The sequence below is a fragment of the Equus przewalskii genome, chromosome 6, assembly GCF_037783145.1.
Source record: "Equus przewalskii isolate Varuska chromosome 6, EquPr2, whole genome shotgun sequence".
NCBI classification, from domain to species: Eukaryota; Metazoa; Chordata; class Mammalia; order Perissodactyla; family Equidae; genus Equus; species Equus przewalskii.
In genome coordinates this window covers 43373192-43444623 of record NC_091836.1, presented here as the reverse complement: position 1 = coordinate 43444623, position 71432 = coordinate 43373192, and the positions used below count along the sequence as shown (strand labels likewise).

The window sequence follows — 71432 nt, the reverse complement described above, 5'->3', positions numbered from 1 at the left end:
GGCCTGTGGGGACTTCGGTTAGCCTTAGCCATGACCATGGCTCCAGGAAAACAGTGGATGCTCGATAAATATTAGGTAGCTGAATGAATAAATGAATGAATGAATGAACTTCCAGGGCAAGATTGGAGAGATGAGAGGTGGAGCCACACTAAGAGAAAATGTTAGTGATGAGAGCTCCTTCACCATTGGCCATTCAAGATGGCAACACGTGTCTAAGAGTGGGGCCCGGAAGCATCGCGAGTGGGAGGGCACACTTGCAGTGCCTGTAACAGTCACCAAAGAAGTGACAGACTTGGTGTTTTGCTGATTAATATCTTCATACAATTCATTTCCAGTTGTGTTTCAAATATGTGCATTTGCAAGTATTGATTTAACACAAATATTAAATAAAACAGAATATTTACAAAACCCTTTTTCTGGACACTTTGGGCCAGAATTTTGAGAAGACTCGGAAAACGCAGTGAAAGGCCTCTGTCTAAACAGGGACAGGCAGACCACCCAGAGATCGCTGGTAGCTGTCGGACGACACCAGCCTCTGCTGAAGGGCCTTGCACCAGAGAGCACCTGACACTTCTCATGGAGACCAGGAGACTGGACGACAATAACATGGGCCCAAACATCGGTGAAGCTCTGAGGAAGGGACGTGTATCAGCAGGGCTAAGCTAAGCTAAGAAAAACAAGTCTCCGTGAGATGTAAGTGTCAGCTGCTGCAAGACCAGACCAGGGCTCCTGACTCAGAGCCTAGGGCCCCTTCCATGCCCCCGTCTGGAGCAGCTGCAGAGACCAGCAAGGCTGCTGGGTGTTTCCTGAGAAGAACATCAGGGCCCAGCTAGAAAGAGAAACCACAGCAAGCCTTTTTCCCTTTTTCTCTCCTCTTTCTATGCCGTCCATCAGCAGAACCCTTCTGGCTGATGCTGACAAACCAGCCCAGCCCCAGCAAGCAGCAGAGGGCAGAGGGCAGCGGGCCCCTCAGGAGCAGGCTCCATACCCCATAACCAGTACAGAAGACAGAGGGGCCTGGGGTAGGGGGAGCAAGAGCTTCCAAAGGCCCACAGGGCAGTGGGGCTTCCCTGGTGGCTGGAGGAGATCAGGCAAAGCTTGGACACTGGACACTGCAGACTCTGCAGGAAGAGGGAGGAAGCCAACAGAGTCCCCAGAAGGCAAGGAGCAAGGATCTACTGAGGGAACAGGGTGTACCAGGCACAGCCTCTCTCTGAAGGTGGCCAGAGCCCTGAAGCCACCCTCGGGGCCCAAGACCACCCACTGAGCACAGCCTGGGGCCCCGGGTGTCCTCCCACCCACAGTAAAGGGCTTTGTCAAGGAGATTTCCATTCATTCACTCAACAAACATTCGTGAAATGCAGAGCCAGGCCTGAGAGCTATGGCTAGTCACAGCTGCCTGCACAAGGGGAGGTGGGGTTCTGTTCTTGAGATGCCCTGGACCCAGTGGACCCCAGCCCCAAGGGGCTGGCAGTGAAGACAGTGAGCCTGGGGGAGGTGTGCCGGGCTGGGCGAAATCCCTCCCCGGGGATCCAGAGGGTGTCTGCGAGGACACAGCACAGAGAGGTGCCAGGCCTTCCTGACCTCCTGGGCACCTGCACCTTGGCCAGAGCCTGGCTGCTATCTGGATAGCACGGAGTTCACAGAGGAGATGAGCTCTCCGCAGCTTTCCCTCGCCAACTGCCGCGCGGAGGAGAAATGAACACCTCAAATGATTTTATTTTTTTTAAGCAAGTGGAGGAGGGGGTAAAAAATAACAGCACCCAGTTCAGGAGCCACTGAACTTCTGTGCAAGCTAATGAGTAACCAGCCCTTGACAACTTCCCCCAACTGCTGCCGACAGGATAATTGTGTCTAATTTCTTAATTTTAATGCCGTTGTTGCATTTGGCTTCTGCTAATGAGATGTAAATATGTGTTCCAGCTTTGTGGATTTGTTTAATTGCAGGGTAGCTAAACTGCGATTGGCCAGAAGGTTCGTCTCTTACTTATTTTTATTTTCACGTGCCCAGGATGGCAAAGAAAGTGAGCTGGTGAGGGGTAGTGTGGCGGCGCTTGCCTCCTTCCCGCCCCCTCTGCTCAGGGAGAGGGAAAGGAGGACCCAGTACCTCCTGAGGGCTGGTAGTTCGGGGTTTAGGAGGAGGATGAGAGGGGGCTCCCTCCCCAGGCCACCACGCCCTCCTGGGCCACACTGCTCTGAACAAGGCCTGTCCTGCCACTGCCGGAGGAGGAGGACTGGGGCTGCACCAGGGTCTGCCCGGGAGCAGCAGATGGGACTCAGACTGGAGCCACTTCAAAGTGGCAAGAACTCCAGCAGGGGCAGTAGGGCAGGGGGGCTGCAAGCAGGGCTGGGACGTGGCCCTTGATGGATCCGCGTGAGGCCATGTGATGAGGGGGAGGCAGGTAAACGAGGGTGCCCGGGCCTGTCCTCATCTCTCAGGGGCCCAGGGCAGAGCATCTCGATGGCTACAACCCCAGCAGAGGCTCGCGACGTGGCCAGGGGAGGGCAGAGGGGCCTGGACAGGAATCAGGAGTCGAGAGAGGAGTGAACATCATGGATGTTGTGGGAATGTCCAGGCCTAATGGTAGGAGTGCTGTGGTGGCTGAGAGCTGGGAGCATTCTTGGTGGTCCCAGGGCCCTGTAAGGCAGGGCCACCCTTATCCCCATCTGACAGGCAGGGAAACACTCTCAGAGAGGTTTGTAACTTACTCAAAGTCACAGAGCAAATTAGTGGTGACAGTTTGAACCTGGCACAGTCTGACTGTAAGGCGTATGCTCTCTGCTCTGGCCACCTCCCTCTCATCTATCAGTTCCCTTTGCTGGTCCCCACAGAACACTTGCCACTGGAGCAGCCGTGGCCAGAATCTCAGGCGTCAAAAGGGGTCGTGGACCACAGACTCCCTGGGCTTGGAGGCCATCTAGTCCACTTGCCTAGGCCCTCCATGGCAGGGAGGCGCCTGGTCATCTGACACTGCTGGGACCTCTGCTTGAGTCCACCACATCCCAGCAGGGGCAGGTCTCCTGCAGCCACCATGCCAGTGCTCACAGCCCTGTGAGGGGGGAGGTTCTCCATTATATCTAACTTAAGTCCTCGATTCATGGTTGTAAATGGAATCTCTTCACCATCCTCTCTGCAGAACATCCTGCAGATACTTAAAGGAAGACACTTCCTGGGGATGAAGGATCTCAAGTGCCCCCAGCCCTTCCTTCTCACCCAGGTTTCTCTGAGACCCTCTGCTGATGCCCCTTGAGTCTTGCTGAAGCTGTAGACCACTGACTGACTGGAGGACACACTTTAATCAGAGTCAGAACAGCAAAAACATTCTCCTACTTCTTGGTCTTAACAAGAAGCAATGCTTAGACGTTGGCAGTGTGCCTCTTTGGAGCCCCTCCCTGCCTTCTCTCTAGACCTGTGGCACCCGGCCCTCTCGTCCACCTTCCACTTTCAGATCACTTTGCTCTTTTTCTGGGGGAAGGAGCTGATAAACCAGTTCCTCTCATTTCACCTTGTGTATTATTTCTCCCAGAGGATCTATGTTTAGACTGAAAACCTTTGTAATCCAAAGAAATGAACATCTAAAGGTAGAATTTACTAGTCAAGGAAGAATAACAAAATTAATTTTACAAAAAGAATATTCAAAATATTTCAGTATCTGGGAGGGGCACAAACACACCCATGGGTGACAATGGCCCTGTCTACACGCCCAGTGTCTCCCTGTGCTCCCTCTTTTTTGGCACCTTTTTCTACTTCTGTGTCTCCTCCTGTAAGCCTCGCGCCATTTGCTTTCCTCCTTATCTTCATGAAAGCATCCAGGTGAAGCAGAAAGTCAGGAGATGGCCTCCAGTCCCAGCTCAGGCAGCCAACAGTGGGCTGGAGAAACGCATGCCTCACGCTTCTCAAAGGCAAGGGCCCCAGCACTGGAGTAAAGGCATCTGCTCCTCCTCCACCTGAAGTTTCCACACTTCACTGCACCTTCCAGGCGAGTGCTTGGAGCCTGTGCTTGAAGCCTTCTGAGAGCCCATTCCTTCCCCTGAAGTCCCTCCATCCAGGAGAAGCTCTGAATAAGGACTTCTTGTATTACACTGGCTGGAAATGGGCCTCCCACTGGCTTGGAGTCATGGGTTCCAGCCCTCCCATCAGAGGAGGCCAGGCGGGAAGAGCAGGAGTCAGGGACCCATCCCTCCCAGCAGCCACACGCTCTGGAGCACTTGCTGACGCTTTTTCAGGCTTCCATTCCTCATCTGTATAACAGGAAGAATAATCTCCGTCTCGAAGTGGTTATTATGAGGATAAGATGAGCTTATGTTTGTAAAGTGCTGGCATACAGCAGGAGGATGACTAGTGGTAAGCCTTGCACTTCTCTGGTAGGGCCCCTTCGAAGTCCGCACACAGCCGTGACGCCCTCGCCTCCCCTCCACAGAGAAGCGTCCTGTAAAATGATTCCACGTCCTGTCACAGTTCCACTTTCTCCCCGAGAAAAGCATGGAGCAGCCTCACCTGCCCTTTCTACCGCAAAGGGCCCTAAGTGTCAAACATAGTCATAAACACACTCAGTAAGATTGTAGGGTGCTCTACCAGTTAGGTATTCTTCTTTTTTTAGTTTTCTTGTGTGTCTTTCTTCCTATATTTCTCTATATCTCTTGCCACTTCCCCTTCTCTCTTCAATCTTCAGCTACCCATCCATCTCTATCAGTCCTTTCTCTTTCCTCTTCTCTCTCCACTGCTCTCTGCAACAGCTCCACGGGGCTCGCCACATTCCTGCTTGCTGGGGAGCAATGATCTGCATGTAAGATGCTCATTAAAATTACAAGAAAATCTTTTCAGGCCAGTACCTGGGTCCTATGCTAAGCCAATTATGTCCATCTTTAGGCTTCATGTCTGGAGGTTGTTGCTGTTGTCCGTTTGAGAATTTAAAAGAAAAACCACCCAATCCCTAGGATGGCTCTCTGAGAAGAAGGGGGCTGTGGTTCTGGGTCCATGAGGCAGAAGATACCAAAACAAGTTCTATCCTTGACCTCCTAGAGCCACAGGAAGAGGCCATGTGCCCTGGGATCCGCGCATGTAGCTGCAGAGCCTGTAGAGAGCTCTCGCCAGGCTCACCCCAGAGGATGGCTCGTCCTCCCTGGGAAATGGTCACGTGGGGTGCAGGCGTCTGGGCCACGCTGGCTCTCAGCAGGACCACACCAGCAGCAACCCTCAGCTGAAAACAACACAGAAGCAGTGTTCAGTTAGTGACACCACGTGTCAGGGAGGCGCAGGACATCAGAGACCAGGCCTCCCTTCTCACAGCTGTGTGTGGAAGTAGACCTGACTTCCTGTGGGCTTAGATGCCCTAGAAAATTTCAGACAATTCATAAAGAAAGCCTCAAAAAGTAAATAAAGTACTGACTTCCCTACCAACAATATTTCAAGTGTCAATATTTGATGGGAAAAATGAATTAGCTGTATCTCTATTTGCACCTCAAGTTTGCAGAGCATCTCATACAAATTGTACAAAAAGAGCTAGCACATCCCAGCTTCATGTACGTTGGTATTTAACCTTGCTCATGGCCTCAATGAGATCAGCTACATTTCAGGGGAGTAAATCTCCGAGTTCTTTGACCATAGTTTGCGTCATCCCTGAATCCTCAGTTTCTGCCCTCTATCCCTCGATTAGTCCTCATGTCGGTAGAGGCCATTGGCACAACACTGATCTTCACAGATCCCTAACCCTGGGCTTGGGGACTACCGACTACCCTGCATCCCGGCCTGCAGCATTACCTGCCCTGAGCTGAGCTCTGCTCCCCAGAGACGGCAGTGCTTTGAGAGGCTGGGCTGTCCTGGAGGAGCACTGGTGAGAGTCAGCAGGCCTCAGGTCGAGCCCTGGATTCTCCACTTGCTGTGCTTCCTTGAGGCGAGCCCCCTCAATTCTCTGGGCTTCAGTTTCTTCATCTATAAAAGGAGGAGGCGAAGCCAGATGATCTTGGAGGCCTTGTTAGCTTGACTGTCTGTGGTTGGTCATGGGAGGTGCTGGTAACAGGGTTGGAAAGGACCTTATTAGAGGTCAATTTCTCAACCCTCTTGCACCAAACCATCCAGGATATTTGATCACCTCATCTGGTTTCTAAAATGTTCAGGCACATGGGCTTTTTAAAAATCTCATACATTTATTCCTCTAAAATGTCGGTCTCTGTGATCCAACTTCTATGCAGACCTATGACATTGAGAAAAAAACATGACAATTATAATCCACTGACTCAACCTTCCTCCAGCACAGTAACCTAAAGGCTTGTTAAAATCTATTATGTCAGCCCCAGGCATCAAGCCTCTGTGTGTTGAGCTTTGCGACAAGCTCTCCCTGGATAATGGGAGCTTGAGGAGAACTGTAATGGGTGAGTCCTGTGGTCAGGGCAGGGCATGGTGCCATGGACCACACAATAGAGGGTTTGCACCAGAAGGACAGAAGCTGCAGGCAAGGTCCAGGAGGGCAGTTCCAATTCCAGTAGCCAACGAAAAGAAACTGGGGATGCTAGGTCAAAAAGGGCTGTGCAAGTAGCAGATAAGGAAGAGCTGAGGAAGAAAGAGAAAAACAGATTCCAAATGAACAACTGGGCGTAGGGCCTGGATCTTTTCTTGGACTGCACTCCAAGTGGCTGTGGAGGCTTTTTCTCTGGTCCCTGAGGCATTTAAAGGGGAAATGCCAGAGTGGACTCTGGGTACAGCGGGCATAGACTTACTTTTTACTTCTTTCTTTTAATTTTCAGAGAAGAAGCCTCTGTTCTAGATTACAAACCCCATTCTGCCTAGACATCATGAATCTCAGTCCCCAGGTCAACACAGAAGAACTTCCCTCCCCAGGAAAGCCATGTATTTGCCTCACCAGGTACCCGCAACCTCAACCACTGTCAGATACAAAAAAACATTATTCACCCTTTGATCAAAAGTGTTGGGGACTTCAGTGCATTAAAGTGATGCATGAGCCCTGAACACTTTCTGAGCAGCTTTTGCGTTTACAGAAGAATTGAGGAGAAAATATACACAGTTCCCATGTATGACCTCACCCTCCTCACCAGTTTGTCCTATTGCTAACGTCTTATTTTGAAGTGGTACATTTGTTACAAGTGATGGGCCAGCATAAGTGCATTATTATTCACTAAAGTGCATAGCTTGCATTAGGGGTCACTCTGTGTTGCACATTCTATTGGTTTGGACAGATGAATAATGACAGGCATCGACAATTCCAGCGTCATACAGAGTACTGTCACTGCCCTAAAACTCTCCCGTGCTGCACCAACTCATCGCTCCCTCTCTCCCCTCGAGCCTCGGGCAGACACTGATCTTTTGACTGTCTCCAGAGCTGTATCTCCTCCAGAACGTCATGTAGCTGGAATCACACAGATAGAGCCTGTTCAGATTGACTTCTTTCACTTAGTAATATGCATTTACATTTTCTTCCATGTCTTTTCATGACTTGATAGCTCACTTTTTAAATTACTGAATAATATTTCACTGTATGGATGTACAAGAGTTCATTTATCTATTCGCCTATTGAAGGACAAATTGTTTGCCTCCGAGTTTTGGCAATAGTAAATAAAGCTTCTATAAACCTTCGTGTGCAGGTTTTTCTATGGACATAAGTTGTCAACTCATGGGTAAACACCAAGGAACGTGATTGCCTGATGATATTGTTAGAGTATGTTTAGTTTTGAAAGAAACCGCCAAACTGCTAGAGTGGCTGTACCATTTTTTCATTCCCATCAGCAACAATTGAGAGCTCCTTTACCCCACATCCTCTCCAGCATTTAGTAAGAGAGAGAAATCTATGTTTATCTATATCTATATGTATCATCTACCTATCTACTTATCTATCTCCATGAAAAGATTTCTTATGAGGAATTGGCTCATGAGATCATGGAGGCTGACAAACTGGAGACTGAGGAGAACCAATGGTGTGGTTCCAGTCTGAGTGTGGAGGCCTGAGAACCAGAACAGCTGATAATGTATTTCCAGTCTGAAGGCATAGGCTCGAGACCCAGGAAAAGCTGATGGTTCCATTCAAGTCCAAAGGCAAGAAAAAGCCAACATCCCAGTTTGAAGGCACTCAGGCAGGAGGAGATCTCTTTTACTAAAGAGAAGGTCAGCTTTTTTGCTCTATTCAGGCGTCCAGCTGGTTGGATGATGCCCACTTATATTATAGAGGACAGTCTCCTTTACTCATTCCACTGATTTAAATGTTAATCTCATAGAGAAACACACTCACAGAAACATCCTGAATAATATTTGACTGGATAGCTGTGCACCCCATGGCCCAGTCAAGTTGATGTACAAAATTAATTACCACAGTTATCAAATTTGTGGGCATAGAGTTGTTCATAATATTCTTTTATTATCTTTTTAATGTCCAAAAGATCTGTAGTAATGTCCCTTCTTTCATTTCTAATATTAGTAATTTGTATCTTCTCTATTTTTTCTTTGTTAACCTAGATAGAGGTGTACGATTTTATTAATCTTTTCAAAGAAACAGCTTTTGGTTTTGTGGATTTTCTTTATTGATTTCTGATTTCAGTTCCATTGATCTCTGCTCTAATTTTTGTTACTTCTTTTTTTCTGCTTACTTCGGTTTTAATTTTGTCTTCTTGTTCTAGTTTCCTAAGGTGAAAGCCCTGATTATTGATTTAGATCTTTCTTCTTTTCTCATATATGCATTCGATGCTAAAATTTTCCCTCTGGGCGTTGATTTTGATGCATCCCACATATTTTAATAAACTGTATTTTAATTTTTATTTTGTTTGAAATAATTAAAAATTTTTCTTGAGACTTCTTCATGGACCCATGTGTCACTTAGAAGTGTCTTGTTTAATTTCCAAGTATTTGGGGATTTTCCAACTATCTTTCTGTTACTAATTTCTAGTCTAATTTACTTTTATTGTGGTCTGAGAGCATATTTTGTGCCATTTCTATTCTTTTAAATGTGTTAAGCTGTGTTTTATGGCCCACAGTATGGTCTATCTTGGTGAAGGTTCCATGTGAGTTTGAGAAGAATGTGTGTTCTGCTGTTGTTGGATGAAGTGCTCCATAAATGTCAATTAAGTCCAGTTAATTGATGATGGTGTTCAGTTCAAAAATATCCTTAATGATTTTTTACCCGCTGGATCCTGCTTGCCTGCTTGGTGATGAAGTCTCCAACCCTAAGAGTGGATTCATCTATTTCTTCTTGTAGTTCTATCAGTTTTTGTCTCAGGTACTTTGTTAGGCACATGCACATTAAGGATGGTTATGACTTCTTGGACAATTGACTCCTTTGTCGTATGTAATACCTCTCTTAATCTCTGACCATTTTCCTTGCTTTGGCATTTGTTCTGTCTGAAATTAATACAGCTACTTCTTCTTTCTTTTGATTAGCATTAGTATGGTACATCTTTCTCCATCTTTTTACAGTTAGTCTACCTATATCCTTATATTTAAAGTGGGTTTCTTGTAGACAACCTATACTTGGGTTTTGTTATTTTATCCTTTCCAATAATCTTTGTCTTTTAATTGGTGGATTTAGATCATTGATATTTAAAATGATTATTGATATGGTTGTATTAATATTATCATATTTCTTCCTCTATCTGTTGCCTTTGTTCTTTGTTTCTTTTTCTTTTTGTCTTCCACTCTTTTTCTGCCTCGTCTCATTTTAATTGAATATTTTGTATGACTCCATTTTTTTCTCCTCTCAGCATATCAATTAGACTTTGTTTTTTAGTATTTTTAGTGGTTGTCCTTTAGTTTGTAATATACATTTTCAACCAATCCAAGCCCTCTCTCAAGTGACACTATACTGCTTCACAAGTAATGCAAGTGCCTTATAATAGAGTGCTCCCAGTTCCCTTCACCCCCCCCCACATCCCTTATAGTATCATTGTCATTCGTTTCACTCATCCATAATCTATAATCATCTAGTACACTGTTGCTAGTATTATCTTGAACAAACTGTTATCTGTTACATTAATTAAGAATAGAAAATTAAAAGATTTTCTTTTGCCTTCATTTATTTCTTCTCTAATACTCTTGTTTAATTATATAGATCTGATTTCCTGACCTATATCATTTTCCTTCTTTCTGAAGAATTACATTTGAGGCAGTCTACTGATGACAAATTCTCTCAGTTTTTTCTGAGAAAGTATTTCTCCTTCAATTTTGAAGGTTAATTTCACTGGATACAGAATTATACATTGGTTGTTCTTCTCTTCCACCACTTTAGATCTTTCACTCCACTCCTTGCTTGCGTGGTTTCTCGAGAGGAGTCTGATGTTATTCTTGCCCTTGTGCCTCTATAAGCAAAGTGTTTTTTCTTTTGGCTTCATTCAAGATTTTGTCTTTGTCTTTGATTTTTGAAGTTTGAATATGATTTACCTGCATGTCAATTTATATATATATAGCCTGCTTGGTGTTCCCTGGGCTTTCTGGATCTGGAGTTTGATGTCTTTCTTTAATTTGCGGAAATTATCAGTCATTATTTCTGTGGGTGTTTCTTCTGTCCTTTTCTCTCTTTCTTCTCCCTCTAGTGTTACCACTGCATGTATGTTATGCCTTTTGTAACTGTCCCACAGTTCTTGGATATTCTGTTCTATGTTTTTCTTTCTTTCTTCTCTCTGCATTTCAGTTTTGGACGTTTCTGTTAACATTTCTTCCAGTCCACTGATTCCTTCCTCAGCCGTGTCCAGTCTGTTGGTGAGCCCGTCAAAGACATTCTTCATTTCTCTTACAGTGTTTTTATCTCTAGCATTTCCTTTGGATTCTTGCTTAGATTTTCCATCTCTCTGTTTACATGACCCATCCGTTCTTGCTGTTGTCCAAAGTTTTTATTAGAACTCTTAGCATGTTAATCACAGTTGCTTAAAGTCCTGGTCTGATAATTCTGGTGTCTCTGCTATATCCAAGTCTTGTTCTGGTGCCATTTTCTGTCCTCAAACTGTGTTTTTTGTGTCTAGGATGCCTTATAATTCTTTGTTAAATGCTAGATGTGATGTATTAGGTAAGAGGAACTGAGACACATAGGCCTTTCGAGTGAGGTTTTATGTTCCTCTGGCCAGAGGTCAAACAGCGTCACTGTTTGCTGTCACTGTAGCTGTCAGAAGCTAAGATTTCCTCTGGTGTCTTTGTTTTAATCCCCCTATTTTCTCTGGATTTCCCTAGAAACCGCTTCTTAAATAGAATCTGAATCTCGCCGTTCTTTTAGCTGCATTCCCTGTTATTCTACAGGAGCTTTATTGAGGTGGTGGTAAGATACAGGCAGCGGAAGCCTTCTGCAGTCCTATGAGTAGGTCTCTGTCTTTCGGTGAACTTGTGTCTCTGGGCTGCGACCTTCATAAGTGCTTCCTGGTTTTGTTGTGTTTATTCACCTTAGATGAGACAGGGAGGTCAGAGGGTCTGGAGTTGGGTATTTTTCTACCCCACGTGGAAGGCTGGACAGGGCTGGAGCTGGATCTTCCCCTTTCTTAGGTCAGTTATGCTGTGGTAAAACTTCAGTGGGTTAGGATCTGGTAAAATAGTTTCTACTTAGGGAAGAACAAGATGCTCTGTGTGTTTCACAATGGCCACTTTTCCCCTCTCCTTGCCGGAAACATGAGGGGGTTGTTGTCCCATCTTCACTGTGAGAATCTGGTGGGGCTCCTGGAGGTAAAACTCACAAAAGTGTATCAGTTCCTCTGAGACTGGGACCCTGGAGTCTTTCAATGTCCACACTGAGCCTCCAACAATCTGTCAATCGCCCTTTAGGTTCTGCTGCTCTGGGACTGGTTCCTGTAGAGCTTCCTGCCCATGGATTTCTGCTCCAGTGAGATGTGATTCTCTGCATCAGCCTGTCTGGCTCTAGGGCCGTAGTCTGCCCTGTGATCTCAATTCTTTGAAGAATCTTAGAACAGTGGTTGATTTTCAGTTTGTTCAATTTTTTCTTGTTTTAAGGATAGAAGTTATAATTTCCAAGCTTCTTACTTGCCAGGTAAGAAACCAAAAGTCCTTTGGCAATTTTTTTAATTTTAGGATAGTTTTAGATATACAGAAAACTTGTGAAGAGAGTACAGAGAGTTCCTATATACCCCACACCCAGTTTTTCCTATTGTTAATATCTTATATTATAAATTTATCAATAATATTCCTATTGTAACATCTTAAATTATACACGATATTTGTCACAGCTAATGGCCTGACATTGATGCGTTATTATTATCATTAACTAAAGTTTACAGTTCATTCATTTTTGTCTTTACTTTTTCCCCAATGTTCTTTTCCTATTCCAGGATTCCATCTATAATACCTCATTACATTTTATCATCACATCTCCTTAAGCTCCTCTTGGCCATGATGGTTTCCCAGACTTCCCTTGTTTTTCATTATCCTGACAGTTTTGAAGAGTAAGATTCAGGTATTTTGTAAAATGACCCTCAACTGGGGTTTGTCGGATGTTTTCCTAATGATTAGACTGGGGTAATGGGTCTTTGGGAGGAAGACCACAGAAGTAAAGTGCCATGCTCATCACATTGTGGCAAGTATACATACTATCAACATAGCTCGTCACTGTTGATGTTAACTAGATGAGGCAGGGTTGGTCAAGTTTCTCCACTGTCAAGTGTTATCCCTCTTTCCCTCCTTGGAAGGAAGTTGGTATTTGGCAAGACTGTTTCAACTCAGGATTCTCATTCCCCTACAGGAGAAGGCACACCAGCAGTCCACATGCTCTCATTCACCCTCTCATTCACTCCTTCATTCATTCAGGAATCACTTATCTGGTGTCCACTACATGCCTTACCCCATGAAAGGCCCTGGATATCAAGTGCAGAACAAAGCAGACCAGGTTCTTGTCCTCAGGAAGCTTATAGTCTAGCAGAAAGAGAGACAGTAACAAGCAAACACAGAGTAAACTCAAATCACAGTGGTCATGAAAGCAGGAGAGTGTGGAAGAAATCAAGGGGCCAAAGTTAGATGAGGTTGGGCAGGAAAACCTGTCTGCATCCAGAGTGCCAGGGATGTCAGCAGGCGAGGGGGCAGAGGCTGAGAGCTGTGCTCAGCCCGGGGACCAGCATGTGCAAAGGTCCAAGTTTGGGAGATGACGAGTAGCTAATCCAGTGCCGTTCTCATTGACTTTTTTCATCAGACTTCTCCACTCCAGGTCAGACACTGTGTCTTCTCCTCTGTATGCCTTACTCACTACAGGCAGACGGACACAGTCAGGGCCATTGTGGAGGTTTGTACAGTTTGTTTGGGAGCCAACAAACCATCCTTTGTACCTGTTTTCTGCATCACTGAAGAGGTCATGTTTAGGAAGACAAGGGAGGGAGGGCCTCACAGACAGAGGGAAAAGGTGCCAGCAGTCAGCAAGGACACAGGCACTGCCAATGAGGCAGATGAAACAGGGCCCAGGAGCAGGGACCACAAAAGCCAGTGGGAAGATGCTCTCAGGGAAGTCAGTCAGATTTCAGACTCCCGAGCTCACCATTCAGCCTCTTAGCATTTAGTGGAGCTGCATCTTCCAGAGCGAGGACCAGCAGATGTTCTCTGGATATTCTGACCTTCCAGGCACATGGTTCTTGCAAGTGGTGACACACTCACCCCTGGCTAGCTGTTCCTATTCCTGCAGGCCTGCCCCTGGTGTGCGGAACACGGGATCCAGAGCAGCCCTGGGTGGGCGGGAGAGATGCAAAGAGAAGGGAGAGGAGTGCAGACTTTCCAGCAGCTGAGTCTTCCGTAATAAAGCCAGCCTCCCTCCAGTGGGGACTGAATGCGGTGTGTGGGCCTCTGCTTTGCTCACAGTGCAGTTAGTAGGCAGAGGGAGGCAGACAGAGGATTTCTAGCACCCAGGCCTCAGGCTCCTCTCAGGCCCCTAGGCGCCAAGCCCACTGATGCTCTTTTTGCAACTTCTCACTCTCCTGACCACCACGGCCTCTTTGCAGTGCTCCTTTCTGCAGAGGTATACACACATGTGGTCACACACACAGGCACGCACTCACACACAGACACTTGCATGCACACATTCATAAATACATGCACATCAAAACTCCCCTCACCCCATGTGGAGCCTGCCTTCTTTACACCCGTGGCCTGCAGTTGCCCTCTATTGCCTGCCTCCTGTGTGTCAGCAGTGGCAATTCTGAGATTGATGTCACTGTCTGCATTTTACAAATGAGGACACACTCAGAGTGATCACATGATTTAGGCAAGAGAATGGAAGGACTGCAAAGGGGAGCAGGTCCATCTGCCTCCTAAAACCCGTATTCTTCCTATTACACGCACATGCTCCCTCAAGGCAGCAAGAAAACGACTAGGAAAAGGGTACATTTCTCCTAGAGAAAAGAGGATCGGGTTGGAGGAAAATAGTGCTCCCACTGCACCAGGTCACAGTGTGACAGCACAACAGTGTATGACCCAGAGCAAGATGGCTGTCCCGTGGGATAGCAGTGCAAGAGTCCAGCACAAGCTTGCCAAGTCCTTGGGCTGGGACTGCCTGCACCCAGGTCCTAGCTTCACCACGTATCTGCTGTGTGGCTGGGCAAACTGCTTAATGTCTCTCTGTCTACCCCGTGGGGTGCTCATGAGAACTGGAAGAATTCATGCCCGTCAAGCCCTGATGCAGTGCCTGGCACAGGGGAAGTGCTGGGTGAGTACTGGCTCTCAGTTACGATCACATGTCCCCAGTCATCCACCCAGGGAGCTCCCGAGGCAGCTCTCCATGCCCAGATGGTGCCACCCACGGGGCCCTCCCAGTCTAGGTGGCAGCCAGCTCTGCACCCGCCATCTCCAAGCTGTTGGCACTTCCTGACTGCCAGCACAGCCCGTCCTGAGCACCAGACTCGAGACCTACTGCTCGGCAGGCTTTCTGGTTCTATGATGGACACACAGGAAGGAAGGAATGAGTGCAGAGGGCCTGCCTGCTCCGGATGCTCCCAGCCTCACTGTGAGCAGACAGACCTTCTCACTGGCTCTCCTTTACAGGGAAGGGTGCTTGGACTAAGTGATTTGATCAGAATTATGCAGCAAGAAAGAGTGAAAGTGGGGCCGGCCTCACAGCCTAGTGGTTAAGTTAGGTGCACTCTGCTTCACGGCCTGGGTTTCGTTCCTGGGCACAGACCTACACCACTTGTCAGAGGCCATGTTGTGGCGCCGACCCACATACAAAATAGAGGAAGATTGGCACAGATGTTAGCTCAGGGCCAATTTTCTCAGGGAAAAAAAAAAGAGTCAAAGTGTAGACTGCAGCCTCTGAGACTGAGGGGAATGTGAGGCAGTCACACCCTAGCTTTGGAGGCAGATGGGCTTTACTAGCTGTGTTGCCTAAAGCAAGCCCATTAGCCTCAGTTTCCACATCTGTAAACTGGGGTAATGATGCCCCATGAATCTATTTTGAAGACAGAACGAGGCCGTGAATATGAGGCGCTTGCAGCTAGGAGGACTCAGCAGCAGAACCACCAGCAGCACTAACGTGCAGGCTGATGGTTGGGGTCCTTGCTGACCTGACCCCAACAGAGAGAAGCATTCGAACCTGTGTTTGCTTGGCTCCTCTTTAAGATCATAGCTCCTTCACCCTGCCTCGCTCCCTCCTCCTCCCTCCAGCAAACTTCCATTGTATATGAAGTCCCCGTCCAGCAGAAGGGCTATAATTAATTTGTGCAGGGGCCATAATAGATTCCAATGCAAACTGTCTCATTGCCTCCAGCTGTGCTCTGACTGCCGTTTGCTGCAGGCGTAGTTCCGTGATCGCTGTGGGACGTGGCCTCCTGCAGCAGGCCCTTCCCCAGCTCCTGGGAAGAGAAGCAAGAGAAGGGAGAATGGAGGCTCGGGCTCTCTGCCCCTGGAGATGCCCGGAAGGCTCTCCATGCCCCACCCAGAAAGGAAGGAGCACGCACCTGGTAGCTAGACCTGGCGTGGAATCTCAGCTCCTCCTCATAATTGCTGTGTGACCAACGACAGTCACCCAACCACTCTGAGCCTCAGCTTTCTCATTTATAAAAATGGAACAATACAATAAAATATATTCCCTTAGGGTATTTGTGAGGATTAAATCAGACAAACTTTTATAAAACATTCACAACAATATTAGGCACTCACCATGTACTTCATAATAACAACTACCAATACCAGCTAATAAATCATGAGCATTTACTGTGTGCCAGGCGCTCTGTTGGCTCTCTCCATCCTCACGACACCCTGTGAAGTTGGTCCCTTGGTGACTCCCTGAGCATCACGGGAAGAGGCTAACCTAATAATGTGCCCTTCTTTTTTTTTTTTTTTTCCCTTGAGGAAGAGATTAGCCCTGAGCTAACTGCTGCCCATCCTCCTCTTTTTGCTGGGGAAGACTGGCCCTGAGCTAACATCTGTGCCCATCTTCCTCTACTTCATATGTGGGACGCCACATATGAAGTAGCATGGCGTGCCAAGTTGTGCCATGTCCACACCCGGGATCCGAACCGGCGAACCTCCGGCCACCGAAGCAGAACGTGGGAACTTAACCACTTTACCACTCAGCTGGCCCCAAGTGTGCCTTCTTTAAGAAGGGCCTGTCCAGTGGGGCCAGTGGAAGGCCGGCCAGCGCCACTCCTGGGGAGGAGGCCCTGCCTGGACTCACAGCCAGGGCGACACCTGGCTGCTGCCCTGCTAGGTCTTTTCAGGGGGCAGAGAGGGGAGAGAACAGGTGGTCCACTTCCAAGGAGATTCCCATCACTCCCAGATTGCAAGGATCTCAGGAGCGAGCAACTCAGAAGTGGAGATGGCACATCGAGATTATCAACTCGGAAGATGGAGAAAAGGGGAGCTGGGACTGCCTGCTAGGAGGGAGCCAAGCAGAGCAAGGATCCGGGAGCAAAGAGCCTGAAACAGCTTGTTGGCCCTGGAGACAGATCAGAGAAACAGGTTCCCTGAGACGCTGAGAGGGCCACATCCTTTCTGACCAACTCACAGGACCACCCTAGGCTCCACACAGGACTCTCCCACACACTTAGCACACTCACTTTCTCTGAACATTTTGCACTGCTACCCACTCCCCAAACAGGACACCCGACTGCCGAGCCATTTGGTCTTGGTGTCACAAGGCATGAAGGTACGAGTGCCCTTGAGCACACAGCGCCTTGTGGGCCCTGCCAGGCGCCCGCAGCGCTGGAGCCGAGGGCCCGCATCCTCCAGTCCTCGTCTTCGGGGACCTCGTGCTTCTGAACCCATTTCTCCCCAACCCTGATTTAGGTGTCTGCAGAGTGCCCACATGTTCCTGATGGTTTACAACATATTTTTCTTGTAATTTGGCTATTGCCCGTGTCCAGTAAAATGTCAGATTTGGAGTTATGGGCTTTTAAAAATCTTTCTAAACTCCTGTTTAAAGCCTGTGTTTAAGCCTGTGATAGTGTTTGCAACACAGCGGGTTTTCAAAAAGTAGGTGTTGAATGAAGGAGTGAGCAAAGTAAAATACACTGTCCTTCTCTTCTACTTTGTCTACAACGAACCAGGTAGAAAGCCACCCAGGGATGTGCAATACACATGTGTACACTTGTACCAAAACATGTGCACACATATGTGTGGTGTATGGGGAGGGGGAACCCCAGCAAGAAGAAACCTACCCTTTTGCTCAGGAAGCCACGTTCCAGGAGAAAAGTGAGGCCACAAGCTAAAAAGAGAAAACGTCAGACAAACAAACTGATCTTTAGAACTGATGCCGTCCAGCACCGGGGAGCTGGGTGTCTGGATGCAGAGAGACTGGGTTGGTCAAGAGCTTCCTTGACACCCCACAAGGCAGGCCCTGTGTCCCTACAGCATGGAGGGGCTGCAGCTGCCACCAGGCCGAGTTTGACCCAGAAAGTGAGCACAGCCAGCCTGCCAGTGAGCGAAGGGCTCAGCCCCATAGGAACGGGGCCCTCAGTCCGAGCCGCCCTACAGGAGGTCAGCGTCTCCTCACACACTTTCCCAGTGGAGCACAGTGATGTTCCTCTAGCTGGTCACTGAGGTCACTGAGGTCACAGAACCAGGTGTTGATGGGAACAAGAGTGCCCAAACCTTAGCTTTGGAAGTCCTGAACTTGCCGCGGGGTTTGCTGCCGAACCGTGGACGAAGTGCACTAACGTCTCAGAGCCCCAGTTTCCCCATGGGTGACCTCATGACTCAGTTTGCAGAGGACCATCAGGGTGGCCAGCAGACTGATTAGTCACACCTCCTTTCACTTCAGAAGAGTCTCAGTTTGGATAATAAATGATACTGTGACTCTAATAAAGTTTGCTAAAGGTTTTGTAAGGATTAAGAGACTTGACACGTGTGATAGTGGCCAGACAGTGTCTGGTACAGGAATCCCAGTGAGCGCTCATGGGAGCAGTTAAATACCAAATCCCCTGCACCCTGCCTGCCTGAGCCCCTGGGGCCCGGTCCCACTGCTATCTCTGACCACTGTCTCCCTCCAACCCTCCCCTGTGGGATCTGCTGCTTTCACCTCCTCCCACTACCCCCTGGCTGCCTGTCCCGAGCTCAGTGATTCCTGGGCCGCTGAGGGCTCTGTGGAGAGAGTGTTGCCCTGCCCGGGGGCCACAGCTCCCCGCGGTGGGTGGATGCTCTCCTGTCCTGACCACACAGGTAATGGACGAGCAAGGCCACTTAGGGAAGCGTTCCCTCATCTCACCCTGGCACAGGTTCCCTCTTCCTCTTCTTGAAAAATGGGCAGCTGGCAGACATAGGAGCCGCGACCACTCTTGAGAGCCTTCACCAGGATCGATGGATGGAATTCCTGCTCTTCGCAATGAGATCCTCTCCCTGGACTCACCTGCCCCCCGCAAGGAAGCAGGACAGCAGAGGCTGGAAGGAAGCTTCTGTAGGAACATCTGCCTCTACAGAGGAGGAAAGAGCCTTTCAGAGAGGGAGGGGCTGCAAGGTCACAGAGCTCCACCCCGTGTCTCCCCATGCTGCCGGCGAGCTGGGTGAGAACATGAGCAGTGTGAGGGGCAGCAGGAGGAGCAGAGCCAAGCGTGCAGACAGGAGACTGGACCCATAGGGAGGGAGCATCTGCAAGGCCCTGCTCTGTTAAGGCTCACCAGCAGCCTGCAACCCTCTACCCTGTCCGGGTAGGACCTCTGCCCACAGACCCTGGTGCTGGAAGCTGGACCATACTGCCCACCAGATTCTGTCCTGACACTGCCCTTTGTGACCACGCACAAGGGGCTGCCAGATTAGAAGAAAACAGAAAACCAGGACACCCTGCAGTGTTAAGGACATATCTATACTAAAAACGTGTGTTGTTACCTGAAATGTACCTTTAACTGGAGGTCCTGTGTTTTGTCTGGTAGCTCTGCATGCACAAGGCCTTCTCTGCTCAGAGCTCAGAGTATAAGCAGGTGTCGCCAGTGAGATCTGCCCATGGGGCGTGGGGCCCAGGTTCATGACCTCAAAGCCTAGAAGAGGCCTCAACAGACAAGAGCAGGCAAGCCCCCATGCAGCTCGAGGAAAGGGTCCCCCAAAGCTCTGGGCTGGCTATGTGTATAGCTCAGAGCCAAGCATCTGCTAGACACAGAAGGGACCTCAGGAAGAAGTAAGGACTGTGCCTCGGGAGCTGTGCTAGAGCGCACGGTGCTCCCGCGCCCTGAGACTGGCTCTGTGCTGCAGGCCTCTGTGGAGGATGACAAAGCAGATAGGGCAGACGAGCCTGGCCCTGACTAGCCACACGACTCACCTTCACAGGACCCTGGGCAAACCATGGAACCCTCTCAGCATCACACCTGGGCGCACTGTCCATGCACAGACTGCACAAGTTGTTCAGTGCCCGAGAGGTGCTCAATAAAAGTCGCTGAACGCCCGAGTGGACTCAGCCGTGACATAGGGTCTCTTTGATTTCTTCCCTCTGAACACTCACATCTCCCGCCAGTCTTGTTAATTCTCCCCGCTCTCTCGTCCCTCTCCTATTAGCTGACCACGAGACTTTCTCTAGCTGCCCTCCATGTCTCTCACCTTCCCCATGAAAGTTGTCACCTGCATTTCTGGGTGCTGTGATCTGGGGGATGTCCTTTAACCTGTCTTCCATGTCACTCATTATGTCCTTCACTGCATTCGCCAGCTGTTTAGGCTGCCCACTAGATTTTGTTTTTAACACATCCACGTTAATTTTCAGAAGTTCATTTTTTCAAACCTTCTTGTTCTTTTATCATAATGTCTTGTTCCTATTTTATGGTTTGTATGCCTTCTATCACTAATAATTTTATAGACTCTTTCATATTGTTGTATTACCCTTGGTGCTTAGGGTTTCCAGTACTCCTGGTTCTTGGGCCGCTGAGTCTAGCTCATAAGAGAATGCATTAAATACGTCTGACATTGTTATTGTGAACTTACAATCAGCAAGGACTTTTTTCTCAATGAAAATCCTCTATGACCTAAGTCTTTTTTTAGCTTCTTCCTGGAACCTTAGGGTATCACAGACCTAGGATCAATTTCATATTCATTGCTGAGCTTGGGAATCCTGGCCCGCTTGGGAACCGTCAACTCCGAGTCCAAGCAAACCCACGACAGAGGCTCAGGCACCAACAGTGCACCTGGGACTCCTCCCCTGAACCACAGGCGGAGCTGCTCTCCGCACTGCTCCCTGCCCTCCAGTGACAGCGCTTACCTGTGAGGGCGCCTCGCCTGCGGAGGCTCTAGTCCTCCTCTCCTCCCATGTGTGCTTAGAGCCCAAAGCCTTCCACACATGTGCACACGCACACATGCCTGTACACGTGTGCAAGTGCACACACACATGCACCCACTTACACACACATGTGCACATGCTACGTGTATGTGTGCACACACAAGCACGGGCACAGGTCGCTGCAGTGTTACCTCATACTCTCGCAGGGCTGGCTTCTAGCGCCTTCGCACCACTGGCACCTGGGGGTTCTCGTTTCTTTCTGTGTCTTCACCTACACCTTTAAAGCACATGTGCATGTGCTCAGCTTTGATTCAACAATTCGGCAACATTCTGTTTGTATGGGAGGGACCTGGCTCTTGCCTCACCTGCTGTGGTGTCAGCACCAGAAGCCACTCTGTGTCCTGTGTGTGTGATATACTCATTGTCCCTTTCAGAAAGTCACCAGAGCAGGGCTTTGACTTACCGCGGTCCCCAGGACACTCTGAGGAACACTGAAATCTGATTACAATCTGATGGACACTGACGAGACACTTGGGCCCAGACCTCCACCATCCTGGAAGAGGGTAGAGACAAGATCCATGGGACGGCTCGGCCCTGGCACCTCTGGCACTCCAGCTGTGGCCTGAGCCCTGGATCCCTGCATCGGGCCTGGCAGATCCAAGACTCACAGCCAAGACAGAGGGACAGGTAGGCACAGCCCAGCCCCCCAAGACGCTGAGGGGGCAAGACCTCCTAGGCCAGGGATTCTGCCTACGACATTGTGGCCTTAAAGTAGGGGCTTCCAGTACTCCCTTGGGCTCCCTGCCAACTCTGCCCCAGACGCACAGGCAGGCCACTCACTGGAGCTGGCCTTCCTGTGCTCGCATTGTGTTCTCTGCCCAGCCTACACTGCAGGAGGACATGACTGGAGGAGCTTGAGGCTGCCTGCAACCCTCCCCCTTTGGCCCTGGGGTCCAGAAATATGAAAAGTGCTTCACCACAAGCAGAGCTGGCCATCAGACAAAGCCGGATGGCATGTGAAACCCAGCAGTGCCCCCACTGAGACATCTTTGCAGCCCAGAGCCTCAGGGACCAAACCCATCCCCTCCCAGGTGGCAGGGAGGGCCGGCTGAGAGGAGGGTAGAGTCCTCCGGAGGAGGCCGCCCTGAAGGTCATCCTCTCAATGTCCTGCTCCTTAGTTCCCCAGTTAGCCCCTGAGTCAGTCCAGCTGCGTCCAGGGAACAGTCACCTCCTCAGCCCCCACCACACAGGAGCCAGCAAGTACTCTCCAACTTCCTGCCCCTCGCTTCCCAGTGAAGATATCCTGAAAGACATGAAGGCAGCACCAGCTCCCTGCTGCCCCTGCCTGGGGCTACGTCCACTGCCCTACCCAGAGCAATCCCTGGGGCTGCCTGGAGGGCGCTGTGCTCAGCATTGCCCCCACAATGTACCCATGCGCTGCCCAAGCCCGGTCTGTGGTTCCTTCACAGGAGAGCAAGCCTGCCGGCCATCTTCCTTCCCTCCACTCCTGTGTCCATTCACTCATGGTTCGCTCACCGCTTACCCACGTAGTCAGCAAACTCTTTGAAGACCTCTCAGCGCCAGGCACCGCACTGGGCACTAGGGACACGGCGACATGTCACAGTCCCAGCTGTGAAAGGCTGCAGTTCAGTGGGAAAACCGGGCATGTGAACAGACAGTCCACACAAAGTTTTTATAAACATCTGCAAAAGTGGCACAAGACAGAGAGGGCAGCCGCAGAGCATCTGGGCTGGGACAGCTTGAAGAGCACCTCAGGGTCAGTAGGACTCAGCAGAGGGGGCAAGAGGGAGGGCTCACAGCCCCAAGGGGACTTGAATGAGTACTGCCTGTTTCTCAGAGCAGGGCTGGGAGGGGAAGGGTCTTCTTCACCAGCCAAGGGGGGAGGGTCTTGATCCTGAGAGAAATGGGGTCACAGAGGGGCTTCAAGCAGGGTGTTTGCATGATCAGATCTGGGTGTCCGCAGGGTCGCTCTCGTGCGAGTGTGAGGAGCTGGGGTGGCTGGAGGGGAAGACTGTTGGAGGCTGTGGGATTTGTCCTGGGAGGTGTAGTGAGGACCCAAACCAAGGCAGTGGCCACGGGGATGAGAACAAGAAGTAAACCTGAGGTCACAAGGCAGCAGAATCTGTAGGACTTCCTGACTCTTGGGCACAAGTGAGGGAGAAGCAGGAGGCAAGGATCGCCCTTGGGTTCTGGCTTGTCACTTGGGGGTGGATGAGGAGGAGAGGCCCAGGGCCAGCTTCTTCTAGGCAGCAGCCTGAACCACCTCAGGAAGTCTGATGGAGGAGGGCCCACTCACTTGGACTCCTCCCACGTTGGCACTTCCTCACCCTTCCTCCCACAGGCATGGGTGTAATTCCAGGACAGGACGAAACAGGCTCCCTCTGCGGACCCCACTCCCCTGCAGCCCCTGGGAAGGGAGGAAGGATGCAGGGCGCAAGGCTCCTCCACTATGACTTCTCTCTGGGGACTCCAGCTCCCCCAAAGCCAATTGCATTATTTTAAACTAACTTAAAGTTGGCCCAGAATAGAGACAGGTCTCTCCTGCTGATTCTCACCCTCTTCTCCTGTGGCATCTTCCCCGTTTGCTTAGTGGAAGAGGCACAGCACTTCACGCAGAGAATCGGTATCATTCACAGCCCCACATGAATGGCCTAGCTTCCCCTCTGCCCAGCGACCCAGGGAAGGCAGCCATTCACACTTCTCTCGACCTCCCCAGTTCTCAAAGAGAGCATAGTACATTCATTTCTGATGCTATTTGGGGGAGAAATCAAAGTTATTTGCTTTCTTTGGCTGAATCACTCTGAGTTAGACAGTCCTGCAGTTCTCAGGGAAGCTAATCGGCAGAGGGAATGACCTGTTCCCTAAAAGCAAGCAGCATCTCAGGTGGCTGGATATTGAAGGGCCGGAGCCCTCAGGCGGGGGAAGAAGGAAGGGAGGCGGACTAGAGGAATTGGTTACTATGGAGATGTTTCCCCAGCAAATGGAGTAGTTGGGGCTGTCAGTTGATGCTAGCCTTGAAGGATTTCACCATGAGAGAGAAAGAAAAACAAGCACAGATACAGATATCCGATGTGAAGTCTGGCCTTTGTCTGGGAGGCTGAGGAGGATGGACACATCAGAAAAGAAACCATGGCCCCATGGGGAGGGAGGAGGGAGAGAAGGAGGGGAGGGGGAAGGAGGCAGGGAGGGAGGTAAGGAAAGGATGTGAAGAAGAGAGGGAGGGGACAGGCAGGCAGCATTTCCTGAGTGCCTGTTAAGTGCCACAATCTGAGATCTGAGCACATTTTCTCTCATTTGGCCCTCACCAAACCCCAGTGTAGAAGGTGGCATTAGTTCCCCTTTTACAGATGAGGATACTGAGGTTTGAAGACCTTGAAGGACTCATCCAGAGTCTCAGATCTGTAAACAATGGGGCTGGGGTTGGAATGCAGATTTTCCTGACTCGTAAATCCACGCTCTTTCTCCAACTGTGTGATCCTGCTGAGCCCCTCCTGTGACCCAGCTCTCTGGGAGGCAGAAGTACCAGGCTCCAAGACAAGGCAAGCAGCAGAAACCCTTTCCTGGTTGTGCTCCTGTGCAAACCCCAACCACCTCCCATGTGGTTCTCCCTGGAGTTGGGATCCTTGGGGTCTGCCCCCTACTACCTTCTGGGACAGCCATCATTGCTCTTCCCCCACTGCCCAGCCTGGGCGTCCCTGCCTCTCTCATTGACCTTCTGCCTTGGTCTTGCTTCTCCTGGCCTCACTCTCTTCTGTAGACCTGAATCTCGCCTTCTCTGAAGAGCTCGCACGTCCACCTCTAGGGACCCTCCCTGAACACCGTGCCCACAGCAATCTGGCTCGTGGGGAAGAGCTCTGGGTGTTTGGCTCATTTCCCAGAGCTTCTGCTAAGGACACCGAGAGCAAGGAGACCAGGCGTTCACATGGAAAGGACCCAGAGAGACCAGCCAGTGGGGGTGGGGCTCCACACAGCAACAGCCAGGCTGTGTGTGCTGTGTGTGCAGAGGCCCCTCCTCACTCCACGGGAAGGGGCTCACACTTGCCCAGGACCCCCCTCTCTGAGTCTGGAGCTATAGGCTCCAGGGCTCATGGGCCTTCCCTTGCCTTGCTTCTGCGTCCTGGTTAAAACTTTTAAGGCAATCGGTGCCCACAGAGTATCAGGACAAGGATAAATAAGTAATTAGTGCTATTTTTTCCAGATGTAAGAAAGGCTGCTCTGGGCTCCCCAAGGACTGGCGGTGAGAAGGTACTGGAGCAGCCCCAGAGGCAGACAAGGATAAAACTCCTTTTAGATGCACTGTGGCACCTATCAAAGCATTTGTCTCATACTTGGAATTCAACTTCTGATCTGGACTCAGGACCTGAGATTTGGGAACTCTGGTTTCAAGGGACAGAAACTTAAGCTACAGAGTGCCCATAAATTCTAAAAAGATAGGAAATTATATGCAATAAATGACTTTCTGTTATTACATTACAATGATGTAACATAATTACCGCATGATCTAGTGGATGACATTACATGGTACATTCTATGCATTTTTCACTAGCAACATAGAGTACAATGTGTGGGACCAAATCGTGTGAGCACAGTGCACTAGTGCGACACCTCCACCAACCGCTGCACTTGCATCTATGAGGTGCTGCCTCACAGGATTTGTGTCTTTGATTTTCAAAAGTAAACCTGTACCTTTAGCAGACCCCAGAAGAAATCCTCAAGAGGTTTCAGATCTAGTGGATTTCCAGCCTTCTCCTCCCAGCTACCCTGTCCAATACGGTCTGGGAAATTGTAATCCACCAGCCCCTCACCACTCTGTCATAATGGATGACACACCGTCCTGTTGGAAACATTTTGAGTGACCTCTCCCTAATCTGCCAGGTGCAGGAGGGGTATTAATTAATTTAACATGGTCACCTAACATGGTCAAGTACAGCAAGTAGACATCTATGTTTCCAGAATTGATGGTCAACGTAAGCCTTAGTCAGCTCAGGCTGCTATAACAAAGTACCATAGACTAGGTGGCTTAAACAATAGACATGGTCTCTCACAGTTTTGGAGGCTGAAAGTCTGAGATCAGGATGCCCAGCATGGCGAGGTTCTGGTGAGGGCTGTCCTCCCGGCTTGCAGACAGCCGTCTTCTGTCTGTGTCCTCACGTCACGTGATGGAGAGACTGCAGCAATCTCTCTGGTCTCTTCTTATACGGGCACTTCTCCCATCAGGAGGGCCCCATCCTCATGACCTCGTCTAAACCTAACTCCCTCTCAAGGCCCCATCTCCAAGCACCGTCGCATTGTGGGGTTAGAGCTTCGACATATGATTTTGGGGGGATACAATTCAGTCCATGATATTCCATCCCTGCCCCCCATAAATTCACGGACTTCTCGCATACAAAACACAAAAGTTTCGTCCTGACAGCTCCAAAAGCCCTCACTCGCTCCAGCGTCAACTCTAAAGTCTAAGTCCAAAGCCTCATCTAATATCCAAATCAGGCGCGGCTGAGACTCAAGGCACGACTCAGTCTGAGGCAAGATTCCTCTCCAGCTGTGAAGCTGTGAAACCAGACAGGTTACATGCTCCCAAACACCATGATGGGACAGGCATGGAATAGACAGTCCCATTCCAAAAGGCAGAACTAGGAAAGGAGAAAAAGGTAACAGGTCCCAAGCAAGTCCAAGCCTAGCAAGGCAGATCCCATTAGACCTGAAGATGTGGGATGAGCATCTCTGCTTCAGGGCTCAGTCTCCCAGGTCCACAGGAGTAGCAATGTCTCCCCAGCGGTTTGGCAGGGTGGCCCCACCCCTTCGACTCGGTGGGGCCCTGCACACACACAGCTCTGCAAGGGAGCGCAGAGAAAACAGGAAGGGTTCCATCCTTTGACACTGACGTAGAGGCGGCTCTGCCCCTGGGCCCGTGCACTCTGGGCTTATGAAGGGAATGACGGCCCTGAGGATCTCTGAAACACCTTTGGGACCCTTCTTCCCTCTTCTTGAAGGATGGGCACATTTGCAGCTGAGTAGCTCTATTGTCCAGGCTTGTAGATTCCGAGACATCCGACAGCCCTCTTTCATTTCAGCTCACTTTCTCTTTCCCCTTCAGTTCAAACTGTCAGTGCCTTTGCTGGCTTAATCATCTCCATTCCTGCCCTCTGCCGAGACAGCTGACCAAGCCCCTGAGTCACATCCCCTAATCAAAGGGCTGCTCAGCCACACCCTTAGTACTCTCTACAGAACAAATTTTCTCTTTTCCTCCAGTACGGATAGGCTGAGAATTTTCCAAATCTCCAAGTCTGGTTCCTTCTTGCTTAACAATTGTGTCTTCAATTTATCTCTCTCGTCACGTTTTACTACAAGCAGTCAGGAAAAACCAAGCTGCTCCTTCAACACTTTGCTTAGAAATGTCCTCAGCTAAATATACAATTGCATCACTTGCAAGTTCTACCTTCCACAAAACACTAGGACACAATTCAGCCAAGTTCTTTGTCACTTTGTAACAAGGATCACCTTTCCTCCAGTCTCCAATAACACGTTCCTCATTCCCATCTGAGGCTTCACAATAATCACCCTTAACGTCCATATTTCTACCAACATTCTGTTCATGATTATTTGTGTATTCTCTAAAAAGAAATCTGGGCAATGATTTTTTGGATATGAGCCCAAAAGCACAAGCAACAAAAGCAAAAATGGACAAATGGGATTATATCAAGCTAAAAAGATTCTGTGCAGCATAGGAAATATTCAACAGCATGAAGAGAACACCTACAGAATGGGAGAAAATATTTTCAAACCATACATCTGACAACAGTAAATATCCAAAATATATAAGGAACTCAATAGGAATAAAATGAATAACCTAATTTAAAAATTAGCAAAGCATCTGAAAAGACATTTCTCAAATAAATACGTAAAAATTGCCAACAGCTAAGTGAAACGATGCTCAACATCACTAATCATCAAGTAAATACAAATCAAAACCACAATGAGATGTTGCCTACACCTGTTAGAATGGCTATTATCAAAAAGACAAAAGATTATGAGCATTGGCGAGGATGTAGAGAAAAAGGATCCCTTGCACACTGTTGGTGAGAATGCAAATTGATACAGCCATTGTGGAAAACAGTACAGAGATCCCTTTAAAAATTAAAAGTAGAACTACCATATGATCCAGCAATTTCACTTCTGGGTATATTTCTGAAGGAAATAAAATCAGTATCTCCACGAGATGTCTGCACTCCTGTGTTCACTGCACGATATTTATAATGCCCAAGATATGGAATCAATCTAAGTGTCCATCAACAGATGAATGGATAAAGAAAATGTGGCATATACACACAGTGGAATATTATTCAGCCTTAAAAAAGAAGAAAATTTTGTCATTGTGACAACATCGGTGAACCTGGAGGACTTTATGCTATGTGAAATAAGCCAGGCACAAAAAGGTAAATACCGCATGATCTCACTTATACGTGAATCTAACAAAGTTGACCTCATAGAAACAGACAGTAGAATGGTGGTCACCAGGGGCTGGAAGGTGGGGGAAATAGAGAGATGTGGGTCAAAGGGTACAAAGTTGTAGTTATGCTGGATGAATAAGTCTAGAGATCTAACACACAGCGTGATGACTATAGTTAATAACACTGTGTTGAACACTGGAAATATGCTAAGAGACTCGATTTTCAGTGCACTCATCACACAGAACAAATGGTAACTATGTAAGGGGAAGATACGTTGATTAGCTCGACTGTAGTAATCATTTCACTACGTATGCATATATTAAATCATGAGGTTGTACACCTTAAATATATACAATTTTTGTCAGAAATTTTAAAAAGAAACAAAAAACTATACATAGGATATATATATATATGTATATATATATATAGGATATAGGATATGCATAGGATATCAATTAAATTTGAATTACAGATAAATAACAAATAACATTTCAGTTTAAGTACATTCTGTGCAATGTTTGGGATATACTTACACTAACAATTTTCTTGTTGTTTATCTGAAATTCAGTTTTAGCCGGTATCTTGTGCATTGCCCGGCAGCCTAGTGCTGTGAGCACTGCTGTTCCATTGGGGCCTGCTTCTGTGCGACTCCGAACCCTCATGTGCTATTTCTCTATCAGCAGCACTTCAAGCACTTCACTTGAAAAAGGAATTTTCTTCTATTTCATATATTCTGAACCTCACTTCCTCTTGCTAAATAGTGTCCCACTTTAAAATCACACTTCATAAAGAGACAAGAACCTTTTCCTCTGAATATTTTCATTCATCAAAAAAACCACAAAATAGTTTAAACAAGGATATAAAATGTGTCTTCACACTTATTTCAAAAAGTATTTTACTCAACAAAATAACAAATAACCCAATTCAAAAATGGGCAAAGGACTCGAGTAGACATTTCTCCAGTGAAAATATACAAATGGCCAATAAGCACATGAAAAGATGCTCAACATCACTAGTCATTAGGGAAGTGGAAATGAAAACCACATTGAGGCACCACTTCACACCCATTGGGATGAATATTATCGAAAAACAGAACCTAACAAATGTGGGTGAGGATGCGGAGAAATTGGAACCCTTGTGCATTGCTAGTGGAAATGTAAATGGAGCAGCTGCTGTGGAAAATAATATCACGGGTCCTCAAAAATTAAACATAGAATTACCATTTGATCCAGTAACTTCTCAAAATTGATCCAGTATATACTCAAAAGAATTGAAACAGGGACCCCAATAGATACGTGTACACTCATGTTCATAGCAGCATTATTCACAACAGCCCAAAGGTGGAAGCAGCCCGAGTGTCTTTCAGTGGATGCCTGGATAAACAAAGTGTGGTACATGCATGCAGTGAAATATTATTCAGCCTTAAAAAGGAAAGAAATTCTCACACATGCTGCAGCATGGATGAACCTTGAGGACATTATACCAAGTGAAATAAGCCCAAAAAAAGGACAAATACTGTGTGATTCCACTTATATGAGTTCCTAGAGGAGTCAAATTCACAGAGACAGAAAGTGAAATGGTGGAGCCAGAGGCTGTGGGGAGGAGGCGGAGTGAGTGTTTAATGGGGACAGAGTTTCAGTTTGGGAAGATGAAAAGTTCTGAAGATGGATGACAGTGATATCTGTACAACAATGTGAATGTACTTAATACCCATTTCTGGGAGCTGAGAGCATTGCTGCCTTGTGACCTGCTCCCCAAACCCACGCTCCCGCCCCGGTTCCTGCTTAGGCATCTCCTGGCAGGAGCTCAGGGTCTCCTCGCCCATCCGCCAGGGGCCGCACTACCTCACTCTGCTTTCTCCCCTGAGAAGCCTCCTCCTGGGCTGGCCAGCGGGCTTGCCTTCCTGGGCACCACAACAACCTGTGTACAGCCCATTGCCCAACTCTGCACAGCACCCCGTCTCTGAGCCGCTCCTGCTCCTTTGGCTCAGTCAGTTCTCACAGCCAGCCTCTTTTTATAGATGAGGACCCCATCACCACAGGCCCTGAGTGACTTGTCCAAGGTACACAGGTAGCAGCACCTAGACTTGGACCCAGGCCACGTGCTTCTGCATGTTGAATTCTTCGCAAAGCGTCCCTAAGAACAAAGCTTCTGGTGCCCAGTACCAAGTCGTGCTGCCCACCCTGCCCAGCACCTCCACCACTACACCCCTTACCAAGCACTCCCCTCCCCCTTAGCAAAGGCAGCTGCCCTGGCCTCGCCAGGGGAGGGGCAGGGGTCTGGTCAGTGCCGGATTAGCTCTAGTGTGAGGGCGTCTCTGAAGACCGAGGGCACAGGAGTGTTTCAGCCTTGAGTTGAAAGCATTTCCAAGCAGGCCCAGCCCCCAGGGGCATCGGGGAACAGTGGGGTAGAAACAGGGAGCAATGAGCTCTCACAGGGTCTGCTCACAGCCCTGTAAAGACACACTGGCTGTCCTCTTGGCAAGCAGAAGGTGACATCTCTGTACCCATGACCTGCGGCTGATCCTACATGAGAGCTCAGGGCAGTTCTCAATGGGTAGACAGCTCCCGAGGCCCCTCCTGGGAAAAGGAAGTTCACTATATTCAGACTACAACAACGCTGGGCTCCAGGACTGGAATCAACCTGATTATCAGGTGGTGAGAGGCCTGCTGGGCCACTGGGGCCGGTGGATGTCCTGGGCCCTGGGGGAGCTGCAGTGGCCTTCTCGGGTGGGGTTCCATCCTTTGACACTGACGTAGAGGCGGCTCTGCCCCTGGTCTGCATGTAGGCAGGACTGCTGGACTCCTCTGAGGTATGTCTGTCCTTGCACAGGTGAGCCAGATCCTAATAGAGCTGTGGGCAGACGAGAGAGGTGGCATAGAGAGAGGACTGGTGGGGAGTGAGAGTGTGGGGAAGAGATACCTTAATGGAGAAAAGCAGCTAGACAAAAATTTATAAAAGTCAATAGAAACATAAGAAATGAATGAAAAATTAAAAATGAGTAGGAAAATGAATGTAAAGAATAGATTTTTATAACTAGGGAGAATAAATAATTGAAGATGGTCATTTGATACAGGCCTAGATGACAAGAGACGGATGCATAAGGACCAATCTCACATCTGTGCGGTGTCCTACAAGCAAGGCCTGCACTGGCAGTTGACATAACTCATTCATTTAATTCTCATGAGTCTGTGGGGACATATGTTCCTTACCCCATTTCTCAACTGAGGAAACTGAGACACAGAGAGGTGAAGTAATTTGCTCCAATTCACACAGCCTGTGAAAAGAAGGGTTAGGGTCTGAGCCCAGGTCTGTTTGAATGAAAAGGCAATGTTTTTCCTGATTTTGCTGTCCCCCCTCTCCCTGGGGAGGCAAAGGATGTGGACAGATGACGGGAAGTTCCACCAGCTACAGAAGCACAGTTGCTTCACGCTGACCTGGTTCTCTCACCCTCCTCTCCTCTCACTTTCCTGATCAAGCCGAAAGCTCGGCAGAAGCGCTCCAATACTTGCGCCCCACAGGTGACAGTGATGACGCCACCTGGCCCTTAAGTTCCAGGCCAGGAAAGCTAGTTCCCAACGGCTCACACAGGAGCCTCCATCACAACGGCTCCCCACCCGCGCGATCCCACCTGCCCTCCGCCTCCCACACAGAGGGCTCCGCAGGGACTCTTCTCCTGCTCTGGGCCCAGCTCACCGCTTTTCTGAGTCCAGCAACAGGCGCTGCCAGAGGTGCAGGCAGGGAGCGGCAGGAAGCGCCCTCCAGGGAGGCAGCCTGGGGCGCCCCTCTGGCTGCAGCTGTCAGGAGAGAGCAGGCCCGCTGCCTGCGCCTGGGAAGGCGGCCGCGCCCAGTCTCTCCGAGGCCGAGCTCAGCCCTCAGAAGGTGTCCTGGCCCCATTCCGATCAAACGGACTCTCCTCCTCTCGGGGTCGAGGGTGTTGTCCTCAAGCTAGGAGCCAGACTCTTCGCTGTGTACCTGGAGAAACTGAGGCCCGAGAGCTGAAGTGACTTCTAGAAGGTAACCCTCATGCCCGCCAAGGCAGGCCTGGGTCCCTCGCTGTCTCTCTTAGCTGCCTTGCGTTGCTCCCCATTCAGCCTGGGCTACTGTTCAAGGACTCATAACCGGCTTTAATGTGACCTGGAAAAAATCAAAATGAGACAAGTGAATCTTCCTCGAATCCCAAGTGTTCTCCAGCCTCTCTCTGTGATACGGTGTAGACCACTGCAGGTGACAGAGAGACTCACCACTGCCCCCAAGCCTGCCCAGGACCCCCTCAGCAAGCAACTAAGCCTCCAGACACTCAGACCTCAAGGCCTCAAGCAGGACGCCGACACGGCTACGGGAGACCGGTTACTGCTGCTAAGAAACTAATGATAAATTCAAGTTCCAAATGTCTGGAGTGTTCAGTTCAAATTTTGTCCTCCAGTCTTGGGAATCAGCATGGATCTGGACAACAATTTAGTACACAGCAGTCACCCAGCGGGCATTGGGAGAATAACTGTGACCCTTCAACCCTGCCGCACTGGGTAAGCCGCAGGCACGGGCCCCAGGGGCAGGATGGGATGGGGAGTCGGGAGGTAACATGGTATTCTGTCATTTCACCTTCATGACAACACTCTGAAGTGGGTACCACTGTACCTGTTTCACAGATGAGAAAACTGACACTTAAGAAAACAGTAAGTAGCTTCCCTGATGATGCCCAGACGGTGATGGTGGTGCTGCACTGAGCCAGCCAGCCAGATCCCAAGGCGCTCCCTCCCCCCTACTCCGCTCTCGGGTAACCCGGAGAGAGCTGTGTAGTGCGCCTGCTAAAACTGGCTGGTTTTGAATCCTGCCATACCTCTTTGGGCTGTGTGTCCTTGGTAGTTGGATTACCCCCTCTGCACCTCAGTTTCCCCATCTCTAAAATGAGAATAATAGTGCCTGCCCACAGGGATGTCATAATAACTCTACACGTGGACGCAGGCGTGGCTCCTCATGGGCTTTGCATGAGTGTCAGCCTTTGCAAGCGTTCTCTCTGCATCTCTTCTCCTCACCTCACACAACAACGTCACCCTTGGAACGCCTACCCCTCAGCACCCAGAGCCTCTGCAGCCCCCAGATAACTGTGTGTGCAATAGATAAGCTTGTCTCCTGAAAGGGAGGATGTGAGCCTTTTCAGCCAGGGGTCTGCTCAAGGCAGGAGCCACACATGGTGACAGGCAGGGAGTCCCCAGAATTAATTGCTCACCACATGTCACTGCTGGTGACAAATTTGCAATTACTGTCTTCCTAAGAAGAAAAACATCCCGTCCTCTCCCAGCTCTGGTCTCCACAGTCTTCGGCCTGATTTCAACAGGTCTGGGAGGAGCGTCTGCCATTTCCAAAGGGTAAAACAACCCCACATAGGAGAAGAGGACCCTGGGGCTTAAATGACAGGCCGCGCTTCTTGTCTGTGTAAATCAGTGAGGGGGCTGGCCATGCAGTGATGTCCTCCAGTGGGGTCTCTGATGTGGATGGAGGCAGGGGGTGTCTAGGGTAGAAGCAATACTGAGAAGGATGGCACTCGTTTGGGAGGACAGATCGGGGAAGGAGCCACGCGTGCTCTGCTCTAGCCTGGCCTCAGGCTTTTGCTTTGAGATTCATCAGAGCAGACTTGGGAAAAGGACCGGAATAAACAGTGGGTCCCCACTGGATTTCCTGAGGCAGGGACAGCCCCAGACGGGCCCAAATGTGGGCTTGGCTTTAGCTGCCTGCCTCGGAGTGGATCCTGAGTCAGCGCTGCAGAGAACAGCTGGGAAGCCTTCGCCTCTCCCGGCAGGCCTGGAGCCCCGCTGGCTGCCTCAGGAATCATTCATTCATACCCCACGTTGGAAGAGTTCTTCCAAATACTGACCATAGTATTTGACTTTTCCTACTTCCTCTCCAAAGGTAGTGAGGACTAACAGAAATGAAGACACGACTGGGAACCAATGGCCTGGGGAACCTAGATTCAGAAGCTGTCTTTGTGGACCACTTCACTTCCATCCTGTTACTGTCCCGTAAATTGGGGACGTGGTGAAGGATGAAGTGCCAGTGAGACCAAAAGACTGGGAGAGGGGGCTTCAGTGAGTCGAACCCACTGAAGGAGGGTCTGGTGCTCCTGTGTGTGGCCCCAGCCAGTGGTTCCAGACTGAACCCCGCATGCTGAGTCAGGGACCCGAATCGTGCTGTGGAGCATCTGCTGATGCTGGAAATGCTCTGCAGTAATCACCCTGCAAGTGCCAGGTTATTTCTGTCTCTAGCAGGAGGACGGATCAGGAGAGCAGAGTCCAGAAATAGCAAAAGCAATTAGCAGGCAGGCTTCTCGGGGCATAATTACTATGTGCAAATTAGGACATGACCAGGTAAACCTCGGCCTAGTTTCCGGGTTGTAGGAGGTGAGGCCTTGGCACGACCTCACCAGGCCCTCACCTGCGGACGGCAGGACCACCAGCTTCAAGGACATCTTCTCTGCACAAGACCCTTTAGGACTCAGGGAGCCTGGGGATGCTGAGGGGTTCCCTACCCAGCACATGCTCCGTGATTCCCAGGATGGGCCTGGAGGCCTGGGAGACCCAGGAGGGCATGTCAAATACTCACCAGCTTCTCTCCACCGAAACGGCCTGGCTGCAGGTCCTAAGAAACAGGTCGGAGTCTGAGTGCTAGTCTGAGTCAGAAGACATGGGTTCAAGCTTTGGAGCTTCTAGTCCTGAGCTCCGTGACCTTGGGCAAGCCACTTCACCTCATCAAGGCTCAATTTTGTTTGCTGTGAAATCAGTAGCTGTACATCGGTAGTATTGGTCGGGATTGCCTAGGTAATGCTGCCAACAACTCCCAAGTCTCAGAGCTTAGTGCAGCGACGTGCAGTTCTCACGGACACCAGGGCCACCAGAGTCTGAGCAGCCCGCCAGGGCAGCTGTCCCCCATGCACTGGCTCTGAAACCCACGCCACATCCAGCGAGGGTGGCCTGCCCTCTCCACATCAGGCTCCACATTTGCTGTGTCCAAGAAAGAGACTGGAGCAAAGCTTTCCACGGCCATGGCCCAGAAGTGACACTTCTACTAGCATTTCATTGGTCAGAACTAGTCCTGTGGCCGCCCTGCCCATCTACAAGGAGGCTGGGAAGTCAGTCTCCTGTCTGCTCAGAGAGGAAGGGAACCGGACGCTGGGGAGTCCCAACATTCACCACAGTTGGGCCATCAGCATCAACAAGAATTTGCGAAAATCTGGAGGCAACTGTCCACATCTCCACCAGAAAGTGATGCTCTGGTGTGGCTGCTGTCTTCCTATGCTAGTGCCTGTTGGAAGTTCCTACCAGACCCAGGGCGGAGTGCCCCAGAGGTGGGGAAGGCAGCCACCAGCTTTTGAGCAGAGGCCCACGCTGGGCAGAGGCAGGGGAAGGAGATACAACCCAGAGCTTGCAACCTCTGCCTTCAAGGGCCAGCTCTCTAGCTGTGGAGAAAGTCCAAATAGAGGCATTCAGATCGGTGTGTGCAGTCATGCCGTGTGTGTGCAGTCGTGCCATGTGTGCAGTCATGCCGTGTGTGTGCAGTCGTGCCGTGTGTGCAGTCATGCCGTGTGTGTGCAGTCGTGCCATGTGTGCAGTCATGCCGTGTGTGTGCAGTCATGCCATGTGTATGCAGTCATGCAGTGTGCGTACAGTCATGCCGTGTGTGTGTGCAGTCATGCAGTGTGTGTGCAGTCATACAGTGAGTGTGCAGTAATGCGGTGTTTGTGCAGTCATGCAGTGTGCATACAGTCATGCCATGTGTGGATGCAGTCATGCCGTGTGTGTGTGCAGTCATGCAGTGTGTGTGCAGTGGTGCCATGTGTGCAGTTATGCCGTGTGTGTGTGCAGTCATGCTGTGTGCGTACAGTCATGCCGTGTGTGTGTGCAGTCATGCAGTGTGTGTGCAGTGGTGCCATGTGTGCAGTTATGGCCGGGTGTGTGTGCAGTCATGCAGTGTGTGTGCGGTCATGCCGTGTGTATGTGTGTGCAGTCATGCTGTGTATCCCAGTGCTGTGAAGACGGGGTGCAGCCAGTTGGCTGAGCCTTCCTGGAGGCGCCTACCTGCAGAGCAAGCCTGGCTTCCCCCGGTCCCGGAGCCTTCTTGGAGCTTTACTGCTGGTCTAGCGCTGCCTCCTCACTCCACACCCAGCCAGGGCCCTTGCTTCTGAGCCTTGAAGGCGGCAGTGTGCCGGCCTGCTCAGCTCTCTGGATCCTTCCACTGGGGCTCAGCATAGGGAGAGCAGAATCATGGGCCCTGCTGGAGCTGGGCCCACTCACTCAGGCCTCCTGTGCCGTCTGCCCTCCAGCAGTGGTGAGAGGTGGGTGGCAGCGGGAGACTGCTGAATTCCAGTCCCAGCTCTGCACGGACAGCCGTGTGGAAACAGACTGCCTCCTGCCTGGCGCATGTGTGCTCAGGCCTTCCTATAGAGGGGGTGCCATCAGGCTACAAAGGTGCCCAGGACCAGCACCTACATGTGGGGCTCTTTTACCACTGTCCTGTCAGTCTGCTCCAGGGCAGCCCAGAGTTCCTGTCCCCTCTTCTTGGCCATGTAGGTGTCTCACCTGCATGTTGTACCTTCTTCACTGGAAATCCAGCACCATCTCACTGGAAACGTGTGTGAGCTGGTGGTCACGGTGCTGACTGGCCCCTTGGCCCCTCTCCCAGGAAGTGGAACTCCCTGCATGTGTGTGTGCCTCCAGCCCACCCCAAACTCCTGCCCTGCCACATTCTCTGGGGCCCACAAGCTTCTCAGCCAGGCCCCTATTCCAAATTATAATGAAGTGGCAATATGATTCTCACAACACGAGGAGCAGAGGCAGCATGCTGCGCGGGCTCAGCCCCGGAGCTGGTATGGGAAACCCCTGTGCTTGGCCTCTCGTCCTGGCTCTGCTGCTTTGGTGAGGCTGTAAGCGAGTCACTTAACATCTCTGACTACAAGTTCCCTATCTATAAAGCGAGGAGGGCTCACCACCTGCCTGCTTCACAGGCTGGCTTTGAGGAGGGCGTGGGTGACGCAAAAGAAGATCTGCTCCGCCTGCTGAGCCTCTGAGCCTTAACGACGGGCAAGAGCTGGAGCTCAGAACACCTCGTCTGAGGTCCCAAAGGTAAGTGGGGGCAGTAAGATTCAAGATAAGACCTGCCTAGCCACACCAAAGTCAGTGCAATGTGGGCCCCCAGGCACCCAGGGGTCCTCCTCCTCTCCCACCCCCAGCGTGTCTCAAGCAGGTGCTGTCCACTCGTCTATCACTGGCTCAGCAAGGCTACCACCTCCAGGCCTATCACATCTACCCAGCATCCAAGCCCAGGCCTGGCTGCTGTAGACACTGTGAATAATGGCGTGTCGTGCTTGTCTAATGGAGTCATCACTACTTACTTACGAACGCAGCTTCATCAACAAAAGCAGGCGAGGATCGATGTCGAAGCAGCTAAGTGAACCCCACTTTCCCTCACAACTTGGCATGTATTGATAGTCTGTTGTCCACTTAGTGATTTGCACCCAGTGTGGAGCTAAAAGCAGGAATAAAAATGCCCTCGGCTCTTCTTGCTGACAATCCTTTGGCTTCTGTTCAGGGCAGGGTGCTGGACCAGGTGCTCCCGCCCAGGCCTCACTGCCCTGTGCTGGGCAGTGAATGGCCTAAACGAGTTTCTTCTCTCCAGAAGGGAGAGGTGAGGGCAGCTCCTCTGAGCACCGCACACGGTTCTCACTGACACAGGCCCGACCTCCCCTGAGCCTGGGCAAAGCCACCCATCTTGCCCTGATCTCAGGCAAGGACGGGCATTTTCTTCTGTGTGTGTGCGTGCACGTGCGTGTGTGTGCGCACATATGTGTGTGCATGTGTGTGTGTGCACGTGCCTGTGTGTGTGCACGCATGTGTGGGTGTGGGTGCATGTGTGTGTGTACATGTGCACGTGCATGGGTGTGCATGCCTATGGTCTGTCTGTTTCGTTTGGTTTGGTGTTTGGCAGGGGTGGGGATTGGCTGGTTGGATTGGAAGAAGAGTACGAAAAGATTTGAGAGAGGTGTTGATGTTTCTGGGTAAATCCGTATGAGGATATGGAAGTGAAATGGGGCAGGAAAGCTGTGATGCCTTAGAAGTTGTTCCAAATTTTCATTTGTTACTGCATGTTCTCTGCACCTCCCAGCTTATCACTGTGCTCAGTGGTTACTAATTCCATCATGGGGGCCCCTCCTTATGACCTCATCACCTCCCAAAGGCCCCACTTCCAAACACCATCATATTGGGGACTGGGATTTCAACACATGAATTTTGGGGGACACAAACATTCAGTCCATAGCATTAATCAAGTTCTGGGAAAAACGAGGGGCAAAGATGGGCGTGGAGGAGGGCTTCCTCATCTGTTTCCTGTTTAAAGAGAACCCACCATGTGCCAAGCATGTCACATGCGTCACTTCTAACCTTTACAATAACCCTCAGGATAGGTGTTATTTACCCATTTTAGAGATTACAAAACGGAGGAACCAACTTCCCCAAATCACACAAATATCAAGAAGCTAAATTGGATTTAGTTCAAGTTTGTCTCACATCAAAACTCCAGCTCTTGTACATTGACGAACAGACGCAGGTGGTGTCTCAATTTATAATTCAGAATATTTTCATGATCATTTCTTAGTATAGACCAAAAGTTCCCAAACTTCAGGATGCATCAGAATCCCCTGGAGAGCTTGCTGGAGTTTCTTCTTCCGTAGACCTAGAATGGAGAATGAGAATGCGCATTTCAGCGAGTCTCCAAGTGCTGCTGATGCTGCCGTTCCAGAGACCACACCATATATCCTGGTGCTAGAGAAGCCGGGAGGGTCAGAGATGGCTATTCAGTCGGGTTGCCACAGGGGCTCTCAGGACACTGACAGACCTCATCTCTCCAGGAGCCACTCTGCCATCTGGACAGAGTATTTCTCGGGGAGGAGAAGGCTTAATGCTCCAGGCATTCTCAAAGCCCAGAAGCCCGTGGGCCTCCTGCCCTTGACCCTGGGTCCCCTCAGCATGTCCTCCCTTGTGCTTGATGGCCGTGAGCCCTCCAGGAGGTGAAGCTCGCTCAGCAAGATGAGAGCAGTCACTCTCCCCTCTCTTCACCATTCCTCTGATGGCAGCAGAATGCAAGTTCCGTCTTATTTAAATAGGTGTGAGAGACTCACTGGTAATTTTGTGGCAGCAGATGTGTATTTGTGGAGGTGTCTTATATTTCTGGGACTACGTTTCCCAAAAGCATGTGCACATTTCGGATGGATAAATATTTAAGTTGAGCCCCAGAGACAAAGGAGGTGTGGGAAACACTGCTCCCATTTCATAGAAGGAGACTGAAGGCCCAGGGCGTCTCCAGGGTCAGCAGCTACGGTCGTACTCCTACCACCACTAGCAGTGGTGGCTGAGTGCTTCTCACGGGCTGCGGCTCGCTGACCTCACGCAACGCTTCACGGTGTCATCGCACTGCATTTACCAACACACCCAGGAACCGGAACCCTTCTAAGCCTTTGGCTTGTGTTATCTCACTTAACCCTCACAGCTGCTTGCTGAGACAGCTCCTACTATCGCCCCTGTTTTCAGGAGCAGGAGCCCAGGCACAGAGAGATGAAGGGACCATGCCCTAAGTCGCACCACAAGTAAGTGTGTGTTCTGATTTGAGCAGAGGCTGTGCCCTCTCCAGCCTCCTCAGACAGGTGCTGGTAACTCACCTTTCTCTGGTGGCCCAGAGGGGATAAAAGAGGCCCTGTGGGAAGTCCCAGCAGCCCCACAAACCCAAGGCCCTCTGACTTCAGAGGCGAGTCAGGTCAGAACCCCAGCCCTCTCGACTCCTAAGCTGGATTTCTGCTCATCAGCAAATTCTGAGGGTGCCCCCCTCAATCTCTAGAGTTGACATTGCTGCTGGTGCCACCGGATACTCCCAGCACACCCTTAGAAATGCACAGCATGCTGTCCGTCTTGCAGATCTGACATCTGAGTGTGGCTACCCTCCTTGTCTTTGACCTCAGAGAACCAGAAACCTTTTCCCAGAGCACAAGCTCAGAAGCAGGATTGGAGCAAAGACTCCAAACATGCTTGTCTCAGTATCCCAATGCTGTCAGTTGTACCCTAGTTGGAGTGCCCCATGTATGCGTCTCTGTGATCCCTGCCCTGGGCTCAGCAGGCCTTCCATCTGCAGGGCTCACACACACTCCCACCAGCGTAGGTGGAGGCGGTGCTTCCAGAATGTCTGTCACAAAAGGGTTTTCCTTGCCTGTGGGTTGCTATGGCATTCTCTCTAATACAAATGCGAGTCCAGCCCTGTGACAGCTTTTCTCTTCTGGTCTGTGAGGGGAGAGGGGATGAAGAAGGGGCACAGGGAGGGGGCTGGCCAGCAGCTCAGAGGAGCAGGCAGAGGCTTGTGTGGAAAGATGACAGGATTCCTGGCAGCAGCTTACCGTGTCGGAGCTCCCTCTCTGCCTATGCAAGGACCTCCCTGCTCTTGGCCAACAAGCTCCCCCTGCTTCCCAACACCATGTCTGCAGAGAGGCAGCCTGGACCTCATCCTGACAGGAAGGAGCTGAGAATAGCTGTCCTCGTCCTTCTTTATGCCCTTGAGCCCCAGCCTCATTCCCCTTGCATGTGGGATGCAAGGTTCCTTGGAAGATGGAGGTGGGCGGGCTGCAGACAGCAGGACCGGGGGCCAACCTCCTTCCAGCTGCCCAAGGGGTGTGATGCCAGAAGGGACGGAGGAGGCACCATATGCTTGGCACGGGCTCCTGGCTCACCTCCTTCTCAAAGAGCTGCTTTCCTGAGCACACTTGTTTCTCAGAGGCCCTGCAGAATAAGATTCATGTGTGTTCGTTAGTCAGAGGGTGCGGTGAGCTGGAATCCTTCCTGCAGAGGCTGAGGGAGCCCCAGAGCACCACAGTCTTCTCTGCCACCTGCGGACATCACCCCTCCCGACTGCCAGCTCTCCTGAGGAAGAAAACTGGGGTGTGGGGGCTGGTGTGACCCCCTGTGTGGGTGAGAGAAGGCTCCTGGATGGAGATGGGGTCAGAACGGACGGGGTGTGGGTCCTGTGTCCTGTCCAGTCGAAGGGGGAAATGGGACACTGAGAATCTCTCACTTTGAAAGTTCCTCCCCTGGGTGCCCTGGGAGGGGAGTGGGTTTTTTTTTCTGTGAGACTCCAGAAGACAGAATGAGAGCTGATTGTCAGAAGATTCAGGAAGATAGATAGTGACTCATTGAAAGGAGACATGTCCTCACATTGAAATTAGAATCTGTTTCCCCAGGAAATGGTGAGAAATCTGTCACTCAAGTGTTCAAGCCCAGACTGGGCACAACCAGTCCGGGAGCCAAGGATGCCAAGGGCTGCCTGCACCAGGGTACCTTGCTCTGGATGACCAAGAAGGTTCCTTCCATTCTGAGACTGAGACCCTCACACTCCAGTCCTTAGGGGTCCCACACCTTGCCTCTGGCTGGTCAGTTGGGAAGTATTTACAGAGACACACCAAGTGCCCAGAAGGAGCATAGACAGAGCCCAGGAACTCAGGGAGCATGTAAGAAAGATGAGAGGGATGACAAACTCACAGGAGACAATCAGCAGGCAGTAGCAAAGCCCATGAGCATGCCTGCTGTGCATGTTACAGGCCACGCAACACTGGGGCAGCGCTGGGACATCTGCTGTGAGTGAGAGGGCATCCTTGTAACCAGCCAGGAGCACCAGGCCTGCCTATGGGTGGTGAGGGGATGGGAGGTAAGGCCAGGAAAAGGTGGGCATATGCCACAGGCTGGCGGGTGGATGGGCACAGTTATCAGCAACCATCCTGAGCTCCAGTTTGGGGGCCTCCAGGTCAGAGCCCAGCTGTGGCTCCTGGGATGAGGATGCAGAAACATCTCTGGGCAAGTGTAATTCTTGGCCAATGAGAGGTCTGTGGCTCTGGCGGCCTCTTTTGTGGGAAGTTAAGACAATGATGCAAGTGGTCTCCACTGTCCTCCCAGCCAGAAGCACCTAACAGGGCCTCTGGGGCTTACTGTTTTCCATCTTGGATGATAATTATCTGTGCAAGTGCCTGAGCTCTCAAACCAGACAGTGAGTTCCTCAAAGCAGAATCCATCTTTCACCCACTTCCTCACCCCCTCCCCCGACCAGACATGCTTCACACACACCCCCACACCCAAATTTGTTAATGTACCGATAGATTAGCAAATAAGTGAGAACATTTTTCTAGAAAGATGTTTCAAATGGGGAGAGTAAGTGTCTCAGATCTTCAAACCTGGCCAGTGGTCCGACTTAACGGAGTGACCTCTGATGCGCATTATGGAAAGCATGGGTTTAGGATGCAAGTGTTTCTGAGAATGGAAAATCTGAAGGAAGCTGAGGTTTTACTCAGTGGAAGATGGGAGTGTGCCCGATGCAGGACGCAACGCCTACACAGTGATCGCTACGTGCTGGCTGCTATTGTCATCCGAGGCCTTCACTCCTCACCACACGCACAGTCACCTCACATGGTCACATGCACACAGGCACACGCACACGCACATACACACATACGCACATCACCCGTGTGCACGCACACACCCCCAGTGAGTCTTCCCGTCTCTCACCCGAAGGCCTCTCCTAGAGGGACAGAGGAGTCCACTCCTGGGCCCACGAGCCTGGCAGGCAGGTCTCACCCTTCACCCCCACCCTGTGCCTTCCCCCTCCGGGATCTGCTTCTGATGAGAGGCTGCTTCTTCCCTCATTGTCAGGTTCTACTCTTTCCTCCCCAAAACATTTATTCTGCCTCTCTCTTCTTTGAAAGGGAGCCTTCCACCATGGAATACCAGGGGCCAGAATGGGTAGGTGACATCTGAATCGAGATCAAGAACAGGACATGGTCCCAATGTCAAGCTCTCCTCTGGACAGACACGTGGATGACTCCTCGAGTTCCAGGACTCATCCCTTGATGAGTCTGTTTCCCAGCTGAGCTTCTCCGCTTAGACGGCCGGTTCTCAGAGATACCCCAGGAAGGAGCAGCAGTGGACAATTCTGGGATCTTCTGACACCCGTAGTCCCTCGGGTTTTCAGATCTGTATGAAAACAGCTAGAAGCCTGAGGACAGGGGCTAATTTCTAGTTTTCTGTGCACAGATCAGGCACCAGTACTTATCTGCAGAAGGAAAGAAGGAAGGAAGCAAGGCAGAAAGGGAGGGAAGGTGGAAGACGGCCCCAGAGGGAAGGGGCACCTGTTTGTGGATAAGGAGGCCTGAGTCATGTCTGATCACCACCTCCTGAGCCTCGTCTCCTCATCTGGAAAATAAAGATGGACAAAGGTGAGGACCAGAGAAGTCACCAGTCAACGCCAATGTGGCTGGCACACTTTTGCCTGAGGCCTAAGCGTCAGGCGGGTTTCTGGTACAGCTCCTCAGTCCCACCGTCTAAACTCTCAGTAGCAAAGGGGGAGGACGCCAACAGGGTGTCCCCAACTTTTGATCTGTAACAATCTGTGGGGTGAAAACGGTCTCACAGGGAGTTTGAATCTGCATTTCTCTCAAATTCAGATGAGCATCTATCCACATTTAAGAGCTGTTTGCATTTCCTCGTCTGTGAATGGTCTCTTCACCTCCCTGGCCCATTTTTTTTTTTAAGCTTTTGGCCTTATTTTATAGGAGCTCTTTCTATGTCAGAGAAATGTCCTTGGTCTGCAATATTTTCCCCAGTTTGTTTGTTTGTTAGCTTTCTTATAGTGGGTTTCACGATTTCTTAGTGTTTTTTTTCCTTTCCTGTTATAGTTAGAAAGGACTTTCCCACTCTGAGACTATAAATAGTTCCCCCATGTTTTAATTTCCCAGTAATTGTAGGACTTCATTTTTGTCAACCTTTAAATCTTTGATCCATTTGGAGAACATCCTAGTCTAAGACCCCCATTACTATCCCAGCCACGGATTCCACAGCCATTTTGGCTTCTTTGCTATTCCAGTGCCACTGATGAACAACCCGTCTGTCCCCCTAATTTAAGAACATCTGAGAAAGCACTTCACACAACTCTAGATCTCCTTGTGCATCTGGTTCTATGCTTGGACTCTATCTTCTTTCTTCTTCATCACGCTAACTATCCACACCCCAGTACCACCACAACGTTTTATTTATTACAGCTTTAAAATACAACCATAGCACTCTTCTCCTCATGATGCTCTCTGTTTTGGAATTTCCTGAGTTATTCTTGCTTATTTTTCTATGTGAATTTAACATCAGTTTATCTAATTCCAAAACAAATTATTTTGTTATTTATTTGGAAATCAAACTAAATTTGTAAATTAATTAGGGGAAATCATGTTTTCATATTGAAGCTTACAATCTGTGTCATTTAGAAATATATTCAATAGCTAATACATCTGAATCCATTGGCTGATCCACTTGGGGGTTGAAGGAAAAGCTGTCCGAAGGCAGGCAGTCTGAGCTGGTTTGGCACCCCAGTAAAATTGCCTAGGGTCTAAATTACTTCTGTCTTTCTTCTCTGTCATTCTTGGTGCTGGCTTCCATCCTCGAGGTCAACCTAGCTAAGGGTTGCAGGATGGCAGCTGGAGCTGCAGACAATATGTCCCTCTTCCAGGAAGGAAGACAGTGAAAGGCAAAATGGACACTTGTCAACCCTCTGCCCCCTCCCCTTTTAAGGAGATTTCTTGGAAGTCCACTCAACAAGTTTCACTAACATATCTACAGTGTAGTCTTTCCAGAGAGCTGGAAAATGTGGTCTTTTCAGCTGGGCACACTGCCCTCTCAAATAAAATTAGGTTTCTATTACTAAGGATAAAGGAGGAAATTGGAGAAGCAGCCTTCAGACTCTGCCACCCTGTCCTAGAACACGAGGAGCCTGTCCTTTTGTTCAAGTCCATCCACTCTTTCACTCACTCTCACCTGGGTCTCATCACCACTACATCCTTACAACTCTTCTTCTTAAGGCCATCAAAAGCCACCATCTTTCTAAAAAATGATCAGTGCTCACTCTTCATCTTAGGCAGCCAGTCAGCAACGTGTCGCCAGTGGAGCAGTGCCTCTTTTTAAAATACGTCCCTAGTCTGGCTGTGGGACATGCTCCTTGACTTCCTTCCACCTAGCGGCTGCCCCTCTCGCTCTCCTTCACTGGGCCCTCTTCCGCTTGCTGGGCATGTCCACTCCCTGCTGAGTGCACATACTCCCGTGACTGGCTGTGAGTGAGAGATGCTTCTCAAATGCAAAGGTTTTTGAACTGACATCACCAAGTGCTGGTGAAGACGCAGGGCAGCTAGAGCTCTGCTGCACTGCTGATGAGAACGCAAAGCGCTGTGACCATTTTGGCAGCAATTTGTCAGTTTCTTATAATGTGAAACACACATTTACCCTATGGCCCAGGAAGCCCACTTCAGGTTATTTGCTCAGCAGAAATGAAGACGTGTACACATAAAAACTGTGTGTGACTATTTATAACAGCTTTATACACAGTTACTAAACATGCAGGGAAATTTTCAAATATACAGCTACAAGCGAATGGGAAAACAAATTGTGGTACATCCATACAATGAAATACTGCTCAGCAATAAAAAGAAATGAACCATTGATGCATGCAACGTGGTTTAATCTCAAATGCATTATGCTGAATGAAAGAAGTCGGACTCAAAAGATCACATACCACATGATTTCATCTATTTGATTCCATTTGTATCACATTTGGAAAATGAAGAGCTACAGGGGCATAAAACAGAACAGTGATTTCCAGGGGCTGGGGGTGGGGCAAGGGGAAAGTCTGCAAAGAGGCACAAGGGAATGTTTTCGGGTGATGGAATATTCTACATCTTGAATGGTGGTGGTGGTTACATAAGTGTACACGTCTGGCAAAAGTCATACACCTGTACACCTAAAAGGGTGAATTTTACTACATAAAACACACAGTAACAAGCCTGACTTGAAATGTGTATGTATCAGCCCAGCTGACTCCCTGCAGTCCACACCTCGTGGGCAAGAACGAAAGAGCTGAATGTCGAGCCCATCATTTCATCAACGGCGCCTTTATTCATGGAGTTACTCGGAAAATAGACCTTGGCGACTCCCTGCTACTCCTCTCTCACCCCTGGCTCTACCCGTAGTTCCGTGTCTCTGCCTGTCCCGACTCAGTCTTTCTCAGGACAGCCGCAAGTCCCCACCACACCTGCCCTCAGCTGCCCCCGGTACTTCCTGCATCTGCTTTTGGACTCCTCCAGTGTACTCTTCACAGAGCTGCTGGTTGTTTTGTTTTGCCTTTTTCAAAACAGAAATAAGATCACATTCAAAATCGTCCGGTGGCTTTCCCCACACTGAGCCTTAAGTCCTGTCCTCCCTCGGCCCTCCCCAAGCTGGCCCCCCTCCCTCTGTGACTTCTCCCCCTCCCAGCAAACCCAGGGGCCTCTGTGCTTCTCAAGTGCCCGGACAGCTCCCCCTTAGGCCGTGCATGCATTTGCCCCTCTTCCTGTGTGCTCACCCCGTCTGCCTGCCCCGTTTGTGGCCCATGTGCGCCATGCTCACTTCATTTAGCTCTCAACACAAAGGTCATCTCAACAAAGCCAGGTCATCTCAGCAGCCACTCGTGATTTCCTACTTTGCTTTAATTTTTTCCCCTAAACCATATCGCTTACTAAGATTATACTTTTTGGTTCACTTGTCACTGCCTCTCTTCCACGCTAATACGTGAGCTCATTTATGGCAAGCATTACTGAATGCATGAATGACTGAGAGCCCTCCATAAGCTTTATCATTTCTGCCAACTGTAAAGTGCGGTTCTTCCGAGTGAATCTCCAGGATCTGATTGTGCACCCTTCCTTAGGATAGCACACCCTGAAGAAGTCCTTCGTCTTCCTCATCCACTTCTCTTTCACAATTACAGCCTCATTGACGACCATTGAGAGAGACCCCTGGCCCCACTCCCCAGGCCCTGATCATGAGGTCCCCACGCCCACTCCTGCACCCACTCAGCACCACATGTCCCAATATCGAGCTGCAGAGACTGGAGTCCTCAGCAGGCACCGACAGCTTAAGGAGCCAGGCCCTCTCCAAGTCCAGTCCACATTCCCCAGACCTTGCTCACCACACTCAGTCCTTGGCTCAATTTTCAAGGACATTTTGAGAGAAACGACACAGGCTTAGGAGAAGGATACTGTGCAGGAAATAGAGCTCTGCCCAGAGTCCTCAGCACCAGGTCCGCGTGCTCAGCGCTGCCTCCACAGCGGGCGTGCAATAGACGCAGGTGGAGCCAATGGGTGGCGAGCTAGTTTCTGTGATGCCCGGGCAGTCCCAGGACTCAGCCAGAGCTGCTCCACCCTCCAGGAAGGGGAGCAAGTGGGGCCCGCAGAGACAGCCACTCAGCTTTGCAGGACCCAGCCTCCTCAGCCACCTCCGCCTTGAACCAGCTGCTGAGACCTGGAGTTTCTGAGCATTGTGCCCCGGTGTCCCAGAAGCCAGGCAGGCTGAGGCCTCGGGGACAGCCCTGGGTCAGGCATTAGCCCAGCAATGACAGCATCATTGTTAACTCATTTTCTCATTTACTAATTCTTTCAACAAATATTTACCACCTCCCACGGCCAGGCTCAGACCAAGGTGAGGAAAAGAGGACAGCAAGCACCAAAAAGCACAGCCACTCTGTGCACCCCCAGCCAGTGTTTCCCCCCGGGGCACAAGGGCTGTCATCCCACACAGCCCCCCTTTCTGTGTCTGCCTATAGTCCCACCTACTTCCCGGTGGGCCTGTGTCCTCTACCCTCCAGAGGTATGAAGGAGCAGCTGCTTCCCCTCCCTCTGTGCTGCTGGAGCCTGGATGTGCACACCCTTGGCTCTCTGATGGCAACGCGGTTGATGACGGAGCCGTCAGTGCTGTTGTGTGAGAAGAGCACCACGATGACACGGCTGGTGGAGGACCAGGCCTCCAATCTCCTACCCTCTGTGGCAGCCAGCTTCCCTGGCACTGTGTTGGCCATCAGAACCCTGGCCAGCAGCTCCCTGTGCACCATTAATTTGGGGCTGGACAATAAATTGGGCAGAAGATTCCTCCTGGTTGGCCCTCAGCTGCCCCTCGCCCCTGTCCTTCGATGTCTCTCTCCATCGATGTGCCTGTTGGTGCCCTAGGGTGAGGCACCAGCAGGTGTCCAACCTCGTGTGTTCATTTAATGCACTGAATAAAACATTACTCACAGATTAACTGAGCAGTTTTAAGTGAACAACCATTTTCATCTGTTTTAAATTTTCATGGGTACTTTTCTGAAGAACAAGTACATCGTTAATAATTGAGAGGAATGAGACCTTGTTAATCTCTCTGTATTTTAATAAGGTCCTACTGTGTCCCAGCCATTTATATTTAAAACAGCTTCATTTTTCTCTAAAGTTGTTTCCCTTGAAGAGAGTCCTGGCGGGGAAGATGAGGAAAGAAGGCTCTCTTCCAGTCTGGAAGGAACACTGGGAGCTGGTCTTAGACTTTCAGATGAAATCAGGGAGGCCGTGGGGTTAGCACTCACAGGTGGGAAGACAGGACCAGAGAGGTCACAATGGGGACCCAAGCACACCCAGCACCAGCTGGAGCCAAGGGACAAGATGGGGCCATGGGGCTGCTCCAGAGAAGTGATTGAATGGTCTAATCAGCAGAAAGACAGAACCAAGCACGGGGGTGAAAAGAGAGATCTGGGGACAGGGAGAAGGGACAGCTGAGGATGAGGTGGGTGCAGGAACGAGGGCTAAACCTGCTCTCAGCTCAAGCGCTCTGAGGCTCTGACACCATCTCTGAGCTGCACACCAAACAAGCAGCATCAGAACAAGAGCCAGCACTTCCCTGTGCGTATTATGCACCAGGTGTCGTCCTTTGCACCCTGCACATGCGCGATCACCTTTAATCCTTGTGACAGCGCCCTCAGGTGGGCACTAGTATTATCTGCGTTTTACTGACATGAGAAAAGTGAGGCGCAGACAGGCAAAACAACTTGCTTAGGGTTATGCGTTTAATCGACAACACAGCCAAGATTGGGATGCAGGTCTGCCTGGCTTTGAAACCTATGCTTTGAACCACCCTGACTGCTGGGAAGATGGCCTGCCAAAACCTGCAGCTAGAGTCTGGTTTCTGTTTCCAAGGTCTGGCTCTCCGCAGCATCATCTCTCAGGTCTGTCCTGGGGCGCTCCTGCCGCTGCCCCTACCCACACATCTCCCTGTCACCCGCCCCGTGGCTGAGTCTGCGCCTGGGCCTGGCCTACTCTCAGCAGACACTTGGTTTTGGGGTGGGGAGGCAGATGACTGAGCGGGGAAGGAAGCAGGAGTGGTTTGGACTGGACGGCACAGCTTCGGCCTGGGTTGAAAGCCACACAACTGAGTGATTTCATGCAACAAGCTGTTAAAACGCACTGTGAAAGGAGCTTAAAACAGTTCTACATTAAAGCCTTCCTCTACTGCAAAAGTCAGCTTTTCACGTTGACACCCAGGAAAGCAACAGCTCTACTCTCCAGCCCAGGTGAGTGGAAGGCTTACTGGACCGGGGCGATCAGAGACAGAAGAGAGCCGTGCGCTCAGGTCACGGGAGGCATGGGGTCCCCCCAGGCAGGGTGTGGGCTAGTCCCTCACACTCTAGAGCAAAACAGTACCTTGGGGTTCTCGTTAGGGACCCTGTCAGGTCCCGCATGAGTTATGTGTCACTTGTGGAATGCTGAATCCCTGGGTGGTGTTTCCAGGACACCAGGAAACCTCTCTCAACCTGAACAGAATGTCCGCCAACAGACCGTGCCATTGAGGGTTTGTTCCCTGCGCAAACACACTGGGGCAAAGAGTTTGTCGCTGCTGGACCCCAGCCAGCCCCACAGCTTTTCACACATGATGGCCCCTCTGTATTTTCTTCTACCTGCTTGGGAAAGCAAAATGATCCAACAACCAGAAAACAAGCACCTCTCACAAACATCTCTAAAGTAAATGCCAGTGCAGCCGACACGGTGCCAGCTGGGTGACTCCAGGCGAGCACTTCAGCTCTCTGAGCTTTACTTACGATGTCCACATCAGAGTGCTCAAAGAGTGCGGGCTCCTTCTGGACTTGGGGTTGCATCCTCCACTTCTGCTATGCTGGCCTCATGTTCCCAGGCCACATTAAGAATGAGGAAAATGAAAATCCACCTGCTGCATAAGCAGAGCTCTTAGCACAGCCTCATATGCGCTGGCCCTCAGTAAACTGCTTGTGATGTTCTTGTCACCATCTTCATCTTTTACGTAGCACTCAAAACTCCCCTAGCTAAGCCTCATTTCAAAGAGACACAGAGAGCTTCAGGACTTGTCCTTGACCAGCATCTTCTACTTGGGTCCTGAGCCAGTGCAGCTCACCTGTGCCTTCCCCTGCACCACTCCACAGCCCCAGCTGGGGAGAAACACAACTGATGCCACATCTGGCTGTTCTTACTGTGTCTGGTGTGGCTGGTACAAGTTTCTGCCACCCCTCCTGCTATGGGCTAAATTGTGTCCCCCAAATTCAAATGATGAAGTCCCAACCCCCAGTGCCTCAGAATGTGACTACATTTGGAGATAGGGTCTTTAAGAAGTAATTACGATTGGGCCAGCCCTGGTGGCCTAGTGGTTAAGTTTGGCATGGTCCACTTCAGCATCCCGGGTTTGGTCTGTCAGCAGCCATGCTGTGGCAGCCGCTCACATACAAGAAGAGGAAGATTGGTGGTGGATGTTAGCTCAGGGCAAAACTGTGAATCTTCCTCAGCAAAAAAAGAAAAGTAAGTAAGGTAAATGAGGTCATTAGGGCAGGCCCTAATCCATAGACTGATGTTGTAATCCAATGTGATTGATGAGGAGTAGGAGATTGGACACAGACACACAGAGGAAAGACCACGTGAGCACACAGCAAGAAGATGGCCATCTGCAAACCCACGGTACTTCGATCTGGGACCTCCAGCCTCCAGCGCTGTTAGGAACAAGTTTCTGTGGTACTTTGTTATGGCAGCTGGCTGACTAAGACGCACTCGCGAAGCAAGACCGCAGCTCCTCCATCCTGCGAGGCCACCTGCCGGCTCCCAGCCAGTTCCCCACCGTGCCCGCCTCAGCCCCTCCATCCTCGCCTCCTTCTGCTATTTCTGGTCATCCTCATGTTTTATTTAAGTCCTCCAAGAGGCCTCCTCTGACTGCACTGCTTTAACTAGTTTGGGAGTCTCTCGACCGAATCTTCTACGTTGCCGTGTCCACATGTGTGCACTGTGCACGTGGCTGTGCGAGTGTGTGTGGTTGTGTATTTAGGTACCTCTCAGACCCCTAGCTACACCTCATAGCCCCTAAGGACGGGGTCATATCAGGACCCACGGAGTGCCAAGGCTCGGGGGGGCCTTTCGGGACTATTTTTTCTATGATCTTGATTTTACAAACGAGAAAACCACTTCCAGAGGAGGAAGTGAACAGCCTGCTCGAGGACAAAGTGAGGGTAACTCCAGGCCACGCTCCTGCCCTTTCAGGTGACCCAGGAGCCCAGCACATGGCTCTGTCCCCTGGGCCTATCCATAGAGTCTCTGGGACACCACACACACTGCTCCCACCCTCTCTCTTTCCACCTCCTCAGATGCATGACTTCCGTACGGGTCCAGCTTTTCTCTTCGTTAGCATCTCGTGAAGACAGTGCTCACAGTGTGGGCCTCAGCGTCCACGGGTACACACAGGAGCACAGGCTGATGTGGCTTCTCTCCCAGGGACACAGCTGCCCCCTCAGGAGTGCACAGTCACCGGGACACGAGGACCTGCTGTAGTGCATCTCACATGTATACGTTTACACGTGATTTTTCTTTGCTCAGTTCATATTTGTCTTCCCTACAAGACTGAAGGGCCATACGAGCAGAGAAAGCGTTTGCCCTATTCCTCAGTGACCAGCACATAGTAGGTCTTCAGTAAATACTTGTTGAATGAGTAGATACCTACGTGCACAAGCAGACACAAGGGCACACACGGTACCTCACAGGCCACATGCAGCTGACACACGGTCACACATGTGTGCACATCCATACTGCTCAGAGATAAACACAGCAGAGGCGCCCCTGGCTTTCAGGTGCTGACTGAGCTCACAGCTCGCTGCCGGTCAAGGCACAAGGTGAAGCTCCTGCCGAGCTGCAGGCAGCCACGGACTGCTCAGGAAGCCTGTCCTGGGGGGCCTGCTACGTTTCCATATGCCCAGCCTAGGAGGAGCTCTAGAGATGCTCCTGGGGACCTGAGAGCCGGCTGAGGACTGACAACCAGGACCCAGATGGCAGCTAGGGAACAGCAATAATAGAATCATGTCCAGCTGGGGGCCTGGCCTCATTTGGCCAGCACCAGGCCACATGGAGGTGCAGAGCTCTCCAGAGGGCCCCAAGCTTCTGATGGCAGACTTGAATACAACTCTTCTTGGAGTGGAGTCCACGGTAGCTTTGAACACTCAGGGCTCAGAGGTCAGCCCAGGGAGAAGAGACAGGGCAAAGCATCGTGGGCTGCTTCTCCCCTCCTCACCATCACAGACACCTTGCTGCTCGGAAGGTGAGCTGAAGGCAGCATCGGCCAGGGGCTCAAGCCCTTGCATGCCCAGGGCACCAGCACAAGTCAGGGCTCCTGGCACCCCAGCCATCCCAACACCAGTTTCAGCCAGAACACAGGTTTACCAGTTTTCAGCTGGAGAGGGAGGTGTTCACATGTGCTCAGAGGGCCCGTTTCAGGCCTGGGGCACGAATCTGTGCATGCTGGGGCACCCATGGCAGCTGTACCTGCCCCAGGAGCTGACACAGTGAGCCCCATTCTGCCTAGGACCATGAGCCCCTCCCCAGGTAACAGAGCTCCCTCCCTCCCAAATGCAGAGCATGAAACAAAGCCACTTTCTGCTGGACCCTGCAAAAATGAGGCAAGGCATGGAGCGTACCTCCAGGGGGGAGCTCTCTGCTGCCTGAAGCATGGAGAGCAAAAGAAGAGGACCCCCAATTCCATTTCAGTGAATTCACCAGGCACACACCTGCACACATGCGTGCACATGCACTCTGAGCGCCCACTCAGCGCCAGGCCCGTGCAAGCGGCTGACAATGGGAGGCACCTGACACGCTGCCCTCACACCCAAGGACCTTACACCTTTGCCCCCTTTAAGCCCACTCTCCACACAGGTAGCAAAGTAACTTTTTAAAACTAAATCATAGTATGTGTCCCCCTTTAGAGCCTTCCAGTGGCTTCCCAATGAGATCTAAACTCTGTTTCCTGGTGGGGAGGCCTGAATGGCCCAGCACCTGCTCGCCTCTCATGGTGTCCCCCTGCCCGCCACACCACACCAAGGCCACAGCACACTGATCTTCTTTCCTCTCCTTGTCCCAGCTCACTTCCCCCTGGGCCTCCACACCTGCTGCTCCTCCCCTGGCATGCCCCACCCCTGGATGCCTGCGCCGAGCAGCCAAGCTTGCAGCCACTTGGCTGTCTTTCCTTTCTTTCATTTTGTCTGTCTGCTGTCTTGGTCAGCTCAGGCTGCCGTAACGAAATACCACACACTGAGGGACTTACACAACAGACATTTGTTTCTTTCAGCTCTGGAGGTTGAAAGTCCAAGATGGAGCTGCTGCCAGGGCGGGGTCAGCTCCTGGTGAGTTCTGACTCCCCTCCTGGCTGACAGACGGCCGTTTCTTTGCTGTGTCCTCACACGGCTCGCCTCTGTGCAAGTGCAGAGAGAGAGATCTCCTGTGTGTCTTCCTCTTCTTACAAGGCCGCAGTTCCAGCAGATTCAGACCACATCCTATGACCACATTCAACCTTAACCACCTCCCCAAGGGCCACACTCCAAAGACAGTCACCCTGGGGGCTGAGGCCTCAGCACGTGAGCTTTGAGGGGACTCACTTCAGTTCATAGCGTCCACTCAGCAGATGTTCTAGGTACCCAGACACAGCAGCGCAGGAGGCAGACTGAGGCCTCCTCACGAACATCCACCTCTCCCTTCTCCTCGGCAGGGGCAGGACGGCACTTCCCCACCCAGTGACGTTAGGGTGGCCACGCGACTGACACTCGCCAATGAAATGGCCGGAGTCAGCTGTTCCTGCCTGCTCCCTCCTGTCGTCTGCACTGTCCCAGAGGTGACCCAGCCAGCCTAGTTGCCAGCATGAGAGTTACAAGGAACAGAGACTCTAGCTGGCCTGAGAGGGACACGTAGTGTGAGCAAGAAATAACCTTGCTATTTTTAAGTAACTGAGAAATGGGGGTGTTTGCTACTGCAGCATAATATGTCAGCCCATCCTGACTGGTACAGACCTAAAGGAAGTGAGGGACTGGCCATGCAGACACAAGGGAAGGGTATGCCAGGTGGAGGGGTCACCAAGTGCAAAGGCCCTGGGGCAGAAGCATGCTCAGCATGGTCAAGGGAAGTGAAAAGGCATCTCACGGAGTGTGAGGAAGGGCAGGCCCAGGGCAAGAGACAGGCTCTGAGGCTGTGGGGGCCTGAGGGCACACGGACCTCAACTCCAGGGACAGGGAAGCCCCTGGAGCACTGGGGCAGAGACAAGACGCAGGATATATTTTTGAAGGACCTCCCTGGCTGCTGGAGAGATGGTGAAGGGCCACGGTGGCAGCCAGGAAATGTTCAGGAAACATCTGCGCGATAGGCTGTAGAGGTGTAGATCAGGCTGATGGCAGTGGAGGGTCAAACTAGGATTTGGAAGGTAACACTGACAGGGTTCTTTGATGTGGGATGAGAGAGAAAGGAGTCAAGGGTGGTGGCTGTGGTTTTGGCCTTGAGACTGGGAGGATGGAATTTTCATTTCTTGAATGCGGAAGACTGTGGAAGGGACAGACCTGCAGGCACAAAGCAGAAGCTGGTTGTGACCAGCCTAGTGAGAGCAATAGGATGGACTCCGCGGCCTTCAGTGCAGGAGGCCGGCTCCACTGCTGACCAGGAAGCCTGCAGAGGATGGGGTGGAGGGAGCCACCAGGACGAGACACCGCACAGCCCCAGGGGAGGCCCCAAGGTGTGGGGCTCTACAGCACGTCTGGTGTGGACTCCACAGGGGCAGGCTACGGGTGGGGATGGTTCCGCTCACTCCTCTCTGTCCCTTGGCAGTTTGTCTAAAAATCCCGTAGCTTCCCCAGTCTGGAGGGTGCCGGCCGAACTCTCTCACCTCCACCACAAGGAGCAGCATGCAGAGACACTGATGAGCCCCAGGGGCTGCTGGGGGGCAGACACGGCCCCACGAAGTTGGTGAGCCCCAGCAGACACATGTCCACAGCGCAGTGTCCTGGACACAGACTGAGGATGTGAGGTCTCCCCACAGAGGACAGAGAACATGAGACAGCAGTGGTGGGAACCGCGTCCAGCCGCCCAGCTCGGAAGGGGTGAGCTTGCCTATGCACCTGCCCCAGACACGCCCCAGCTCCTGGAACTCAGGGCCTCTGAGTCAGGTGTCACCCTCTCCCAGGACACACAACAGTGAGCTTGTGGTTGGACCGAGCTGAGGACTTCCACTGCGCCTCCTCCCCTCTGTGCCAGAAACTGGGCAAAACAAGTCTTGCTTTTCTCTCTCTCTTTCTCTCTCCCTCTCCTACTTCCCTTTCTCCTTTTTTTCCCACCTTCCACTGCTTCCTTTCCACAACTACTTAACAAATACCCACCAAGTGCAGGTATTAGACACGTCATAGTAAGGATGCAAAGCTACTCAGACATGGTCCCTTCTGGAGAGACGCTCTGATTCGGGCTGGGGAGACAGACACACAGACGATGGTCGCGGTGCACAGGGTGGGCGCAGGAAGTTACCAGCACCTCTGACTTGGGGAGAGGACCATGGAGGTTTTAAGGAGGGGCCACACCTTCAGTCAGCTCATAGTGCCTGTATGGTAGAACTGGACTCGCACAGAGAGGCACACGGGGTCGGCAACCACTCCCTCACACACAGCTGGGCCCATTCCTGGTGCTGGACCAAACTCATCAAGAATTTCTCCCATTATGCAGGGTGAGAATGAGTTTGTCCAATTGTGTGGCTTGGACAGTGCCTTCTCCTGTCTGAATCACAATTTGCAGCTTTTGGAAAACAGGCAACAGGTAAAGTGGTCTCCCAGCTGAGGGCTCCTCCCTTCGGGCCATGCAGCCAGTCGTCCTCGCAGCCCCTCCCAGCCCCTCACAGTGGCATCCTCCCACTGCCCCTGAATTCCCAGGACCACTCACCAGGGTGCCCACACTGCCACCCAAGCCTGCTGGGTTTCCAGGTTCCCTGTGTCTGTCAGGGTACAGAGGAGAGAACTCAGTACCACCACAGACTCTGCTCTGTCTTCCCCGCCACCCACCCACGTGCTACACACAGTGGCCAAAACCATCGTGGATTCCTTTTGGAGGAAGGATTTGAAGAAAGGAAGACAGGAAAGAAGGGAGGGAGGGCGGGGGAAGAGGAGAGCAAGCTTTGCCTGGTGCGATGCTTAAAAGTAGGGTCCTGAGATGGATTACCTGGACACGAACACACAGTTTTGGCTCTCCCTCTCACTGTGAGAGTCAGACAACTCTATCTCTTCATTCCTTGCTTTCTTCATCCAAAAACGGGCCAATAAGGGGCCGGCCTGATGGCACAGCTGTTAAGTTCATACCTTCTGCTTCGGCAGCCTGGGGTTTGTGGTTGGGATCCCGGGTGCAGACCTACGCACTGCTTGTCAAGCCATGCTGTGGCAGGCGTCCCACATAAAAAAATAGAGGAAGATGGGCATAGATGTTAGCTCAGGGCCAGTCTTCCTCAGCAAAAAGAGTAGGCTTGGCAGCAGATGTTAGCTCATGGCTAATCTTCCTCAAAAAAAAAAAAGTATTAGAAGGTAAAGTCTCTGAAAGTGAGCATTGTGTCTCTCCCACAACAAGTGTACTACAGAAGCACTTGGCGCACACTGGTTGAAAGAATCAATGACAGAACCACACTCACTTTGCTGGCTGCTTGCTCAGTTAGTCACCGATGTGCAATTCCTGCATACAGCAGGCACTCACCAAGTGCTACCTGAGAGCATTTCTGTTCCACAGGTCACCTGCAGGTGCAGGCCTCCACTGCCTCTGGACGGTCGTACGAGCCCGTGACTGTGCATGCTCATCAGCCAGTCCCAATCTTACTCTGCCAGGCCGGCTTCTCGAAGCACACATCAGTTTCCTGATCAGAAACCTCAATGCCCCGCAAAAGTTCAGACTCGTAATAAGACTCTGACCCTAACCACCTCCTCTATGAATCCTCTATTCAGTCAAATTGAACTTGCTTAGGCCACCACTTCCTCTAGAAACACACCGCATGCGCGCACGCGCACACACACACACACACATGCACACACCCGATGCCTCACTTCCACTCGTGGAAATCCTGCCCATGCTTCAAGACCTCGCCCAGATGCCCCACCCTCTTCAGAACAGCCCTTACTCTGTATTTCACTCTGCCAGTGTTACTGTTAATTGGCTGCTGTGTGTAGGAGCAGGAACTGTCTTTCCACAGACCCAATTTCAGAGCTGAATAAATAGTGAGTCGAATTCATCAGGTTACTTTAACTCCCATGCCCATTTGGACAGTTTTCTTCTCGGTTCAGGCTGAATCAATGTGTCATTCCCTCAACGTCCTGGTCTATGGTTTCAGTGACCAGCTCACCTCTCCTCAGAGAAGCTCTCTCTGTGCTGAGGGGTCTGTGGGCCCCTTCTTTGGGATAACACATCTGCATATTAGCAGGGACTTCCAGGACTTTCACCCATGTAAGTTAGAGAGAAGGCCAGGCCAGAGGGGGAGGCATTCGGAAACAGGAGGCTTCCAATACCCTCGAATCCCCCATAGGTGGGCATCTCTCCTCCTCAGAGAGTGGGCCCTCCGGGGAGGCTGCCTTGCTGCTTTAGACATTTGCTGCAGAAGGCCACCCAGAAGGGAGCAGCCTCTTGAATGGCCCCCAGAGATGTTTCCCCAGCTGGACCAGCCTCAGAGTCTCCAGGGCCAGGACACGGGCATGCACCCTGTGCACTAGACGGCCTTGGGAGTAAGGCTCTTCCCAGGACTTTATTTCCCCATTTTTGATTCCAGGCCTTACCCCAGCCAGGGTCTCAACTGGAGAAAGTTAGCTTGATCAGGTGGTCAATGTGTTTCTTCCCAGCACAGGGCTTCTCCACATCAGAATCACCCAGGCACTCCCTTCTGCATGCAGATTCCTGGGCCCCACCAGACATGCTCACCAACTCTTGGGATAGGGTCCAAGAGTCACGTGGTCTCTGGGTTCTGGCTGATTCATGAAGCGCCTTGAGCCAATCCAGGCAGGCTCACAGACCCAGGGCCGCTGATGCTGCTACTGTGCTGTGCAGTAAACCTGGAGCGTTGGCCTTCCTAGAGTTTTTTAGTTTCTGCACTTTGTCATCTCTGGAGATTCTTAAGGTCTCCAAAACATACCTGGTGAACAACTGGTGTTCACCCTATACATGAGCTTAGATGAGAAGCAGAGTCCTATTTGGAGGAGCCAGATGGAAAATGACTTACCCCAAACCAAAGATCCTTGACTAGCTCAGCACTTGCCCTTGCCAGACGGAAATATTTTTCAGCCTTTTCCAGACATGCCCTGCTCTTCTTTGCAAATTCCACTCCCCCTGGAATTTAGAAGAGAAACCAACATTCACAGAAATCAACTCACGTAGACTAAATCCTTGTTCACGTTACATCCTGACCGCAATTATGTAAAATGGGCATCATTATCCTTATTTCATAGATGAGAAAATTGAGGCTTAGATGAGTTATTTAGCATGCCCAAGGGCTCAAGAGTAAGAAATTCTGGGAACCAGATCTGAACCACCTTCTGCACCCACACTGTGCCGCCTCTCCCTGCTCCCCCGCTCCCCAACCTGGGACAGCCCCACTCACAACCTTGTGAGCCCAGCTGCACCCTCGGGGAAGGCTCCACATGCTCTCGGAGGAAGTAGCACCTCTCCTCTCTTTCCTGGCACCGTGCTTTCTCCACGCCTCTGTCACAGCCTTTTCCTCCTTAAACGAGCTTATTTGTGTGTCCACCTCTGCCACCAGACGGAGCTCTCAGACGTCAGGCCCTGTATCCTAAACACTGCTTTCTTCCTAAACACAGAAGAGTGGCTGACCCGTGAAAAGTGCTCAGAGACAGTGGCATGAACATGGCAGTCTTGCCCCGTTGGAGCCGGGAGTGGAGTTGTCTTCATCAGCTTTCGCTCTCTCCTCTTTCAGCCCCTTTTCTGGTTTCACTTATGCTGTGCCAGGGGTACACAGAGCCCCAGGTCTCTGAGTCCGATCTCTGTTCAAATCCTGCTCTCGTAAGAGCCAGGGCATGAGGCCGCTTTATGGGTGGTTCAGCTCAGGCTGTCTCTGTTGGTGCGCATTCGTTCACATTTCTCTTTTTAAAAACAATAGTAAATAGTTTATGATGACTTTAATGGAGATTAAATCACTAGAACCAAGTTTTTCCTCATTGTGGAGCTGAGCTATTCTCCACATCTACTGTACAAAGTCACATGGGCCACGGGGGCACGGTATTAGAGGTCCAGCAACTGAATTGAGTTGGTTCCAGAATTACAAAGCGTGTGTCCAAACGACCACCAGAGCCCCAAACCCAGGCGTGGAAGGAAAGGGTAAGTTTAAGGTTATGCAACATCTCCTCCAGTGACTGGTGATGGCAGGAAGGGAGGTTGACAAGTTCACAAGACAGTCTGCGAGGCACCTGACATTTCCGGGAGCTGTCGACGTCAGGAGAGCACACAGGCTTCATTAATCCCAGCAAAGGGCGGCTCGAAGGCCTGGCAGCCTCCTCACTTCTCAGCTTCCCCTGTGTGACTTGACACTGGCCAGTTTCATTACCATTAACAGCTCTGCAAATTGCACCATCAGCAAAATGCCCAGAAAGTTCATAAACAGCTTCACAAGCAAATTTTGGTAGAGGACTCACCTCTCTGTCTCCTAACAAAGGGTGCAACTTCCTGGTGTTTCTACCAGCTTCTGGGGGTAGAGACAAGTTTATCCTGGTGCCCAGGTAAGGGCTCAGGTGTGGGACCATCTCTCTGGGCTAGCTGGGAGTTCATTAAATATGGAGCCAGAAGAACTGAGTTCTATCCCAGGTTCTGATGGCTACTAGCTATTTGACCTTGCAAAACTCACTTAACCACTCTGGGTCTCAGTCTCCCCAACTGTAAAATGGGAACAATAATAGTATCTGCTTCACAGGGTTGTTATAAGGGTCAAACGAGATGATCTGTATAAAGTAACCGGTAAAGGGATGACACAAAATAATGCCTCAATAAGAGAATAGCCATCATTATTGCTATCTGTCACACATGCGTTATTATAAGACTCAGCCCATGTCATGGGTGTTGTGAGGTTCCAATTAGTGCTCTGAAAACACTGCACATACAGATGCAAGGAACCATCACCCCTGAGAGTATTCTCAAGCCAGTCTTTCCCATCCACTGAGTCTAAAGGACCCTCCTTCTCAAAAACTTCCGTCCATCTCTGTTTTCTCTGCCTTCTGCTCCCATCTTTGCTGTGGCTCCTCCCCTTGGTTCTTTTCCTGAATCCTGGAGCTGCCAATGCCCGCTGGATGCCCTGGCACTTTCAAGGCAATGTTCTCCCAGCCACAGGAAGGGGACACCAAGGGGTTCAACATTCTGAGAAAATGATCCATAAGCCAGCTGTGTCCTGATCGCTGCTGCAGCTGGGTGGGATCAAAATGTGACCATGTGGTCCACTTAGGGGAGCCCAGGCCACCTGGAGGCCAGAGGAACAAGCAGGACCACATCATCGGCTCACACATCCCCCAAACCAAGGCAAAGGGGCAGAAAGAAATTTGGCTGAGTGTCAAAACAAGTAACTGAATGAAACCGCCCAGGCCCTCTGAAAAGTCACTGCCCCCCCCCCCCATCCAGCCTGCAGTCTGGAGATGGGTCCTGTGGTCAGATGCGCCTTTGGCGGGTCTGGAGTCTGTGTGGGATTGATTTTTAGAGCCTGACTGTCTGCTGATAGATGGTGTGATGAAATGAGAGATATAAATTGTCACCCTCTGCAATCCAAGAGGCTGTCGCTGCTGCGGTTACTCTCTGGCAGGAGGAAAGGGACGAGGAGGGCAGTGCCTGGTGCCATGCGATGGGGCCCAGCCCTGCGGGGTTCAGAACTGTCTGGCTAGCATTCCTCACAGACAAATGGCTGCCAGCTGCTGGGTTGGGGAATGTGACGGTCGGAGCAACGGCTCTAGGGTGGCCTGAGCTTACCTCCGGCACTTCCTTGCTGCGTGGCCTTGGGCAAGTTACTTAACCACTCTGAGCATCAATTTCTTCCCCAGAAAAATGAATACAATAGTAATACCTACTTCATAAGATTGTTGGGTTAAGAAATAAATGCATGGCTACCCATGCATACAAAATATTCCAACTAGCAAGCCAACCCCAATAAGGCAATTTATTATTGCACAAAATAACTGTCATAGGGAGGAAAATTCCCAGATTTTTTAATTGAGTGACTTAACAACGTCATCAAGAGCCTAGGCTCTTTCTATCTTTTCTCTCTGCCACCCTCGTTATCTTGGATCTGTGCTAATGCTAGGTCCCCCATGGTCACAGCTGCCATTGCTCTGGCATCACAGCCAAGCATGACGCATCCGGAGGAAGAAGAGAAAGGCCCCCCACCTTATGTCTCTTTTCAAGGAACCTTTCTCAGGAACCTCTCTCCTCATCTCCCCTTTTATCTCATTGGCCAAGATCGTGTACCCTGCCCTTACTAGCCCTTGTGTAAGCCAATGACTTACTAGGGAAATGTGCCCACGATTGACCTGCCCCGTGGGTAAGGTCACCTTCCCTGGACACATGACTGCATATCCCAAAACTATGAAGAGAGGAAGCAAGGGTGACAGGCTTGGGGAGGGAAGTGCCGTGGGCTGCAGCAGGCGAAGCAGCGGCAGCGCCAGCCCCTATTGCGCGCTCCAGGTCAGCCCTCTGCGTCTGGACTGCAGCGCCACACCTCGAGGCTGGGCCCGGGGGACGGGCTTCCAGCTGCAGACACTTCCTCACAAAAGCACGTTTCCTTACAACCAAGGAAAACGTTAAGAATACTATTCAAGATTTATGTTATTTATTTCTAAAGCTAAGTTGAGGCAGTTAATTAAATTTTAAAAAGCTACCATTAAAGAAAGCTACACTAATATCAAATTTAAAGTTTGAAGAATTACTTAACAGAACATAAACATGTAAGGATATTTAGATACAAATCATATCAATTTTAAAACTTAGCCCTTTGTGGTAAAGTGACCAAATTTCTGTTTACAAGAACACACAGAGCCCTCCCTTCGAGTTGGTCCTGCATCTCTCCTGGCTTGCGCTTCCTTGCCTTGTCGCTGCGCAGAGCCTGGCTCCACTCCTTGCTCAGCCAGACCCTCATCATCTCCCCTGGGCTGGTTTTCTCTTACCTCAATTAAAGAGACAGTGCTGCCGTTTCCTCTGTTGTCTTCCTTCGCTTTGGACTTGCTTGGCCACAAACCCCAAAATGACAACTGTCCTCACAGGCTAGGGCTGGCTTCTCTAAGCTCCGTTCTGTCAGCCTCCTCAAATCTTTTCGAGAAGAGGTAAGTATATATAATTGAAAAATGTGTATTCTCATGTTTCCTTCCTCAACTCCATCCAATTCTCTGAGAAGTTAAGGTGCGTTTCTTCACTTTTTAAGTTTTTTCCTGCAGATAGACAGGCGGGAGGAAGAAGATCACGGCTATAATTGCAAGGCGTGCACCATCCTTTCCCCTGTGGTGCCGGGTCGACAGTGGGCAATGATGACAGGGCAGCAAGGGGGCAGGAGAGCCAGGACTCAGCTGTGAACACTTCTGTCAGATCTGCTGCAGGTGTGGCCCAGTGCCTCCCGACCCAGGCACAGACCCCAGAGATGGGGCATCAAGTGAGCCTGCTTACTTGATGTGCGGGACACCCATCTTAAGAGCACAGTGCCTCCCCTCACACCCACACTGCAGGGGACCCAGGAACCTGTGGGTCGGGGGCCATAAAACAGGACTTCCTGACAGGACTCCCTCTCCTGACAGCTGTGCGTCTCCCTCACCCACGCACCCCTACCACGCCTCAGCCATGGTCTGAGCAGCCACTTAGGGAATCAAGCTTGTTAAACCAGGAGGTTGGATTTCATGAAGCTGCTTAATTTAGCTTTTAATTGCATGCGGGTTCAAATTATATCAGTGGGTTTTCATAATGGATGTTCCCCTTCTCTTTGAGAGATGAGAAAATAGCCAAGTCCCCAGGGCAGCATGGAGGAAGGGTGGCGGGGTGGGGCTGGGGGCAAAGTAACTTGTATTCAGCCAGAGATTGGAAATGTCGCCAAATCAGGGATTTAGGGGTCATTTTGTCCAGGCCTTCAGCACCTTCAACCTGTACTGTTCTTAATCTATTTTAGACATAGCAACCATCCTTCTCTACTTAGGGCCATTAGGGACTCCCCTCCCCAATAAAATGCACCAATGAGAATCCATTCCTGAGACTTTGGAATTTCTTATGGAATATAACCTAAATCTGTCTTCCTGTGAAAGATTATTATTCTTGCATTTCAGCAGGAGGGAGTTGGCCCAACTGCTATTTGATACTGAAGACTTGAAAGCATGGGCTGAACTCCGATGTGAAAGCCCCAGCAATAAATAACAGAAGGAAGCAGTTCCAACAGCCATCACAGCTGTAAGGGGCCTTTGTCTTATCTGAAGAGTATCTTTCTAAAGCTCTGTCTCCCACCCCATTGCTTCCCTCAGTTTCTAGGTGGGAGGGGAATAAGGACATCATTGTTGGGAAGGGACACGCAGGCACAGAAATAACCTAATGCATTTTGCTGGTGAGGATATTAAACAAAATCTTATTTGAGCACAAAGCCCTCCTCTTCGACCAGTTGAAGAATGAAAGATGGCAGCCATGCAAGTGCAGGTGTGTGCCCACTTAAGGGGGTAAGAAATAAGAAAACAATTTAATACTAAACAATTGAGTGGAGACTCAGCAGTTAGCTTTGAGTAAAGTTGATGTTGGCATGGGAGCTTAGACAAGGAAGACTTCTTGGAAAAGGTGAGCTCCAAAGAATTTCCTCAGAGAGAGGAAGGAGAGAGGCAGGGGGCCAGCCCCATTCTCTTGGGCACTAGAAAGGGGATACGTTGGAGCAGGTGCTTTCATATTTCCCTGAAGAGTAGACATTCTCAAGGAGGCAGCTGACAACAGAACAGCAGGACAGGCACCCCTCTTGTCCGACCATCAGTCTTCAGGTCATGGGTCACAAAGGTTACATGGAGGGAGAAGTGATCCAACAAATGGGAAGGCAGCCCGAGGAGGATGGCTTCAGCAGGGGAGGTGGAAAGGCAGGCTAAGCACATTCTTAGCGGCTCATAATGGCTCAGGATCCGAGTCTTGGGCCCCAGCTGTGTGTGGGGTACCGTGTCCTGAGAGCAGGAGGGCTCAGGGCCTCAGGAGCATTTGCTTCACTCCAGGCTTCTCAGTGTGAGATGCCTCCTCTTTTCTCCTCTCCCAGTTCCTTGCCTTCTCTCCCAGTATTCAGCTCTCTCCTCCCAGGCTGAATTCTGAGCCCACAGCTTGGAGTGGTGCCAGAGAAGCATGTGAGCTGCATACTGCTTGTCCTCAGTCTCCTTCCATAGTGGTTTCTTCTCCTCCCTCCCTCCCCTCCTCTTCTTCTCCAATATTCTCCTTCTTCTTTTCCTCCTCTTGGCCCTTCCTCCTCACCACTCTCTCCCCCTCCTTTTTGCAAAGATTGCAAACCCCTTTTTGCTCGCCATCCCTTCTGCTTGCAATTCTACCAATATGCCACCAGATTGTATCCAGTCTTGATTAAAATCCCCTCGAATCCCAGCCCTTCTCAAGTTTTCACATCTCGTTTTCCTCCCTGTCCTATGAACCCCCGCACTGTTGTCTTTTTGGATAGTGAAGTATTAGAAGGTCCAGTGTTTGTGCCCAACGTCCTTTCCTTAAGGACAGGGTCATTGTCCGTGGGTCTCCCTCCCCGTCCTGGGCATCTGGCGCATATGAAGTATGACCCAAGGACCAAATCCTGCTGGATTGGAACTATCCCTCATGGGTTTCAGGAGCTCTCTCTGCTGGACAGCTCCCTGCCCCTTTGGCCGATTTTGTCCTTGGGCAGGATCCCTGAGAAGAGCAGTAGCTGCACCTCTCAACTCTGGGAGGAGAGAGATCCAAACAGAACACTAAAATGAAAGTGCCCCGGGGTCTCTGGAACCACAGTGGGTAAACTTAACATACTTTTCTGCTAGCCTCTCAGCTTTATCTCTGAGCTGGTTCTTCTCTAACCATCTGTAGTCTCTCCCAACCAAAGAAGATCAAAAATCAAATATGGTAAAAAGAAGATCTCTTTTCCCTAAAGGCTTCCAGGAACCAGAATGTTGGAACTGGTCAAATCTTTATATACCATTTAGTCCAGAATCCACGATTTATAGATGAGGAGGCTGAGGCTCAAAGTGGGTAAGAGACTCACTCAAGATCCCACGGCAGCTGGCTAGAGTCGGTCCTGATGCCAGCACACACCAGCCTCTCCCTCCAGGATGCTCCCTCTTGCTGCACCCTCCTATGGAGGCAGAGATGCATTCCACCTGATTCCCTGCCTCAGTTTCGCCCTGTCCTCCACGCCCTTCTCTCCCAGCTCATGGTCACTTAATAAGCACAAGATATCTTCATCCTCACTAAGTATATTACTGAGAGCACGGCTCCTACTGGCCCCTTCTCAGTAAGTTTGGGCTCTAATGAGGGCAGATGCTCAGCCACAGGAATAACTCACTATGTGATTCCGGCCCTTGGCAGCTGTCCTGCAGGGCAGTTTCCCTCAGGATCCACTTAATCACGGCACAGATTGTATATATTGTATTGTATATTGTATAATGGTACTGGAGTTCCACCACCTCCTTCTCCAGTGAACTGAGATGGAGACGGATGGTTATAATTCTCTGAGCGCTGAGGCACTGGGAGGCCTCCAGCTCCTGGGGAATAAGGTCTGTTTGGCAAGGAAGCCCTCTGCAATCATGGGAATGCGTTAAGCCTCCTCCACAGGCAGCTGAGGGGCTGCAGACTATGCTTATCTCAGCAAGAAGTCACCAGCAGAGTGAAGGCAGCTACGGCCTCGCCTCCTCACCCAGCCTGAGGTCACCATTTAGATAGCCACTCTTTGTGCCACACTCCAGCTCCTGTTCTGTTCCCCAGGAGCCTCTGCACAGAACCCCTCTTAGGCAATGGAGGGGGCAGGGATTCCACTCCAGCAGGAGGAACGGCTCACTGAGGAGTCCACAGAACAGTCAGAACTGGTCCCAAAGCTGAATCCACAAAGGAAGAGGGAGCCACCAAATCCCCAGCCCAGCCATGCGCTGCTCTCTCCTCTCTGCCTCCTCATGCTCACAGCTCTGGGCTACAATCCCACCAAGAGCTACTCACTAGGTTGAACAACATATAAGCCAAGGTTCAAACAGGACAAGGGGGTGTGGCCCTTAGTCCATATGGTGGATGAGAGAGGAGAGAAGGGAGCAATAGCAGTGGCCTAAACTCCTAGATAATCTGGCAAGTAGGCATCTTCTTAACACGAAGGGTCCAACAGGCTGTGGAGGTGGGGGCAGGAGAGAAGGGGCAAATCTTTCATCCTGCCCTAGGCAAATCTTCTGAGGTTATGCAGGATTCAAAGAGGGATTCTACTGAGATCTCAGGCTAGCATGGTCAGCAAAGGACCGGCGCGAGGAGGGGTGAGGAACAGAGCAGGAAGTGCCCTGAACCTAGAGATAGCAAACTGGGTTCAAACCTCAGCTCCTTCGCTTATTAACCGTGTGATTTAGGACAAAGTGTTTGCTATCTCTGAGGCTCAGTTGTCACATCTGTAAAACAGGGGCAAACCACATGAGGTTTGTTTTAAGTGTTAAAATGAAATAGCCTACTTCAAACTGCTTGGCCCAGTGCCTGCCTCCACATAGGCACTCAGCAAACGTTTGTCCTCTCCTGCCTTTCAGCCAAGGAGGCTCTTGCCCTGTGGTTATTTCCCAGCTGGCAGCCGCGTGCTCCAGCTTCTGCAGCTCACTGCAAACCAGCCCCCAAGGAGCACTTTCCGGCTGACTTGCCTGACCCAAGCTGACAGCCGAGTTCTTGGCACTCCAGCATCCTCATGCCCAGAGGTCCCTTCCCTGGGGCTGAGGAGGGGGTCTCCCCAGGGCCCAAGGAGTATCTTCTCCCTGATTCTCTAAGATTTTGCATGGGCAGGCACGGGAGGGACGGAGAGGCCAGAGAACATGGGGCCTAGACAATCTGGTCCCCTCTCTCCTCATCCCCACACCAAGCCACAGTTAGAGCAGAGATGTGAGTGGGCCTCTCCCAGGACTCCAGGTTTCTCCATCAGCACCTGCCCGCAGACGCCCCACACCTGCACAAACTCTGGACCCAGATATGGCAGACTGCTCGTCCCAGACTCTTCCGTCTCTGTATCTTTGCCCAGGCTGTGGTGCCTTGCCACTCCAGCTGGGGTGTCCTTCCTGGTTTTCCTCCCCACTGAGATTGTCAATTCACACTTTCCTCTCTCTTCTCTGATTCCCAAATCAGCAAGGCAAGCACCTTTTGAACATGCTAATATTACAATCCACAATGCCAATATGACACTCATTGACTTTATTTCTTTACTCATCCAAAAATGTTTTCTGAATCCTTATTGTGTGCTAGATATGATTTTAGCTGTCACCTGTCTCTGCAGTGCCCCCCGGCAGCTGGCATGCTCGTTCATCTCCACACCCTCACCACTTAGCACGGGGCCCATCCCAGAGGAGGTGTTTGGTAAGTGGACACAGTGCATTTTTCTCCAGTCAGCTCTTGGTCCCAGTCTGGGCCATTTGTATGTTAGGCAGCAGTTTCTTTTTATCTTCGGGGGCCTCCAGGCCTCCTGCCTTCATACCTGACTTGTGAAAAACACCCTCTGGAAGCTTTACCAAGTGAACTCAGGGCATTAGAGGCTGGAACATCCTCATGAATGATGTTTTCATCAGAGCAGGCTTCCCAAGAAGGCACTGGGGCATTTTTCCCTCCATCTGGGAGGTGATTGGACCTTGGCAATGGTGTAAATACTTCCTTACTGCCTAAGGGTCAGACCCAACATTGATTGTACTGCTCAGTTTAGGAGTCTTTGCCCCAAAAAAGCAAATGCCACCATATGTTCATGTGACAGAATGTGTAGTCCTATGTAGGAAAACCTCTAAGGGGGGAGTCCACCCACCCCATCTGACCTGGAGTGAGCCATCCCGTTTCTCCGTCCACAGGTGCCTCACTCATCACACGAGAGACCAGCCTGCTGCTCCAAGGTCCTTCCTCTCAATCACTCTAGACCTCTCCACATTTATTATCTCTGCCTTATGCTGTAAAAAATGGTTTGCTGGACTATCCTTTTTGCTTTGTCTCTCATTTTTTTAAAGAAGTCAATGGATATTATAAGTGTCCACTAGAGTTGCCGATTGGTAGGAGATGACTACACCAAGTCGCTGTAATTCAAGCCAAACTTAAAGACTTGGGCATTTCAGTTAGCCTTGCAACTTTAACATGGGTCTAAGCACAAATTTTATTAGACTTTTTTGAAATATTGGCAAGGGATTCCAGAATCCCCATTGTTGCAAAAGGCCTCAAGAGGTCTGGGACTCCCCTGGGCGAAGGCCCATGAGTGAAGCTTCATTTCTCAACTCTGTGTGTTCGGCCGCGGCATGGAGGCAACAGGGAGGCAGGGAAGAGACAGAGCGGGTACAGGGCTCCGAGGTGGGGAGTTTGACTTCCTAGTTACAGTCCCCCAGATAAGGACTTGTCACAGGGAAAGTGAAAGAGCCTTGCCTTGGCTTGTGAAACTGTCATTTCGGTTTTGCTTTCGGCCCTTGAGGGAGACCCACACTGAGACTCACAGCCCTGGGGCCCAAGGTCAGTGAAGCAGAGGGACTGCCTTCTGCTTGTCTCTCCCAGCCTCTGCTTCTCAGGCAATTCTCCAAGGAGAGCGAGCTCAGAGCCACAGAGCATCAGAGCTGGGAGAATGTCAAAGGAACACGGGAGCTTCCCACTAGTTTTAGAGATGGGGACCCTGAGGTCTAGAAAAGTGAAGTGACTTGCCCAAGGTCACATACACCAGCTGGACATGAAACCAAAGCCAGAGTTCAGATCTTCAGACCACGTGGCAGAGCCATTAGCCAGCACCAACCACTGCCAACGGCAGCCCAGGCTCAACACTGGTCCTCACTTCCCAGCCTCCAAAGCTGCTGACCTGGAAGAGGCCACCAGATGGCAAGTGGCAGACAAGTACACTCAGACCCAGCACCCTTGGTCACTAGACTCATCTCCGCTCCCCTAACTCTCCTCCATGAGCACTTTGACTCAGTCTCCAAGCCAAATGTGAGAAATGATAGTCCCTTCATTCCCTCATTCAGCAGATGCACTACCAACTCCATGAACAGCATGCTAAGTCCAGAGACACAAAGCCAAGGGACCCAGGCCTAATGGGAGACAGAAACATGCCCGGCCCCTTGCAGCGCCAGGCGAGTGCAGGCATTCCACAGAGATCCACACATGGGTTTGGTAGCCGGGGTAGAGGGAGTGGGAAAGGACTGGGAGGCCCCCTGGAGGGGAGTACCTGAGCCAAGCTTCAAGGACAGCTATGAATTGACCAGAAGAAGAGGGCGAGAGGGCACTCCAAGCAGAAGGAACGCATGGAGGTGGGAAGCAGCCTGGTTTGGGGAGATTCCTCCTGGCAGCAGATGGTTCTCAGGAGGCTGTGAGTGGCAGGAGATCGTGTCCGGGCTGCAAGGCCTCGCAAGCCCCCTTTCAGAGCAGGAACGTTTGTCGTTAAGCCATAGGGTGCTCTTGCAGGATTTTCAGCAGGAAGATGACCAAGTTCAGATCTGCATCTTAGCTAAATTACTTTGGCAATAGAAGGAGGATGAATTGTTGATTGATTAGGCATGCAGGGCCAAGACACTGGGATGCACTGAGGGAGGGAATGCCAGAGGAAAATATGGAAAGTTCTGGCTTCCAGCCCAGAGTCCTGGGCTTTGGACCCATGAAATGATGAAATCGGGTGCCTGCAGGTACTTGCATGCCACATGAGGGGAAAGTGAGCTCTGATGCACTCCACTGCCCAGACAAAGCCCTGCAGAGGCCCGCTGGGCAGCTGTCCGCAGCGCCCACTGTGCCACCCTATCCCACAGGCAGCTCCTCTGCCCCATCGACGTTTGTGTGCTTGGAAGGGCGAAGGGACCCCACTCTACTCCCAGATAGGGTGGGCCCGTGCTCACCCTCCCACAGAACAGGCCACCTTGGCTCACAGACGGGATGCCCTCAGGATGTCTCACGGTTAGACAAGGATGCCTGGGGAAGCCTTCGCCGGTCAGGCAAAGCTCAGGCTTTCCCACACTCTTAACAGCTCTACTCCCCCCACAAACTAACTCTGTTTACAGAAGTAGAAGATTCTAGAGCTGAAGATCTACACGGTCTATTCGTTGACAAGACAGAAATCCCCAACAAACAGCTGCGGAGGGAGGAATGCAGGTACAGATGGTGAAGAGCACATCTCCACGCGCGTGAGGCGATTTACCGGTCCGTCTGTACATGCCTCGTGGGGAGCGGTCATGAGAAAGGCCCCGGGCCCTGGTGATGACAGTGGTTATCTCTCAGGGATGGCATTCATGGCTTTTAGTTTCTTCTGTGTGCCTTTTGGCAATTTATTTTATAATCATTTGTAAAAAAAATGATTTGTGTAGAATGACGCTATGCTCTTCCTAAATAGTGCTTATTACAGGTTTATTTTAATTCCTTGGACCCAGGAATTAACTCCTTTTCCCAGGTCTGTGCGGGAGGCTTCCTGCTATAATGCAAGCCTCCTGTCCCAGCCCCTGAGGACCAGGCCCCGCCAGACAGAAGGCAGGGTCTCCTCCCACTCAGCTGCATCTGTAGCCCACCTACAACGTCCACAAGTCCCCGCTTCCTTCTCTCCCACAGGCAGCATCATGGCCTTCCAAGCCTGCTAATGACATCCTCAGAGTGTCGGCCCATATGGCACGTTCAGGTCCTCCCTGTAGCCTGCCAAGCTAGCCGGAGCTCAGCCAGAGAGGATGTGCGTCCTCAGCCACGCCACACGGACCTGCTCTGTCTGCTCTGTGGGACAGAGAGGCAGGCTGTGAGGAGCAGTGCGCTCCCCAGCCCGCAGCCCTGCTCAGCCACAGTGCTTCTCTGCTGGTGGGCTACCCACATTCTGTGCGCCAATTTCCATGAGAAAAGCCTCTTAGTCCTTGAGAACCAGGGGTGGTAGGGTCCTTCCTGACCTTCTAGTTCATCTCAAAATGGCACTCCATTGGGGACCTCCTAACATACCAGGCTGGCTACCTGCTCAGCATCACGGGGGAGAGAAAGGGCAGAGGCTGAAGA

At 50.8% G+C, this 71432-nt stretch overlaps 1 long non-coding RNA gene across 1 annotated transcript; it reads right to left on the bottom strand.

Moving 5' to 3' along the window:
- Positions 1-28871: 28871 nt before the first annotated feature.
- On the bottom strand, positions 28872-36470 carry LOC139083902 (uncharacterized). Its single transcript, XR_011540997.1, has 5 exons — positions 36142-36470; positions 34670-35522; positions 31766-32206; positions 31282-31346; positions 28872-30922 (listed from the first exon to the last, which is right to left on the bottom strand). It is a non-coding gene; the product is annotated as an uncharacterized lncRNA (long non-coding RNA).
- Positions 36471-71432: the final 34962 nt, after the last annotated feature.